This window comes from Rattus norvegicus, chromosome 19 (assembly GCF_036323735.1).
Source record: "Rattus norvegicus strain BN/NHsdMcwi chromosome 19, GRCr8, whole genome shotgun sequence".
Classification (NCBI taxonomy): domain Eukaryota; kingdom Metazoa; phylum Chordata; class Mammalia; order Rodentia; family Muridae; genus Rattus; species Rattus norvegicus.
In genome coordinates this window covers 28,290,186-28,362,274 of record NC_086037.1, presented here as the reverse complement: position 1 = coordinate 28,362,274, position 72,089 = coordinate 28,290,186, and the positions used below count along the sequence as shown (strand labels likewise).

The 72,089-nt window shown below is 43.2% G+C and overlaps 4 protein-coding genes across 4 annotated transcripts in view; 3 read left to right on the top strand and 1 right to left on the bottom strand.

The window, feature by feature from the left end:
* Window positions 1-2,026, bottom strand: part of LOC134483587 (disks large homolog 5-like) — a 4,765-nt gene extending 2,739 nt beyond the window's left edge. The window contains exons 1-2 of the mRNA XM_063278825.1: window positions 1,780-2,026; window positions 601-760 (exon numbers count right to left, since the gene is read on the bottom strand). Coding sequence (XP_063134895.1) covers window positions 601-760; window positions 1,780-1,906 — 287 coding nt within the window. The 5' untranslated portion in view covers window positions 1,907-2,026. The remainder of the gene's footprint in view (window positions 1-600; window positions 761-1,779) is intronic.
* Window positions 2,027-22,665: 20,639 nt separating this feature from the next.
* On the top strand, window positions 22,666-25,615 carry LOC134483491 (disks large homolog 5-like). The gene is made up of 3 exons (XM_063278740.1): window positions 22,666-23,661; window positions 24,294-24,456; window positions 25,172-25,615. The coding sequence occupies exons 1-3, from the start codon at window positions 23,486-23,488 to the stop codon at window positions 25,199-25,201; spliced, it is 369 nt and encodes a 122-aa protein (XP_063134810.1). The 5' UTR covers window positions 22,666-23,485; the 3' UTR covers window positions 25,202-25,615.
* A 10,701-nt stretch (window positions 25,616-36,316) lies between these two features.
* LOC134483490 (DNA-directed RNA polymerase II subunit GRINL1A-like) lies at window positions 36,317-40,661 on the top strand. The gene has a single exon (XM_063278739.1). The coding sequence runs from the start codon at window positions 36,317-36,319 to the stop codon at window positions 37,412-37,414; it is 1,098 nt and encodes a 365-aa protein (XP_063134809.1). The 3' UTR covers window positions 37,415-40,661.
* A 15,705-nt stretch (window positions 40,662-56,366) lies between these two features.
* Window positions 56,367-58,169, top strand: LOC134483489 (DNA-directed RNA polymerase II subunit GRINL1A-like). Its single transcript, XM_063278738.1, is given in 1 exon segment — window positions 56,367-58,169. A coding segment is annotated over 1 exon segment (1,095 nt). The 3' UTR covers window positions 57,462-58,169.
* The last annotated feature ends 13,920 nt before the right edge of the window (window positions 58,170-72,089 follow it).

Sequence of the window (72,089 nt, the reverse complement as noted above, 5' to 3'; positions counted from 1 at the left end):
CTCACAGACTGAGACATATCCACAAAAAAGAGCAATGTAAACAGAGTAAGAGAAAGAGAAAGAGAAATATGGAAACAGAGAGCACTGTGAGAACCAGGAGAAATGCATGCACCATTGCTGTCTCAGAGGGCAAGACACACAGACAATAACAAACAGGCCTGAGCCTGAGACCTTCTACTCAAGCATTGAGATGAACAGTTTGGGACCAGGACCCTCAGGCTGCTGCCTGGATCTTCCAGCACTCAGTGCCCTGCCTAGCAGTACAGAGACTGACCATAAACTCACTGCAATTACAATCTTGCAAAGACACCAGCTGTCAAGGGCTTTGCAAATGCACACTGGGCACTCACTCTCCCTGACTTTATTCCTGAATTCTTCATTCAGACCACAAGTTCTGCTTTTCAATAAATGGAAGCAGATGAGTCCATTTTCCATCTCGCTCCTCAGGGTCAGATTCTGAATCTCCTCTATATGGGAGGTGAGGTTTAGCACAGGGTGGTTAGGGGGCACAGCTTTCTAGAACCCAAAACCTTAATAGGATAATATGAAGGTGACCTTGCAGACCCAGGAATGTAACAAAGCACTTGGAGGGATCCATACCTGTTGTTCTTGGATCTCTCTGTCAGAAACCTCAGGCGATATCTCAGGTCATTTCTCTCCTCGGTAATGAGCTGCAGCTCTTTAATCAGCCTCTCCTTTTCCTTCTTGGCCTGCTTCTCGCTTAGGGCAGTTTCAGGGGAAGATGTTTCTCTCCCAGCGTCTGTAGGTAGAAGAACACAAGTGAACCTGCATGGGGAGAATGCATAGAGTGTACATAGACCACAGTTAGGCCTAAACAGGAGAACAAGCCTGGAACCCAGTGTCACTGCTAGGCGATTGGTCTATGCTTAAGATCCTCCTCAGTGGATCTCAGTTCTCCCACTACTCTATAGAGACCAAGAGATGTAAGCAGCCAGGTGTTCCCTATGCCGGATATCACGTGCTTACATGGACGACGGAGATGGCTTCTCCAGGATTATTATCAGCTGAACAGGGTACAGCTTGGTTTCCTCACCCCTGTGGTTTCAGAACTCAGATGATAAATTCACCATCTACAACATTTGAATGATTGGAGACACTCAGATGTCCTACCCTGGTACTCTAGGCCAACAACTTTAGATTTAAAATGCATTTCCAAGGAGGACATGGTCAACAGACTTATCTGTTCCCCTATTTGAAACACCAAAACCCCAGAAGTGCCAATAGGTTACAGGCTGCATCTTGGTCTACACGTTCCAAATAGCTTTTGTATTGTAGAAAAATGTTTGTAACACACAACCTCTAATATATAAAGCTAACGATGACCCTTCCAGTTAGAAGAAATCAGAGAAGGTCTAAGAACATAAGGTTATTGCCTGGAGCACAATTCTCCCCCTGTTCCTACTGTCAGATATCCACTGTATTTAAAGAAGCAATGATAGTGAAGTACATTGCTGCCCTGTCTAAACTCAGAAAAGGTGGACCCTCCATGACTCCTGATGAGGTTATTATATCAATGTAACAGAACAAATGAACTGAAAAGTAAAGACCAGAAGTTCCCAGGATAATAGCATTGGCCTTACTATAGCCTCCCAGTGGGGATGGTGAATCTAAAGTTCTGAAATCCTTGACTTTAAGGAATTGTGATATTCATGGAAATTCAATTCCTTTTCAGATGCTCCAGTTGTTGTGGCTAGAAAGGTCAGCTTAAGCCTCCAGCCCCCCTGACAGGAAGCTCAAAATATACTGCCCAGTACTTACTGAACATTCCCCAGAAGTGCTGTCTTTGTCCATCATTACTTTGAGAGGAAAGGCTAGACTCCTTCACTCTAGTCTCTCCAGAATCGACGTTCCCCCTCCCAAAACGCTTGCGAAGACGGGAAAACATGTCTTAGCTTGTAACTGCCAGACTCAGACTGAGAGAAACTAGGGCACTGGTTGTCACTACAACACTGGTGACATCACAGAGGATGCCAGAACTCTCTAGGAGACAATAGAATGTCCAAGAAGGGACAGCAGATGTCATGGGGAGCAGACTTTGCCTCCCTGCTAATAATCTCACTGTACTGAGCATAAGCAGAGGTGCCCTTTCCAGGAGCCTTTCCTGGGGCAGAGCCACTGAGCATCTCCTGCTTTCAAAGACAATTTTTCCTCAAGGCTTGATTAGAAAAAAACCTTAGTAATTCCTATGCATCTAAATGAATGTTTCCTTTCAAATCTTGCCCAAAAAATGTCTCATCCTAACTCAAATTGTCCTCATTCACCAATGTAAGCCATTAAAACTTCCTGAGATTTCATACCAGCTTGAATATGCACTCAAAAGTTCTCCTGTCTCATTCTGTACAGGTGCTTTATATCACATCAAGAAATAGTCTGCATGGTAGGTTACAACATGGGTGTGTGTTAGGGGAACACTCATGAGGTCATGTGCTTAGCAATCGACAATTGCCAGAAAATTCCTTAGGAGAAAGAGTTGAAGTCTTTATGGTGCTAGGAAAAGTGTGGAGACCAGTTGGCAGAGGAAAATGCAATATTGGAGCCACCAGTGAAGGGAACCTCATGCTGCTTGTGGGATTCTCCTCTCTGCACCAATGTCGCTAAAGGAGCACTGCTCACAAGCCTGAGTAAGATATACCATGAGCTTCTGTCAGAAAAATAAAATAGTCGACTGAAGCTCCCGGAAGGGGCGGCACAGGTCTTCCTGGTTGCTGCCGCTGCAGAGAGCCCCTGGGCAGCACCCCACGAGCGAACTTGAGCCTCGGGACCACAGGTAAGACCAAATTTTCTGCTGCAAGAAAGCTGCCTGGTGAGCTTGGGACACACGGAAGCAGAATTTCTCTAGAACCGGGCACGTTCTGTGTTTACCGGAAGTCCCACACCCGCGGATCCCGGCCCGCAGCAGCTCTCTGCTCCCAGACCCGGTGAGAAAGAGACCCAACCGCCTGGTCAGGTGGGCACTCCTGAGGCTGCAGAGCGGAAGCGACCACCAACACTGCTCACCCCTGCCCACATCCCTGGCCCAAGAGGAAACTGTATAAGGCCTCTGGGCTCCCGTGGGGGAGGGCCCAGGAGCGGCAGGACCCCTGCCACAGACACCGCCGGAACCTGAAAGAAACAGACCGGATAAACAGTTCTCTGCACCCAAATCCCGTGGGAGGGAGAGCTAAACCTTCAGAGAGGCAGACAAGCCTGGGAAACCAGAAGAGACTGCTCCCTGCACACACATCTCGGACGCCAGAGGAAAAAGCCAAAGACCATCTGGAACCCTGGTGCACTGAAGCTCCCGGAAGGGGCGGCACAGGTCTTCCTGGTTGCTGCCGCTGCAGAGAGCCCCTGGACAGCACCCCACGAGCAAACCTGAGCCTCGGGACCACAGGTAAGACCAAATTTTCTGCTGCAAGAAAGCTGCCTGGTGAACTCAAGACACAGGCCCACAGGAACAGCTGAAGACCTGTAGAGAGGAAAAACTACACGCCCGAAAGCAGAACACTCTGTCCCCATAACTGACTGAAAGAGAGGAAAACAGGTCTACAGCACTCCTGACACACAGGCTTATAGGACAGTCTAGCCACTGTCAGAAATAGCAGAACAAAGTAACACTAGAGATAATCTGATGGCGAGAGGCAAGCGCAGGAACCCAAGCAACAGAAACCAAGACTACATGGCATCATCGGAGCCCAATTCTCCCACCAAAACAAACATGGAATATCCAAACACACCAGAAAAGCAAGATCTAGTTTCAAAATCATATTTGATCATGATGCTGGAGGACTTCAGGAAAGACCTGAACACACTTAGGGAAGCACAGGAAAACATTAATAAACAAGTAAAAGCCTACAGAGAGGAATCGCAAAAATCCCTGAAAGAATTCCAAGAAAACACAATCAAACTGTTGAAGGAATTAAAAATGGAAATAGAAGCAATCAAGAAAGAACACATGGAAACAACCCTGGATATAGAAAACCAAAAGAAGAGACAAGGAGCTGTAGATACAAGCTTCACCAACAGAATACAAGAGATGGAAGAGAGAATCTCAGGAGCAGAAGATTCCATAGAAATCATTGACTCAACTGTCAAAGATAATGTAAAGCGGAAAAAGCTACTGGTCCAAAACATACAGGAAATCCAGGACTCAATGAGAAGATCAAACCTAAGGATAATAGGTATAGAAGAGAGTGAAGACTCCCAGCTCAAAGGACCAGTAAATATCTTCAACAAAATCATAGAAGAAAACTTCCCTAACCTAAAAAAAGAGATACCCATAGACATACAGGAAGCCTACAGAACTCCAAATAGATTGGACCAGAAAAGAAACACCTCCCGTCACATAATTGTCAAAACACCAAACGCACAAAATAAAGAAAGAATATTAAAAGCAGTAAGGGAAAAAGGTCAAGTAACATATAAAGGGAGACCTATCAGAATCACACCAGACTTCTCGCCAGAAACTATGAAGGCCAGAAGATCCTGGACTGATGTTATACAGACCCTAAGAGAACACAAATGCCAGCCCAGATTACTGTATCCAGCAAAACTCTCAATTAACATTGATGGAGAAACCAAGATATTCCATGACAAAACCAAATTTACACAATATCTTTCTACAAATCCAGCACTACAAAGGATAATAAATGGTAAAGCCCAACATAAGGAGGCAAGCTATACCCTAGAAGAAGCAAGAAACTAATCGTCTTGGCAACAAAACAAAGAGAATGAAAGCACACAAACATAACCTCACATCAAATATGAATATAACGGGAAGCAATAATCACTATTCCTTAATATCTCTCAATATCAATGGCCTCAACTCCCCAATAAAAAGACATAGATTAACAAACTGGATACGCAACGAGGACCCTGCATTCTGCTGCCTACAGGAAACACACCTCAGAGACAAAGACAGACACTATCTCAGAGTGAAAGGCTGGAAAACAACTTTCCAAGCAAATGGTCAGAAGAAGCAAGCTGGAGTAGCCATTCTAATATCAAATAAAATCAATTTCCAACTAAAAGTCATCAAAAAAGATAAGGAAGGACACTTCATATTCATCAAAGGAAAAATCAACAAAGATGAACTCTCAATCCTAAATATCTATGCCCCAAATACAAGGGCACCTACATACGTAAAAGAAACCTTACTAAAGCTCAAAACACACATTGCACCTCACACAATAATAGTGGGAGATTTCAACACCCCACTCTCATCAATGGACAGATCATGGAAACAGAAATTAAACAGTGATGTAGACAGACTAAGAGAAGTCATGAGCCAAATGGACTTAACGGATATTTATAGAACATTCTATCCTAAAGCAAAAGGATATACCTTCTTCTCAGCTCCTCATGGTACTTTCTCCAAAATTGACCATATAATTGGTCAAAAAACGGGCCTCAACAGGTACAGAAAGATTGAAATAATCCCATGCGTGCTATCGGACCACCACGGCCTAAAACTGGTCTTCAATAACAATAAGGGAAGAATGCCCACATATACGTGGAAATTGAACAATGCTCTACTCAATGATAACCTGGTCAAGGAAGAAATAAAGAAAGAAATTAAAAACTTTTTAGAATTTAATGAAAATGAAGATACAACATACTCAAACTTATGGGACACAATGAAAGCTGTGCTAAGAGGAAAACTCATAGCGCTGAGTGCCTGCAGAAAGAAACAGGAAAGAGCATATGTCAGCAGCTTGACAGCACACCTAAAAGCTCTAGAACAAAAAGAAGCAAATACACCCAGGAGGAGTAGAAGGCAGGAAATAATCAAACTCAGAGCTGAACTCAACCAAGTAGAAACAAAAAGGAGCATAGAAAGAATCAACAGAACCAAAAGTTGGTTCTTTGAGAAAATCAACAAGATAGATAAACCCTTAGCCAGACTAACGAGAGGACACAGAGAGTGTGTCCAAATTAACAAAATCAGAAATGAAAAGGGAGACATAACTACAGATTCGGAGGAAATTCAAAAAATCATCAGATCTTACTATAAAAACCTATATTCAACAAAATTCAAAATCTTCAGGAAATGGACAATTTCCTAGACAGATACCAGGTATCGAAGTTAAATCAGGAACAGATAAACCAGTTAAACAACCCCATAACTCCTAAGGAAATAGAAGCAGTCATTAAAGGTCTCCCAACCAAAAAGAGCCCAGGTCCAGACGGGTTTAGTGCAGAATTCTATCAAACCTTCATAGAAGACCTCATACCAATATTATCCAAACTATTCCACAAAATTGAAACAGATGGAGCCCTACCGAATTCCTTCTACGAAGCCACAATTACTCTTATACCTAAACCACACAAAGACACAACAAAGAAAGAGAACTTCAGACCAATTTCCCTTATGAATATCGACGCAAAAATACTCAATAAAATTCTGGCAAACCGAATTCAAGAGCACATCAAAACAATCATCCACCATGATCAAGTAGGCTTCATCCCAGGCATGCAGGGATGGTTTAATATACGGAAAACCATCAACGTGATCCATTATATAAACAAACTGAAAGAACAGAACCACATGATCATTTCATTAGATGCTGAGAAAGCATTTGACAAAATTCAACACCCCTTCATGATAAAAGTCCTGGAAAGAATAGGAATTCAAGGCCCATACCTAAACATAGTAAAAGCCATATACAGCAAACCAGTTGCTAACATTAAACTAAATGGAGAGAAACTTGAAGCAATCCCACTAAAATCAGGGACTAGACAAGGCTGCCCACTCTCTCCCTACTTATTCAATATAGTTCTTGAAGTTCTAGCCAGAGCAATCAGACAACAAAAGGAGATCAAAGGGATACAGATCGGAAAAGAAGAGGTCAAAATATCACTATTTGCAGATGACATGATAGTATATTTAAGTGATCCCAAAAGTTCCACCAGAGAACTACTAAAGCTGATAAACAACTTCAGCAAAGTGGCTGGGTATAAAATTAACTCAAATAAATCAGTTGCCTTCCTCTATACAAAAGAGAAACAAGCCGAGAAAGAAATTAGGGAAACGACACCCTTCATAATAGACCCAAATAATATAAAGTACCTCGGTGTGACTTTAACCAAGCAAGTAAAAGATCTGTACAATAAGAACTTCAAGACACTGAGGAAAGAAATTGAAGAAGACCTCAGAAGATGGAAAGATCTCCCATGCTCATGGATTGGCAGGATTAATATGGTAAAAATGGCCATTTTACCAAAAGCAATCTACAGATTCAATGCAATCCCCATCAAAATACCAATCCAATTCTTCAAAGAGTTAGACAGAACAATTTGCAAATTCATCTGGAATAACAAAAAACCCAGGATAGCTAAAGCTATCCTCAACAATAAAAGGACTTCAGGGGGAATCACTATCCCTGAACTCAAGCAGTATTACAGAGCAATAGTGATAAAAACTGCATGGTATTGGTACAGAGACAGACAGATAGACCAATGGAATAGAATTGAAGACCCAGAAATGAACCCACACACCTATGGTCACTTGATTTTTGACAAAGGAGCCAAAACCATCCAATGGAAAAAAGATAGCATTTTCAGCAAATGGTGCTGGTTCAACTGGAGGGCAACATGTAGAAGAATGCAGATCGAACCATCCTTATCACCATGTACAAAGCTTAAGTCCAAGTGGATCAAGGACCTCCACATCAAACCAGACACACTCAAACTAATAGAAGAAAAACTAGGGAAGCATCTGGAACACATGGGCACTGGAAAAAATTTCCTGAACAAAACACCAATGGCTTATGCTCTAAGATCAAGAATCGACAAATGGGATCTCATAAAACTGCAAAGCTTCTGTAAGGCAAAGGACACTGTGGTTAGGACAAAACGGCAACCAACAGATTGGGAAAAGATCTTTACCAATCCTACAACAGATAGAGGCCTTATTTCCAAAATATACAAAGAACTCAAGAAGTTAGACCGCAGGGAAACAAATAACCCTATTAAAAAATGGAGTTCAGAGCTAAACAAAGAATTCACAGCTGAGGAATGCCGAATGGCTGAGAAACACCTAAAGAAATGTTCAACATCTTTAGTCATAAGGGAAATGCAAATCAAAACAACCCTGAGATTTCACCTCACACCAGTGAGAATGGCTAAGATCAAAAACTCAGGCGACAGCAGATGCTGGCGAGGATGTGGAGAAAGAGGAACACTCCTCCATTGTTGGTGGGATTGCAGACTGGTAAAACCATTCTGGAAATCAGTCTGGAGGTTCCTCAGAAAATTGGACATTGAACTGCCTGAGGATCCAGCTATACCTCTCTTGGGCATATACCCAAAAGATGCCTCAACATATAAAAGAGACACGTGCTCCACTATGTTCATCGCAGCCTTATTTATAATAGCCAGAAAATGGAAAGAACCCAGATGCCCTTCAACAGAGGAATGGATACAGAAAATGTGGTACATCTACACAATGGAATATTACTCAGCTATCAAAAACAACGAGTTTATGAAATTCGTAGGCAAATGGTTGGAACTGGAAAATATCATCCTGAGTGAGCTAACCCAATCACAGAAAGACATACATGGTATGCACTCATTGATAAGTGGCTATTAGCCCAAATGCTTGAATTACCCTAGATCCCTAGAACAAACGAAACTCAAGACGGATGATCAAAATGTGAATGCTTCACTCCTTCTTTAAATGAGGAAAAAGAATACCCTTGGCAGGGAAGGGAGAGGCAAAGATTAAAACAGAGACTGAAGGAACACCCATTCAGAGCCTGCCCCACATGTTGCCCATACATATACAGCCACCCAATTAGACAAGATGGATGAAGCAAAGAAGTGCAGACCGACAGGAGCCGGATGTAGATCGCTCCTGAGAGACACAGCCAGAATACAGCAAATATAGAGGCGAATGCCAGCAGCAAACCACTGAACTGAGAATAGGTCCCCTATTGAAGGAATCAGAGAAAGAACTGGAAGAGCTTGAAGGGGCTCAAGACCCCAAAAGTACAACAATGCCAAGCAACCAGAGCTTCCAGGGACTAAGCCACTACCTAAAGACTATACATGGACTGACCCTGGACTCTGACCCCATAGGTAGCAATGAATATCCTAGTAAGAGCACCAGTGGAAGGGGAAGCCCTGGGTCCTGCTAAGACTGAACCCCCAGTGAACTAGTCTATGGGGGGAGGGCGGCAATGGGGGGAGGGTTGGGAGGGGAACACCCATAAGGAAGGGGAGGGGGGAGGGGGATGTTTGCCCGGAAACCGGGAAAGGGAATAACACTCGAAATGTATATAAGAAATACTCAAGTTAATAAAAAAAAAAAAAGAAAAATAAAATAGTCAAGAGATATAGGGGGTGCACATAAACGTCTAAAATGAAGGTATAAACATCATTAAGTGGATAGAGCAAGGTCCCAGCACCTGTACACTGGGAAATGGCCACCCTACCAAACACAAAAGCATCTATCATATTAAAAAATGAATACTGTATAGAATTCATACATTAACACTGATTGATCACATCCATAGTTCAAATTTTCGGGGCAAATTCATGGCCCTAACTATCTTTCTCTCAACTTCTATAGCAAAAAATAAGAAAGAAAGAGAAAAGAAAAAGTCAAAACTAAAAGCTCAAGCTTCTCATATGAGGACTGCAGGAAGTGTTATATGGTAGTCAGTTCTGATTAGACATTTTAGATAGAACAGTACACAGTGACCCTTGATGTGATGGGCCCTATATAAAGCTTTTTGCAATATTGGAATTTTAACAAGCCTCATCCAGAACATACAGAACAGGAAAGGATGTGATCACCATGTCCTTGCTCTCTATCAGGGTATTTTTCTGTGTCCTTGATTGTCAGGCATAGAACAGCAACAATCTGAAATAGCTGGTAGACATGGAAAAAGGTGGCTAAAACTATAGTTGTGGGTTACACACCTCAACTGTCACAGGCTAATGCTGTCCTCACAGTCCTTGGAGGCTACTCTTGTAAGCCTATTTATTGGAAAGTGGAAGGAGGTTCATCTGAGCTCAAAGTGAACCTGGCCAGCCATGTAGAGGGCAACATGGGATACTTGAGACCCTGTCTAAAACCAGAACAGAAACCCACCCTTCATTCAAAGCATCATCTGTGAATTCTTGATTTTTTACCATTCTCTCCCTACCAGTCTTTCAGTCTGGAATGATAGAAAAGAACTGGAAATGATCTTCCTATTCTCAGGACATTAATCTCTCTTTCCTTAGGTGCACATTAAGATCTCATGCAAATGGGTATGACCATCTGAACAACTTAGTATCATCTACTCAGTATATCTAGCCTAATACTGTGCTATGACAATCTCAAGCTTCCCTGAGTTTCGCTGACCCAGCAAGAAGTATGAAGTACTGAGGTCAAACCCCAGTGATCCTTTCAAGGGTTTAGAAGAAAGCCATCAGAGAAACTCCACTTCTTTGTCCTTAGATTAAATCACATTGACACAATGTGAACCTGGTGGACTATTTAACCAGACATCTTTCTCCTAACCCCAGCTTTCTGAGTTCAGGCCATGTGAACCTGCATGGGGAGAATGCATAGAGTATACATAGACCACAGTGAGGCCTAAACAGGAGAACAAGCCTGGAACCCAGTGTAACTGCAAGGAGTTTGGTCTTTGCTTAAGAGACCTCCTCAGGGGGTTGGGGATTTAGCACTTGCCTAGGAAGGGCAAGGCCCTGGGCAAGGCCCTGGGTTCGGTCCCCACCTCCAGAAAAAAAGAACCAAAAAGAGAGAGAGAGAGAGAGAGAGAGAGAGAGAGAGAGAGAGAGAGAGACCTCCTCAGTGGGTCTCAGTTCTCCCACTACTCTATAGAGACCAAGAGATGTAAGCAGCCAGGTGTTCCCTATGCCTGCCAACACAGGCAATAAATGCAGTAAATTTTAATTTCTGTTCAATTGTTCAGTAACTTACTTACACTTGCATATTGCTTTGGAAGTGGTGGGGTTTCATGATCAGCATTGCATTTAATAATACATAACCAATCATCCCTCCTAGAATGACTCTGTATATAGAGAAAGAAAATTTATTAGAATGGCTTATAGGCTGTGGTACAGCTAATTCAACAAGGAATGGAAGGTCTAAAACGCAGTAGTTACCCCTGTTGAAGCCAATTCCCCTAGCATAGCTGTAGCCATTTTGTTCCATGCCTGCCAGATAGTTCATATTCTTGCTGTAATATGTCGCCTAACATTGTTGTCTGAAAATAATTTAACTCACAGCAGGGTCAGGCATGATCACATAACTTGTGTATGTTTTTCTTATTGGTTATTTTGTTTATTTATATTTCAAATGTTAACCCCCTTTCCAGTTTCCCCTCCAAAAACCCTGCATTCCACCCCTTTCCCCAGCCCCCTCGAGGGTGCTCCCCCACCCACCTGTTCCCAAACCACTGGGAGCAAGTTGTTTATGTTGTGAGGTTTCTTAATCTTAAATTCCATAAGCATAAGCTTCATGTAGGACCAATAAAATTAAAGGTCAATATGAGGCCTGCAGAGATGGCTCCATGGTTAAGAGCACTGACTGCTCTTCCAGAGGTCCTGAGTTCAAATCCCAGCAACCACATGGTGGCTCACAGCCATCTGTAATGAGACCTGATGCCCTCTTCTGGTGTGTCTGAAGACAGCTGCAGTATACTTATATGTAAATAAATAAATCTTTAAACAGATAAAAAGTCAGTATGAACCTTTGTTGTCTAAAATGGCTTGAGTCAGGGCTGACAACCAGACAGCCCTTCCAGCACCTGCCTATGAGCGCACATTTTAGTCTTTATAAACTGACATAGAAAAATGTCCAGGGTCGTAGCCTGACAAATTCTCAGCTACGTCTCTGATGATCAGTCTTAGGGTGGGCATTCAAAAAACCATCCCTCTCTAAGTGAGGTCAGAGTTTGTGTGGTTTATGGGGCAACTCCTGAACCCCAACGGTTTTGTCCATAAGGCTGGATATTTCAGCTGCTCTTCAGTACATGCAGGAATCCTGAAGAAGTAGGCAAATTAATAAAGCAAACTTCCTTCTTCCATGTCCTTGATGTAAGCTGCCAGCAGAAGGTGTGGTCCAAACAACAACCAACAGATTGGGTAAAGATCTTTACCAATCCTACAACAGATAGAGGGCTTATATCCAAAATATACACAGAACTCAAGAAGTTAGACCGCAGGGAGAATAATAACCCGATTAAAAAATGGGGTTCAGAGCTAAACAAAGAATTCACAGCTGAGGAATGCCGAATGGCTGAAAAACACCTAAAGAAACGTTCAACATCTTTAGTCATAAGGGAAATGCAAATCAAAACAACCCTTAGATTTCACCTCACACCAGTGAGAATGGCTAAGATCAAAAACTCAGGTGACAGCAAATGCTGGCGAGGATGTAGAGAAAGAGGAACACTCCTCCATTGTTGGTGGGATTGCAGACTGGTACAACCATTCTGGAAATCAGTCTAGAGATTCCTCAGAAAATTGGACATTGAACTGCCTGAGGACCCAGCTATACGTCTCTTGGGCATATACCCAAAAGATGCCCCAAAATATAACAAAGACACATGCTCCACTATGTTCATAGCAGCCTTATTTATAATAGCCAGAAGCTGGAAAGAACCCAGATGCCCTTCAAAAGAGGAATGGACACAGAAAATGTGGTACATCTACACAATGGAATATTAGTTATCAAAACCAATGACTTTATGAAATTCATAGGCAAATGGATGGAACTGGAAAATATCATCCTGAGTGAGGTAACCCAATCACAGAAAAACACACATGGTATGCACTCATTGATAAGTGGATATTAGCCCAAATGCTCGAATTGCCCTAGATGCACAGAACACATGAAACTCAAGAAGGATGACCAAAATGCAGATGCTTCACTCCTTCTTTAAAAGGGGAACAAGAATAACCTTGGCAGGGAATAGGGAGGCAAAGTTTAGAACAGAGGCAGAAGGAACACCCATTCACAGCCTGCCCCACATGTGGCCCATACCTATACAGATATTAGATAAGATGGATGAAGCAAAGAAGTGCAAGCCGACAGGAACTGGATGTAGATCTCTCCTGAGAGACACAGCCAGAATACGGCAAATACGTAGCCGAATGACATCATTAAACCACTGAACTGAGAACGGGGCCCCCGTTGAAGTAATCAGAGAAAGGACTGGAAGAGCTTGAAGGGGGTTAAGACCCCATATGAACAACAATTCCAACCAACCAGAGCTTCCAGGGACTAAGCCACTACCCAAAGACTGACCCTGGGCTCCAACTGCATACGTAGCAATGAATAGCCTAGTAAGAGCACCAGTGAAAGTGGAAGCCCTTGGTCCTGCCAAGACTGAACCCCTAGTGAATGTGATTGTTGCGGGGGAGGGCGGTAATGGTGGGAGGATGGGGAGGGGAACACCCATACAGAAGGAGAGGGGGAGGGGTTGGGGTCTGTTGGCCCGGAAATCGGGAAGGGGAATAACAATCGAAATGTAAATAAGAAATACTCAAATTAATAAAGATGAAAAAAATAAAAAAAAAAGAAGGTGTGGCGCAGATTAGAAGTGGGCCTTTCCATCTCAAAAGATCTGAATTAAAGATTTATCTCCTCATCTCAAATATTTGGATTAGAAGTAGGTCTTCTTGCTTCAAATAATTTAATTAAGAAAAAAAATCCAATGGTGCTCATGCCTTTAGCCTCAGGATCCAGGAGGCAGAGGCAGGTGGATCTCTGAGTTCAAGGCCAGCCTGGTCTACAAAATGAATTCCAGGACAGCCAGAGCTACACAGAGAAACCCTGTCTCAAAAAAAACAAAGAAGAGGAGGAGGACCAAGAGGAGGGGGTTGCAGAGAGGAAAACAGAAAGAAGGAAGGAGAGAGAGAGAGAGAGAGAGAGAGAGAGAGAGAGAGAGAGAGAGAGAGAGAGAGAGAGATCCCCCTCACAGGGCATCAAGCCATTTGGCATTAGTTAATTCCAGGTACACTCAAGTTGACAACCAAGAACACCAATCACATTACCCGTGGTTGTGATCTCACCCTGGTAGGCTCCTGAGTAGGAGGCTGAAGCAGGAGAATTGCCATAAGTCTGATGCCAGCATGAACTACACACGTGTTCCAAGCCAAGCCAATCTCAGCTACAGTTTGAGATTCTGTCTGAAAAATATGAAAGAGAAAGAAAACATAAATTCCTAGAGCATTGTTTCTCAACCTTCCTATGGCCTCAACCCTTTAGAACAGTTCCTCATGCTGTGGTGACCCCAACTACAAAATTATTTTGTCGCTACTTCACAACTGTAAATTTGCTACTGTAATGAATCTTTATTGTAGTGTAAACTATCTGATAAAAGACCCCGTGTGGGTCACGACCCACAGGCTGAGGGCCTTTGCCCTAGAGGTGGTCTTGGCCTAGTTTATATAGTTCATATTATAATGGGCTCTCTCAGCATTTGAAGGTCAAGTATATTCACTTGTAACATCAAAACTTAAAAATTCAGCTGAGCTGCTGGCTGGTACGGTCTGACATCCCCCAGAATACCTTTGCAATTTTGTTCCATGCCTGCCAGCCATTTCATATTGTTGCTGTAACACGCCTGCCGTCACTGACGAGGACAAGGGACTAGGCTCTAGGACATGCTGACCACACACCTTGTTTTGTTCTGAATGTTCTGTATGCGGTTTGCTAATCTAGAGAAATTCTACACCTGAAGGAGTGGTTCCCTGAAGTGGACACAGGTGAAAGGCTAAGGCAGATGTGTGAAGGAACGTTTCACTGAAGCAGACGCAGGTAAAAGGATATTCTGCTAAAGCACGCATGTGAAAGGACACGTGATGAAGGGTTCTTCACTAAGGACACACATGCATTGGTCTGCCTTGCATTCTGTAGTTGAGCTGCATTTGTTGGGACTTCATAGAACCACAGCAAAAACCCTTCTGGTGGGCTGCTGTAGTTTCTCTCTGCTTCCTGGGGCTCGGGCTGATGGGCAGAGTGATGTCAGCTGAGACAGACACATGTGCTGACGCAGGACACACGCTGAGGCCAGACCCATGGAGGATACGGGATATTGAGAGGGAGTTTGGATGGAGTTATGCTTGCGTAGCTTGTTGGTCTGTGGTCTCTGCTGATCTCTGCTCGCCTGAGAGCTGCTCTTACTGACTGTGTAGCATCTTGACTGTTTTTGTTCCACTTGGACAGCCCTCAGGACCAGGCTCTCCTCTCTCTTAACCATGGCTGCTGTCCTCTTCCTCTCTCCTCTCCATCACACATGTTCTTCCTTTATTCTTTGGCAATTTCTTCTTCCTTCTTCCCTCCTCATGATCCTCTTTAGCAAAGCCCTCAAAGCTCCCCTCCCCCATCTCTGGGCTGTTGGCTGTTGGTGTTGGCTTCTTTATAATCACAGTTAACTGGGAGCAGGGTCAGTTATTTGGGGTTAACCAGTCTTGAGTTCAACAAATTAGCATTAAAATACAAGCAGCATTAGGCCAATACACTACAGGGGTTTTTGTTTGTTTGGTTGGTTGGTTTGGTTTAATTTTCATTTACCTTTTTACTTGTTATTTTATTTTTGGCAATTTTTTATTAATCGGTTATTTTATTTATTTACATTTCAACTGTTGTCCTGCTTTCCACACTCCCCTCATCAAACCTTACATTCCATTTCTGCTCAGCTTTGCCTATGTGACAGTGCTCCTGCACCCACACATATCCATCCCCACCTCACACCTCTAGGATCTGCATTTGGTGGGGCAATAGGCCTCACCTTGAACCATAGAGCATCCTTGCATACAGTTTGGCTGGCAGTTTGGCCCCTGGGAGCTTGGGGATTAACTGGTCAGATATTAAAGCCAATGATTGCTACTTTCTCTTCTTTTTCTGGTTATAGGTGAAATTATGTTTGTGTGCTTATCTTTTTTTTAATTATTGAGAGAAGATTAATTTCTTGGTCTTTCTTGGGTATAGTTTAGTTCATTGTCTTGGAGTTTTCCTCCTATTAGCCTCTGTTGTGCTTTCTTAGAGAAAAGAGTTGTTTAAATTTGGTTTTGTCATGAAATATCCTGGTTCCTCCTTTTATGGTGATTGAGGATTATGCTGGATATAGGAGCCTGTGTCTGCATTACATCTGCCCAAGATTTTCTGACTTTTAGAATCTCTGTTGAGAAGTCTGGTGTAATTCAGATACGTCTGAATTTATTTGTTACTAGATATTTATACCTTTTAATGTTCTTTCTTGATCTGTGCATTTAGCGTTTTAATTATTACGTGAATGGAGGAATTTTTCTGGTACAATTAGTTTGATGTTCTGTAGGCTTGTTGCACCTTTATGGCCTTTTCTTTCTTTACCTTATGGAAGTTTGCTGCTATGATTTGTTGAAGGTGTTTACTGGATCTATGAACTAGACATCTTAATTCTCTTCTCTATCTATTATCCTTAGGTTTCAACATTTAATTGTGTCCTGAAATTCATGGATGTTTTGGATTCAATAAACCATACATGTTTATCTGAGATGGGTGTTTTGTGCTTTGTCGGATGACCTCCTTGACCCCAGGCTGCATGAAGAATCTCAGCTGACAATGGGGACATAAATTATAAGTATGTGTAGCAAGACCCAGGCCTCTTCCAGGTTCTTAGATATTAACTGAGAACCTCAAATACAGTAGTAATGTGATAGTGTGGTGTGAATCTAGTTACTAATCTCTATTTTGATATAGATGACTCTTTTTGTGTCATGGTCAGCTTATAATGACTAGAAGACCTAAGCTTGAGAATAACCAAAGACTACATTGCTTCTCTAGCAGCTGAGCTTTTAAAAGTCCTGGTGTTTCAGCAACTGTTGGTGGACATTCTGGATTATTCCTTCTGTACTTTAACTCTCTGTGTCACTTCCACCATCAGTAAGTTAGTTCAATTCCATAAATTGGAAATCCATCACCTGGAAGAAACACTCTTTTTTCTTAAGATTTATTATTTATTTATTTATTTATTTATTTATTTATTTATTTATTTATTATATACAAGTACACCGTGACTGTCTTCAGACACACCAGAAGAGGGCATCATATCTCATTACAGATGGTTGTGAGCCACCATGTGGTGGCTGGGATTTGAACTCAGGACCTCTGGAAGAGCTGTCAGTGCTCTTAACCACTAAGCCATCTCTTTAGCCCAAGAAATACTTTCTGAATATGATCTGAGATTGGCCATGGAAAAAGGGTAGCTTGAACTGTCCCACCTAGGTTCTGGGCCTGCACAGGCCTGCTCTCCAAAAGAAACCTGTGTTCACAGCTGTTGGCTGGCTAAGAAAGATTTCACGAGACGTGATACACAGCCCTCGGACTTCTGCTCCAGTCATCTGCACAATTTTTCCCGGACGATATCCTCATACCTCCAGCAGGCGGGTGATGAAGCTGTCCACTCTCAGCTCCCCTTCAGCCATCTTGTGGGCACCAGACTCTCCTCCCTGCAGCAGGAACAAGGGCTTCTCCATGGTGGCTGCAGCAGCAGTGGTGGTTTGGCATTCTCACCTAGGAGGCCCTATGCCTTTCTACCCCAGTTCCAACTCACCCCAGGCCCGGGATTCCCCCCATCCACTTCCCACGGAGCAGGGAGAGCAGCACCCACTAGAAATAAAAGGGAAGCCCTTGGTCCTGCCAAGAGTGAACCCCCAGTGAAGGGGCTTGTTGGGGGGAGGGTGGTAATGGGGGGAGGATGGGGAGGGGACACCCATACAGAAGGGGAGGGGGAGGGGTTAGGGGGATGTTTGCCTGGAAACCCAGAAAGGTAATAACAATTGAAATGTAAATAAGATATACCCAATTTAATAAAGATGGAGAAAAAAATAGAAAGAAAAGGCACACATTTAAAACAGAAGAATATGGACCCTAATTTTAAACCACAGCTCTGTCAATTAACTATACATTAAGGAAGCTCAGAAAAGCAGGCCAAACAATTAATATTTTCTCGGTTTAAGTAAATAATAATGTCCGTTTCTTGCTATTGTGGAGGGAATTAAATAGATAATATGTAATCATGGAAGTTTTGAAGTACCATCCATTTTTCTGTTCATTAAATCAATCTTACTCATTTCATTGATCAAATATGTATGTTTTCCGTTTCACAGTTATATGTATAATAAAACCAGTATAAAAACCTTCAGAATATTCAGTTATTATAGATATTTGTCATTTCTTACAGAGGTCAACTATGATTGACCACACCCAATTCTATAAAAAACAAAACTCAGGAAACCTGGCCCTTGGCAGCAATGAATCAAGAAATATCTAGGATGGTGGGGCATGAATTCTGCCAAGCAATGACCTCAGATAGGTGGGGTTGTGAGGAAGATGTATGGTTGAATAGCACACTAGATTCACGTTGTATCATCTTGATTTAATCTAAGGACAAAGAAGTGCAGTATCTCTGATGGCTTTCTTCTAACCCTTGAAAGGTTCACTGGGGATTGACCATAGAACTTCATTCTTCTTGCTGGGGCAGCAACACTCAGGGAAGCTTGAGATTGCCATAGGCACAGTATTAGGCTAGAAATGCTGAGTAGGTAATATTAAGTTATTCAGATGGTGATACCCATTTCATTTGTTCTTAACGTGGACCTAAGGAAAGACAGATCGAGGTCCTTAGAATACAAAGATCATTTCCAGTTCTTTTCTACCTTTCCTGAATGAAAGACTGGTTGGCAGAGAATGGTAAAAATTCAAGAATTGGTAGATGATGCTTTGAATGAAGGGTGGGGTTCTGTGCTGGTTTTAGACAGGGTCTCAATTACCCCATCTTGTTCTCTACGTTGCTCGTTAGGTTCACTTTGAGCTCAAATAAAGCTGCTTCCACTTTCCAACAGGTAGTCTTACAAAGGGGCCTCCAAGGACTGTGAGGACAGCATTAGCCAATGAGAGCTGAGGTGTGTAACCCACAACTATAGCTTTATCTGAAAGACCCTCAGACAGAGGAGACTCTCTCTCGCTCCAGTCCTGAGGACAATCACCACCCCATGAACACACAGGACTCAGTCTTGATGTAAAAACAAGAGGTTTACTTTGGGATACCAATGCACTGGGGCCCGACATGGTCCACACGCAGGAGGGATGTGAGGAGCCTCGAACAACAGAAATGTACAGCTTAAATAGTCAGTTAAGATTACACAGTTTCCTTAGCTCAGCTATTTCGTGCCAAGGATAACTAGGCAGATGTTTCTCATCCTGGAATTCCTGGGATAAGGTCTTAACCACATCAATGCAGCTATTTCAGTATGAAGGACGTCTGACTTGATATATGTTTTCTTATCCTGGGGTTCCCAGGACAAGGACCAAGGATATCTGTCTTGGCAGGTGTTTCTCATCTGGAGTTCCCAGGACAAGGCTATAGCTATGTCAGCCTATAGCACAGCTGCATTCAGTACCAAGGACATCTCACTTCTATAGTGGTCAGTCAGCTTCCCAGAGATGTTTCCTGTCTTGTAATTGCCCTGCAGTAAATATTTTCTATACCCTCTGTTCTTATGGTCAGGCAGCTTCCTAGAGAATGGGTGGGAATGTGCTTTCTGTACTTTCTGTTCTATTGTCTAATGTGTAGGGGCTAAGCGAGGGCCAGCTTAAAAGATTCTCATTTGTAAGAAATGGCTGTACTGATATCAAACGGGGATCTTTCATATCCACTTTCTTCCAAGTCTACCAGCCATCTCAGATTGTTGCTGTAATATGCCTGACAATCAAGGACATAGAAAAAGAACTTGATACACAGCAAGGACATTGTGATCATATCCTGTGTTGTTATGTATGTTCTGGATGAGGTTGGTTAAAATGACAATATTGCACAAAGCTTTATATAGGACCCATCAAATTAAGGGTCACTATGCACTGTCATAGCTAAAATGGCCTGGTCAGAAGTGACCACTGGATCACTCTTCTGTAACTTCACATGAAAGGCTTGTGCTGTTTGTGTTTTTTTTTATTTTTCTGTTTTTTCTTATTTATTTATTTATTGTTTTATATGTTGTCAGGAAGATAGTTCAAGTCATGGATCTGCCCCCCAAATCTGAGCTTTGCTACCAATACTGTAAACAGTATTAGTGTATGCATTCAATAAAATAACTTGGTTTTTTTTTTAAATAGGATACATGCGTTTGTGTTTTGTGGGGTGATCCATGAAACAGGAGTGAAGATGCTTGTTTCTTACTCTGTCCACTGAGTTATGTCTCTAGGCTTGTCCTACTCCTTTGGCTGCACCCCCCCACACACACACACATCTGCTGACTATTTTATTTTTCAGATGAAATCATACGTTATAGCTTAGAGAGGCCTGTAAACAATCCTGCTTTGGTAACTTAGGTGCAGAGAGGAGAGCCCCACACTCAGCCTGAGGGTGCATTCACTGGTGGATCCAATATTTCAGTTTCCTCTGCTAACAGATCACCACATTGTTGCCAGGACCATAATGAACGCAATTCTTTCTCCTAAGGAATCCGGTGGCAACTGTTAAATGTTAAGCACAAAGCTTCAGGTTGTACCTATAACACACACCCACAATGCAACCTACCCTACAGGCTATTTCTGGGTGTGATTTCATGCACCTGCACATGATGAGACAGGAGACCTCTTTGGCTACTTATAGTAACTGGTGTGATTTCTCAGTAATCTTTAATGGGTAATATTGCTGACTGAGGAGAATTTGAGGTAGGATGAAACATTTCTGTGCAGGGATTGGGGAGGAAGCACTCATTTAGATACATAGCAATGACTTAGGTTTTTCCAATCAAGCCTAGACCCAAATTTAGCTTTGGAATCATGTGGTGCTCAGTGGCTATGCCACAGGGAAGTCTCCTGAAAAGGGCACATCAGCTTTTGCTCAGTACAGGGAGAACATTAGCAGGGAGGCACAGTCTGTTATCCATGACATCAGCCGTCCCTTCGTGGACATTCTATTGTCTCCTAGAGAGACCTTGGAATCCCTGTGATGTCACCAGTATCGTTGTGACAACCAATTCCCTACTTTTTCTCTTATTGTCCAAAGGATATATCCACAGGCATGTATGCCCGTCTTTGTAGGCGCTTTGGGAGAGTTGATGTTGATAGAGAAGAGTCTAGAGTGAAGCAAACGAAACCTAAAGGTAATGATGGACACAGGACATGGGGAATGTGGAGTAAGTTCTGGGCAGTGTATGTTGAGCTTCCTCTCAGGGGTGAGTGTGGGGGCCTTCAGCTGGCCTTTATAGCAATGGGCCACAACCACTGGAACATCTCCACAGATATTGAATTCCATGATTATCACAATTCCTGAAAGTCAAGGTTTTCACATCATTAGTTTCTCCATAACCACATGGAGGATATGGCAATGCCTATGCTATTATTGGGTGAACTTCTAGTCTTTACTTTTACAGTGCATTCGGTATGTTAAATTGATATAATAACACCATCAGGAGGCATGGAGGGTATAACTTTTCTGAATTAAACAGGGCATCAATGTACTTCACTTTCATTGCTTCTTTAAATTCAGTGACTATCTGACAGTAGTAAGAGGGAGAGAACTGTGCTCCTGGCATGACCGTATATTCTTAGAACTCCTTTGACTACCTCTGGCTGACGGGGCCAATCTTACCTTCATATATTAGAGGTTCTGTGTGGCAGATATTTTTCTACAGTAGCCAAACTATATGGAGCAGGTAGAGAAAGAGCCTGTAACCTATTGGCACTTCTGGGGCATTTGTCATTTCAGTAGGGGGAATTAATAAATCTGTTGACCATGTCCTCCCCCTACATGACTTTTTAATGCAAAGTTATTGGACTAGAGTAACAGTGTAGGATATCTGAGTATCCCTGATCAATCAATTCATTGTGGATGCTGAATTGATGATCTGACTTCTGAAACCAGAGGGGTGAGGGTCCTGAAACCAGGTTGTAGCCTGCGTACCTGATAATAATCCTGGAGAAGGCATCTCTCTGGTACTTGTAAGCCTGTGTGGGCGGGCATAGGGAACACCTGGCTGCTTACATCTCTTGGTCTCTATATAGTAGTGGGGGAACTGTGATCCACTTAGGATGCCTCTTACACATAGACCAAACTCCTTGCAGTGACACTGGCTTCCAAGCATGTTCTCCTGTTTGGACCTCACTGTGGTCTGTGTATGCTCTATGCATTCACCCCATGCGGGTTCACTTGTGTTCTTCTACCTACAGCGGCCTGCAGACAGACATCATCCCCTGAAAATGTCCTAAACAAGGTGCAGGCCAACGAGGAAGAGGAGAGGCTGAATAGAGAACTGGAGCTAACTACCAAGGAGAGAAATGAGCTGACAGATCGCCTCCTTTATGTGACAGGTGGATCCATGAGCAAGAGGTATGCATTGCTCCAAACAAACGACCTTGTTCTAAACCTCATCTCCCATAGAGAGGAGATTCAGAACCTGACCCTTACTGAGGAGTGAGATTGAAAATGGACTCTCTGATTCTGCCTGTTGAAAATCTGAACTTGCAATCTGAGTGAAGATTTCAGGGATAAAGTCACTGGAGCATGAGTTCCCAGTGTACAATTGGAAAGCCCTTGACAGGTGGTAGTTTTGCAAGGTTCTAGGTGCTGTGAGTTTGTGGAGAGTGTTTGTACTTGCTAGGAAGGTGACTGAACGCTATCATCTCCTGGCAGCAGCCTTAGGTGACAGGTCCCAGGTTGTTCATATCAATGCTTAACTAGAAGGCCTGAGGCTCTGGCCTGCTCCTTCTTGTCTCTGTGCCTTACACTCTGAGACAGTAATGGTGCATGCATTTCTACTGTTTCTCATTGTGCTCTTTCCATATTTGTCTCTCTTTCACATTCTCTGAGTCTGTTTACTTTTCTTTTCTTGTGGGTGTGTCCCAGTTTGTGTGTCTGTGTGTGCACAGGTCTGCATGCATATGCACAACTTTTAGATGTTTCTATGTCCCTGCACACTTGGAATTTAGGGGTCTGTTTTTTGACCTCAGGATTTACCTGTATAATAGTTTCATGGAGGTGTAAGTGCTTTATTTTGGAAGCCCCACTTTCAACAGTACAGTTCTTTGCCTGTGTGGTCACATTTGTCTATACATTTGTATGCCTTGGGCAGATTATAAGTTTGTGGCAATATCTGGTCTCATCTCCAGAATTATGTGTACTGTCTGCCTCTAGAATATTAGTTATTCGGCTTGTAGCATTCCACTTGTCACAACAGGAAAAATGAAATCAGAGGTTTCTGGATGTGTGTGTGTGTGTGTGTGTGTGTGTGTGGTTGGGTAAGCTCTGGGGACTAGGCTCTGGACAGCATAACAGGTTTGAATGCAGATCCAGCCCTCCTGATTGAAAAAAGTGAGCCAGGGAACCCTTTATCTGGGTGCTTAGCTTCTGTTGTCCTGGGCACACAATTCCAAGTTTCTGAAGCTGAAGAAGATCCAAATATGTAGAATTCAGAAAGTGTCCTTACAGGGCTGGGGTAGTACAGGGCACAGCCTGAGTTCATATAATCCTAAACCTCGATGTTCATTGTGTTCTATCTTCCTGGGGCCAGCCCCTACTTCAGGCCAAATCCATTTTATGAAAACTTGAAGATAAAGGAGAAAGAGGTCATGTCATTACTGCACAACTTAGACACAAAGAACATTGAACATCGTGAGAAATTTCAGGAGATCAAGGAGGAGATTAACTTCTATCGGTAAGTACTGGTCAGAAGGGCCCTTCACTTGTGGAATGGCCATTGCTGCCTCTCTTTGTTCTGGACTGGAGAGCCTGCAGCTCTGGGTCCATGTCTTCTGCTGTTTAAATATCACTGTGCTGTGGATCTTTTGGACTCAGTTTCAGTTCTTTAAGAGACTGTGACTTCTCACCACAGTGTCTATGCATCTTTAGAAGGCTCTGGATAGAACTACACTGATTCAGGCATCAGAGTGTTATTAGGCCAACCTGCGGCTCTGGGGTCATACCAGGTTTAACAAAGCTCAATGTGTGGACTACATGGTTAGCATGACCTCCCTTGGTTCTACTGTCCTCTTGTGGTTATTTGCCGCCTACTAATTGATGTTGCCCCGATGCATTGGGCTCTCATGGGTAGTTGTAGATCCCTTGTTCTTTTGGAGAGACATGGACTCTTATTGGTGCTTTGGTCACAGAAACAATTTATTTTTCCCTGGATTGGCCGTTTGCTGTTTGTGCAGCAGCCATACATGTATGGAGATGTATTCTATGAAGTCTTTATGGGTATCTGGGTCCTGGTGGAGTTTGTGGGATTTGGCAGTTGGAATGGGAGGAAGAAGCTTCAGGATCTTACTATGCAGAGTGTGTTTCCAGCAACCTGCACAGCCGGCTCCTGATGGACCAGGCATGTATGAAGAAGAAGTTGGTCACATTGAAGCAGGAGAGCAAGGAGTTACAGCGATATTTGTTTGAGTTGAACCCGAATAATGAAGACGAACAGGAGAATACCAGCAACCTCCAGACCCAGCAAAATGTGGTAGGAACAAGCAGCTGAGTCAGATTAACAATGTCTGATACCATTTGCCTATTGGATACAACTTTGTTTCCCCTATCACCTTTCTAATCTCCCCACACCCAGTCAGTCACCCACCTCATGTGATAGAGTTATTCATTGCTCTGTCTATGCACAAGTATTCTGGGATGTTAACCACTCTTCAGAAACTGAATTATGGGCAATTATACTTCTCTGCCCTTTTTGAAACTGCAGTCCAGAAATGGTGACAGAGGAATAACATATCACATGACTGCATCTCCCTATCACAGATTGGATGCTATGAAGAGTTTTGAACGAGTTCTTGGTCGTGTGACAAAGGTCATGCAGGGGTCATGTGATGGTTGGAAGCACCTTGTAGGGATAAGAACCAAGTGCAAATGGCAAATGAGTCCTGGTCATTGGCTTTGCTCTGGGTATCATGTGGCCTTCTCCTTTCTTCCTGCACCCCAATTAGGTCTCTCCCCATTTCCCCATTCTTGGTTTGCACTGGTAGAGTCTGAGGAGCAGCTTGTTCTCCCACAGTACTGTGAGGGTTGCTGGTGATGTTCCCCAGCCTGCATAGATATCAGCAATGATTTCAGTGAAAAGATCAGTGCTGTCTGTCCAATGCAGCTGAGGGGACAGAAGGCAGCAACTTGACAGCTGGTATGGGTGTCCCCACCAAATCCGTGTCTTAATAGCTGCCTTCTCCTCCCAGGTCTCAGGAACTGCAGGAGACATGGCATAGGACGGATCCCAGGAAGACAGCCCCCTGAGGAATGAGTTTCTCTCTCAGGAGTTCCCTGTGACGATAATCCTCACAGTCAAATACTTTTTTTGGGTGAATATTCTTCTTCTCAGATAATTTCCTCAATGTTTAGAGACCCTACATTAATGTATCCGTATGCCAGCCTGTCTGGTTGAGGTCTTTCTCCTTTCTCATACCGACAACACCATTTGAGAGACATCTGAGGGGACTGCTTGATGTCTTGTCCTAGAGGAAAAACAGCACTACAACTGTGTTTCTAAATGTTCATTAAGAAAATGCTGTTAAGAAATGTTTTTGGTTATGATTTTCATTGAAGTTTTCTTTTTGTTATTTCATAGTTATATATTCTTGTTACTGTTTTTCATTTTTATACCATTTTAGTTGTTCATTTTATGCCTGTTTTTTGTAAATTGTATTCCTTATGAATAAAAATTGATTTGTAACTCTTGACTCTTTAGACCTTCTTATTTAAGGGTCCTTTCCACTCCTGTAGACTTAGAACTGACAGCTGGGTATGGATCTTTGCATGGTCCAGGCAGCATGGGTAAATAGGGAATTCAAAGCCACCAAGGGGTACACATGGTGATAGTGTCTTTTGTGTGGATAATGTGACTTTTTTTATGGACACACACTTTATGATGTAATCACTGACATACTGTATCCATGCTGTCATGTGTTCTGCTCATCCTAGTCTATATCAGTCTACAACACACATTCCTTATTGACTGTGTGCACCAGATATTGAGTAACACACACTCATGCCTGTAGAGCTGCAGAAAAAATGACAACTCTCACAAAGGAATATAGAATAATCCTAATGGAGAACCATGTGCCTCAGTTTTTCTTACAATACAGCATTAGTATTAAACCACAAAGATAATGACCATCAACGGCATTTTGGGAAATAGGTTTTTATAGGTGCTGTTTCACTTGATCATTCATATGCTGTGTTTTTTATTGTTGCTGATTATATTTATTTTTATCATGTAACTCAATGGATCTTTTTTTTTTCAAATGTATGTCTGGGCCACTCCTGAGTGCATTTCCCTCATGATCCAAAAGAGGGAATAGCATTCCCCATTGTAGATGATTGTTAGGGACCATGTGGTTCTTCTGAGAGAGCAGCAGATGCTCTAACCTGTGAGTCATCACCACAGCTCCTGTAGGTAGCTTTTGTCCTTCCAGGGCATGTGCTATACTAGATGGACACGATCACCTTCAATTAAGGAGAGAGATCTCAGGAGATGTGTATGTACAGGTGGCTGAGCAGTGCCTGCTCAATGTGGTAGGCTGCTAGGCATCCACACCGGGCTCTGGTGCCTCCACTGCTCATTGTGCATTCAGGATCACCCTCCAGCATCACTCAGTTTCAATTCCAAACAGATCTTTCACTTACTATCGATGATCATATAGATTATGCACATCTGATAAAATACAGAAGAGACTAGCCTCCTTCTACAGGCCAACTTGGCATAATGAATTCTTTTGATAGAAAGCAAGATAATTATCTTAATCTATGCAGTTTAGGGAGGACCTCAAGAGCATCCATAGTGAATGCAGACTGCAGCTGTGACCAGATGTTTCTTTTGCAGAGCAGGTCTGTGCAAGCCCAGAACTTAGGTGGGACAGTTCATGTTTCACCTTTTACATGGAAATCTGTGTATTGAGAAAGTATATTTTCCACGTGACTCATTTCCAATTTCTGGAATTAATCTGACTTACTGAGAGTGGAGGTGACTCAGAGAGATAAAGTGAAGAAGAATAATCCAGTATGTCTGCAAACAGATGCTGTCTCATTAGGGCTTTTCAATGCTCAGCAGCTAGAGAAGCAAGGGAGAGGCATTGGTGACTCTAAAGCTTAGGTCCTCTAGTCATTATAAGCTGAGCATGACACAAAAAGAGTCATAGGTATCACACTAGAATCTAGTAACTAGATTTAACCAACCTATCACATTAATGCTGTGTTTGGTGGTATTTTTTGCCCTCTTAGGACCTGGAAGAGGCTTGGGGTTTTCTAATCCTACTCATAATTTATTATCCTTCCCAACACTATGGGCTTTGTTCTGTAAATGCTAACAGCGCCATCCAATACCTAGGATACTTTCTACTGACATGTGTGACGTGAGACAAAACAGTCCCTGTCATCCCTCACCTGAATAAACTTCCTTAGAGGACAGTGTAGTTGGAGGGTCCTTCTTTCCTCTCCAAGATCGAGAAACATTTCCAATCTTCAGACAAGTGTGTCAGCCATTGTCCAGTGACTGTCTTGAGATGTCCACAATGTCAGCTGAGTGAGGGCAGGGCAGGGCAGGGCAGGGCAGGGGATTGGGGCAGGACAGGGCAGGGCAGGGCAGGGCAGGGCAGGGCAGGGCAGGGCAGTTGATTGGGGCAGAGTCCATGAGATGTCAGTAGGCAACAGGCCAGCTGGGGCTAGTGTGGGTACAGGGCTTCTAGTGTGGGTGTGAGAGGAGGAAATTAGGAATGGTCAGATTCTGATGCAGCATATAGGCGGGAAGGAGCTTAGACCATCTCAGTGCCATATAGGGACATTTAGACCCTGATGGGCAGTGTGGGGATGGTAGGGTCCCATATACTGCTCTCCGCAGGTGTCAGAAGAGCATACAGTGGCTCTGTCAGACTTATGACAATCAGGCAGGCACTGGGTGCAAGTGAGAATCATGGGACAAGCCCTGTGTGCAGCCTGGTTTGGGGACATTCCCAGGTGCCCCATGGACTGCAAATTAAAGGCAAAGGACACAGGGAAGCCAGCAATTCCCATGCACATGACATAATTACCTGTAGAACTTTCTAGAATTTCCATAGACTATCTGTCACTAGTCCTCATTATAGAAGGCACCAACATTCTGCCCTCTACTTCAACTTGGTGAGACAGCTATTCTAACTCCAGCAGAAAGGCCTCAGGGAAGACAGTAAGACCTCGCAGGTGACCCCTTTTACTATTGAAACAGGATCTTCCTATGGAGCCCAGAGTGGCTGTAGGATACTAATGCTCCTGCCTCACAGTGAATAGAATTCCAATCCACCCTCAAGAGCAGTTGATTCATAGCCAGATCTGATTAAGGACAGCTAAGGCCCCAGGGTGCTAGGATTACCAGGGTCCTAGTAAGTTTCTCCAGCCTAAATTACAACCTGAGTCGGTGCTGCTATTTGGGACACTGCCTGATGCCCAGTGACATCACACCTTGGAACTCTTTGTCAAACATAAGCTGTTATGGGAATGAAGTACCCACACAATAAAAACTCGTCTGGATACTCCTAGGTCAAGAATCCCCTGTTGGAAATGCCTTGGACCGCAAAATTTTAAATTCTAGATCCTTCTGGCTTTTAGAAGATTTATAAATACAAAAAAAGAAAGATGGGCATAGTAATTTAAGCCTGTGATCCCAGTCATGGGAAACTGAGTCAGAGTGATGGAAGACTGTAAGTTCCAGGCCAACCTGTGTTTCAAAAAAAAAAAAAAAGGCATGGTGAAGATTCCACTCAAGTGGAAACCAAAAGGGTTTCACATGGGCCCTGCCATCCACTGGTCAGCACTCTCATCACCACAGCCACAGGCAGACACTGGGGAACATTTCTCTCTTTGGGATGCAATCCACCCCATGATTCTATGTGAGGAATCCCCCAAAGGTTGCATCATGTGAGGGACCTAGAAAGTTCCAGGATTGGGAAAATTTAGGAGTTTATAATTAGGGATGATCTACAGCTGTGGCAAAGCCTTTTCTCAGCACATGGCAGCCCAAGGTTTGTCCCCAACAGTAAAAATAAAATCCCCCAAAAATAATTCAAACAAAATGTCATGAAGCCTGCGCCCTGACAAGTCTCCTCAAAAGTGTGCAGGAACCTGGGTCCACATTTAGGACCCAGCACGGCCTCTGTGACCCGTGAGAAGGGATCTAATATGGGAATTAGTACAGTATGACTTATCCTTGTGGATACCTTTGGTGACAATAACCACCTTACTCCTGAAAACCCATCTACCTGGGGGGCTCAGCACTCATGTCACCCAAAAAGCCCAGATCCTAGGGCCAGCATGGGCAGGTGGTGAAGAAAGTTTGTCTCTCGTGAACATCAGTTGCTGCTCCTGATCTGACTCTATCCTCAGGAGACAATATCACTCCAGAAAGTGTGGGTGTCAATGGCTCTTCCCAGGCCAAGGCTGGGATACTGCTTAAGTTCCACAATGCACAGCAGTGCTCACTCTAGAACTCTAAATGTTCTACAGCTGAAAGAGGTGGGTGCTCTGCTGGCCACGACCCTCCCCAGCAGTGTTTAGTGCACTCAGAGTGGTGCTTCAGATGTGAGGAACTTCTTGAGGCTACTCCCATGGAGAATGGCAGATTCATCAGAATGGGGCACAGGGTGAGTTCAGAGCACAGCTGGGAGGAATTTAGGGATGCCAAGCCATGACTAAGACCAGATCCTGGGCTGACAGGCAGTTGAGCTGGAGAACTGGCATCCAAAGTGTGACTGCCTGAATTCCTCTTAGACCAAAAGCCCTGGATCTGAGCTACTTTGGTGCGTGCTCTTAAGTGGGGTCCCAGACACAGCTCAGAATTGGGGCTGTGCATGGACTTTGGTGCTGGCATCAGGAGGCTTAGCCATAAAGTGCCGAGCTTTCCCATCTGTGCCCACTCAAACTCCTCTGTTTCATTTTAGGTGTGTTTGGTATAGTTTTGAGACAGGGTATCTTGTAGCAGCCCAACTCGCTTTGAGCAACAATGTAACATAAAAATAACCTTGAATTCAAGATCCTCCAACCCCTCTGTCCCAAGTCCTGGAATTAAGACCTCCAGCTGTGACCATTTTCTGTAGCATAGGATCCATCTGTATTAGAGTGAGCTTTGGAAATACTGGAGCTCCGACTGTTCCTTAGAATTCAGGTTTCCTTAATTCTTAGTAGGAGTTTTGTGATGATGCTGATGAGAGAGTCAGGAGTTACACTGGGAGAGGTAACAGTCCTGGCAGCCCTGAGTGCACAGTGAAAGTCAAGACAGAAGCCTGCTGATTAGCACCTGAGTGAAAGTGGGAGGATTCAGAGTTCAAGAACAGACTCAGTTACATACCTAAGACCATATTGCAACATTTTTGTTTCATTTTTTGGCTTGTTTTCTTTGAGACAAGGTGTTAATTTATAGCCCTGGCTGTCCTGGAACTCACAATGCCTCTACCTTCCAACGGATGGAATTAAAGGCATGTGCCAACATGCACTGCCACTAATTAATTTTTAATTAAACATGCTGGCACAATCCAGTAATCCCAGTGCTTAAGAGGCCGAGGCAGGCAGATATCTGGCTTCCTGACAAGTCTGATCTACAGAGAGCATGTCAGAATAGCCAGGGCCAAACAGAGAAACCCTGTCTCAAAAAATAAACAACAAAATGAATTTGTTTTAAAGAAGAGAGGAACTATTTAACAGAATTAGAGGCAGAGAACCAAAAGGTAAAGGGCAGTGCAGAGCCTAGCTTCTGAGATGAAACTGGACACCATGGGGTTAGGGTGGGGATTCTCATCTTGGACTGGGAGACAGAGGGTGACTTCAGGCATGGAAGGCTCAGTCAGTCATTAGTCAGGATTCTCAATCAAGAGGGTGTTGTAAGATCCAAAATGTGTGAGCAGTGTTCTGCATGAGACTAGAAGAACCCGCCTACCCATACAAAACAGCCAATGAAGATTAATCACAAGCATACGTCTGGAGGTCCACAAGAGGTTAACGTCCACCTTAGTGTGGATTATTCAGAGCACAGGTGGAGAGGAATAGAAGAGCTGATGGTGGCTGAGGCAGGAGAGGAGTTCGGGTGTGAATTTGAGCCAGTAAAATGGAGCTTGGAGGTCGGGCAGAGCAATGAGAGGTCTAACAGCATAGCTGTTGAGATCCTTCAGATTAATTTGTCTTAAGAGCCTCATGCCATAGCCAAGGGCAGGAATAGATCTGACTATTGGGTGGCTGGGCTCACATAGCCCAACAGGTTTGGCCTTGCATCTGTGGGATTCCAAGTCTCTCCCTTTAGACACAGCCATGGAGAAGGTGTAGCAGTGAAGGTGCAGATGGCTTTGCAATGCTTGGCTTATGGTGTTGAGTACTTCATGCTCCACAGAGCTAGGGAATGTCCTAGAAGCCAGGGAGGCTGAGCCATGAGGAAGACAGGTCTCCAGGAGAGAGAAATGATAACCAAAGTCACTAAGAACTTCCTGAATCACAGTGTCTGTTAAGCATATATTTTATTTACTTACTTTTATGGGCCTGAGTGTTTCACCTAATAAATGCTTGTGCACAATGTGGTATGTGTGGTGCCCGTGAAGTCCAGACTGATTCCCTAGAACTGCAATTACAGCCTAATAGGAGCCACCATGTGGGCACTGGGAACTGAACCCTGGTCTTCTGCTCTTAGCCACTAAACCAACATTCTCTTCAGCACACCCCCTCATTGTATTGTCATTAAGATTTACCCATTTAGCCTTCAGTATTTGAATTAATGAAGATGTGACAAGAGTTATAGTTACCATGATGGTTCAGGCATAGACAGGCAGGCATCTCATTGTATACAAAATATAATTTCATTCTTTCTTTCTTTCTTTCTTTCTTTCTTTCTTTCTTTCTTTCTTTCTTTCCTTCTTTCTCTTTCTTTGTTTTACTCTTGGAAACAGGGGTTTTTTTGTGTAGCTGACCTGGAACTAGCTCTGTAGAGGGAGCTGGCCTAGAATTCACAGAGATCTGTCTGCCTCTGCCTCCCAAGTGTTAGGATCAAAGGCCTGTGCCACCACCACCACACATCCTTCTGTTTTAAAGGAAAAATGTAGCCCTACATGGCAGCACGAGTTTAGTCCCAGTATAGACATTTTTCTAGAGTTCCTGAAGGGCTTGCTGCCTTCCCCTTTAGCCCTGGCTAACATGAGAGCTCCACACCTATGGGGTTTGCTTCATAAGAGTCTGGAGGATGAGGGTCACAGGCTGATATATCTGTGTACAGCAAAGGATGCGTGGTGAAGGTCAAGTGGGTACAGATCAGCAGGTAAAGGCTCTGCCACCCAGCCTCATGGCCTCAGTTTGATCATGGATGAAAGCAGAGAACTGAGTCCACATTGTGTCCTCTGCTCTCCATGTGCATATCATGGCACAGGAACACCACAAACTACATAAAATGTAAAATGCTGAAATGCTGAGAGAAGAGGCCTATGGTAGGCGTCTCCTACACCTGAGACTTCCAACCCCGAAAAGCAGGGGGTAGAGAGTGAGGATGCAGAGTGCACACAGGTCAGGACAAGTCCATGTTACTAAAGCCTCCATGTGTGGTGAGCAGGCTCTGGGGCACCATGAGGGACATCAGGAGCTTCTGCACATTGTAGAATAACAGGGTTCCATGTTACCTCACATGCCCATGATTTGCCCCCTACTGCAGGGAGAAGCCAACACCAGAAGCCTCCAGCTCCCAGCCCTGCTTTTGCCATGTAGGTTTATCCAGAAGAGCTTGGAAGTCCCTGGACCTGGAGTCTCAGGTGGTTGTGAGCCACCTGACCCGGGTGCTGGAGACTGAACTCAAGTCTTCTGCAAGAGCAGCAAAGACCCGTGCGCTGCCTTGCCCAGCCAGGGCTGTGAAATGGTGTTTATTTTCATCTGAACAAACCCAACAACAGTTTAGGTCCCTAGAAGCCACATGAACCTGGATGCAGTAGAGTCTGTCATCCAGCCCTTCCCACAGGGAGATAGGAGCCTAAAGTGGACAGTCTCTAGGATTAGGGGAAGGGCTAGCCTAGCATACACAGCCATGGACGAGAGGTAGAAGGTGAGGACCTGTGCTCAGGTTGTCCCTGACCTTTACACAGGCACATCAGTACCTGTACTCACAGAAACACCATACAGACATAGGTGAGAAAAGAAATAAAACAAACAATATTGAAAATACAATATACTGGGGCTGGAGGGATGGCTCAGTGGTTAAGACCACTGACTGCTCTTCCAGAGGATCTGAGTTCAATCCCCAGCAACCACACTGTGTCTTATAACCATTTCTAATCTCATCTACTACCCTCTACTGTTGTGTCTGAAAACAGGGACAGTGTACTCACTCATATGGACAAAATAAATAGTTTTTGTTTTAATCCTTTTCTAAAAAAAGAAACCCATCTGTGACACATGATCATTGTGTGATTCCAAATGTCGCTACGTCAGTACAGTCCTATTGCTACATGGTCCACCAGTTGTGTCAGCCTTGGTAGTAGAGTGGCACAGTTGAAAAGATGCTGGTCACAGTGACCAGGCAGCCTAGAAAGCTAACCATGAGCAGAGAAGGCTGTGCTGTGTCCTAGTCCTCTACCCCACTGCCACCTCATCCCTACGAATAGAGCAAAAAAGAACAGATGAGGAATCTTCCAGGTTTCTTTCCTCTTTGACTTCTTTATTAACCTAGCCCCTGTGCTACATGTAACCTTGTCACATCCTCTGTCCCATCCCTAAGCCCACATACCTGTCAGATAAGACAGGGATCTTGCTTTGGGGAGAAGCTCTGGTCCCTCTCTGTCCTAAGAGGCTCTGAGCCATCGCTGAAAGAGAGTCCTCTGAGGATTGAGGGAAGTCCATAGCCCGTACTCTGACTTCCAGGAAGGTTTGAGGAAGGTGGTCCTCTTCTTGTGGTTCCTCTAGTAGGAGCAGCCCACACTTGGGCCCAGCTCCCACTATCAGGAAAGACAGGTGGCTCTGGTCTTTGCACAGCTCCAGCGGAATGAACAGTGCATCTCTCCTCTCTCTCTTGCAGGAAGTCTCAGCCTCTGGTGCAGGTGATGTTCCCAACGCAAAGGAAAGGGAAGTGCAGAGTGAGGACTCCCAGGATCCTTTAAAACATTGTCTGCATTGTCTTCATTAATTTTTCTGTTTAATTTTTATTCCATGTGTATTGATCTCATTGTAGGGGTGTGCATTCCAAAGCATGAGTGTTGAAGGTAGAGCAGAAAGCATGGGAGTCACTTTATCCTACCGCATGGGGTCCCAGGCTCTGAACCGGGTTGTTGAGCTTGTCTACAAAGAGCTTTCATACTGAATTTCCTTCTGGCTCTGATTTCAGGGAGAGCGTCTCATAGAGCCCAGATTGGCCAGTAAACTACTGATCATCCTGCCTCAAGTATTGCCATCTAGTTCATGAAAGGGTTGAGTTATTGAAACGAGGGACTGGGGATGGGCAGAGGTGCATGACTGAGGCTATCTCTGCTCAGTGGCATGCCTTTGGGGACTGATAGTTTTCATCACTGAGATGTCATTTCACTGCAGTGCTCCTCTGGAGAGAAGGAATCTCTTTTGCCAGGGCATCAGGCTCTCCAGACAGGCCTGGAAGGTGGAGGTCTAGAGGCCAGGCCTGCATTCCTCTTCAGAAGCTGCATTTACCACTCTGGACAGTGCTATAGCACAGGGTCACATATCCAGTTCTACCCTGAGACCTGCTGATTAAGAATGTCTATCCTGGGACAATGTCTATCATCGGTTCAAGGTGTGGCCCAACCAACTTATTATAAAGGATGATAGTGGTTGGTTGAAAAAGGCAGTAACTTTCTATGAACCATATATTAAGTTTTTATGTATATTAAAATTAACATTGGAAAGAACGATGGTAGGAGAGGAAGCTAGAGGACAACTGCTGCAAATGCTTGCTTTTGAAAATGCTAATGAAGAGTATAGGAGAGCATAATTACCTATAAAGGAGACTGGGGATATTAATGCTTATATGAAGGCATGTAAGTATATCTTCTCTGAAAATGGAAAGATGCATTTTTGGCACGTATTGATCCAGATAGAGTTATTAAATTATACATTGAAATACTCTTGAATATCCTTTAGGCACTTTAGCTCAAGATGAGTTGCCTTTAGAATGGATATATATTAAATTTAACTTTAACAAAACATTAACAACATATGAGGAACAAATTTCTTTAATTATTCAGCAAGGCATACAAAGACCTGTTAAACTGTGGGGATATGATTGTGCTGATTTTGTTTTCTCATTAAGCAAAAATAAAGTGGAATATTTAATGCAGACGTCTGAAGTTTTTCAATTAGCCATGATTTCTTACACTAGAAATACTGAATTTCATTTTCCCCATAGTAAATTCTGGGATTGCTTAAGAAAACAAAAAAAAATGTGATAAATACACTAATTTCTGTTGACCCATTACCATCTGCCTTTACTGTGTTTACAGATGGCTCCAAGACCAAAGATCTAAGACAGATGGCTTATTGGACCAAAGATAAATTTTGGGGACAAGAATCTTCTTTTGGGTCAGTACAACAAAATGAAGTATTAGCAGTAATTAATGTATTGCCGGATTTTACTCATGATGTAAAAATATTAAAGCCGAGTCAGCTTATGTTGTAGGAGTAGTACAGAATATTGTAACTGCTGTTGTTTCTACATCTAAGCCTATATTAAATGTTATTCTCACATATTAAAGGACTATTGTTATTCTGAAACTCTAGAATATTTATTACACATATTAGATCACATTCAAGATTGCCAGCATCTTTAACACATTGCAATCATATGGTAGATCAATTAGTGGCATTTGCTACCCCAGAAGAAAGCAGTCATAATCATGCCAATACAGGATATTTGCATATTAAATATAAGGTTCCCTATTCTGAAGCCAAACAAATTATTGCTAATTGTCGTATTTGTAAGCCCTCACTTATAAAATGTATTCCATCTGAAATTAATCCCAGAAGAATGCAACCTAATACATCGTGGCAGATGGATGGAACCCATATTTCTGAGTTTGGTCGCCTTTCATATATCCATGTAAGCATAGATAATTTTTCAAAATTTGTGTGGGGTACACCATTGCCAGGAGTACGCACTGCTCATGTTATACAGCATCTATTGGAAACTTCTGCTGTTATGGGACCGCCTTCTAAAATTAAAACTGATTATGGACCAACATATATTTCTTATCAATTTAAACAATTTTGTCGGCTCTTCCGGGAAAATGGCGACTCCTGCACGTGCTCCAGAGTTGCTGCTGCCCTGGAGCCTGCGACCTCCATGGGCCCTGCTGGGGAACCCTGCCTGCGGGGCCAGCCTCAGCCCATGCACAATGTGCTCCCTGCCCCGCGGCTTCGAGCCCCCAGTTCCTGAGGACGTGGGGCGGCAGAGTTTGGCGGAGCTGCAGGAGAGGTTGAGGCGCCAGGAGAGACTTTTGAGCAAAGAAAAATTCATTTGCAAATTGCCCGACAAAGGTAAAAATATCTCAGACGACGCCACTGCCAAACTGAAAGCTGCCATTTCAGAAAGTGAAGAGGTCAGAGGGAGAACTGAACTACTTCATCCTGTTAGTGTTGACTGTAAGCTAAGGCATAAAGCAACCACAAGAGTTGATACCGACATAGACAAGGCCCAGAATTCTGACCTGATGCTTGATACTTCATCATTAGTTCCTGAATGTCCGTCAGTAGACATTGAATCATCTAAAACAACCTCAGAAACTCAGGGACCTACACAGCTCACTCACAAAGGCAATGAAGAGACTTTGGAGACTGGCTGCACAGTGAGTACCAGCCTGTCTGTCCTCATCACAGCCCAGGCTCCCCCATCTGAAGTTAATAAACATCTCCCCCAGCATTCAAGTCAAGCAGAAGAGGTTTCCAGCAGCGTCGACAGTCTGTTTATCACTAAATTGCAAAAGATCACAACTGCAGACCAGACCGAACCCTCAGAAGAAAACACCAGCACTGAGAACTTTCCAGAACTGCAGAGTGAGACTCCTAAGAAGCCTCATTACATGACAGTGCTAGAAATGCGAGCTAGAAACCCAGTGCCCCCTCCTCATAAGTTTAAGACCAATGTGTTACCCACACAACAGAGTGACTCACCAAGTCATTGTCAGAGGGCTCAGTCTCCTGCTTCCTCAGAAGAGCAGCGAAGCAGGGCTAGGCAGCATCTTGATGATGTCACAGCAGCTCGCCTTCTTCTGCTCCACCCCCTGCCTGCACAGCTGCTCTCCATAGAAGAGTCCCTGGCTCTGCAGAAAGAGCAGAAGCAGAATTATGAGGAGATGCGGGCAAAGCTCGCAGCACAGAAACTAGCCGAGAGACTGAATATTACAATGCAGAGCTACAATCCAGAAGGGGAGTCTTCAGGGAGATACCGAGAAGTGAGGGATGAAGATGATGCCCAGTCCTCGGACAAATGCTGAAAATGAGCGCTGGGAGATCCCGGGAGTCGACTGTTGAGCTTACATTGTCTCATCGAACTTCCTAACAAGTACCAAGACAGTGTCAGACCTTGTTGAGGGACAGCAGTTGAAGTTACACAAAGGTAGCTACAAAATAAGAACCCAGTTTGTCTTTCAGAAGATGATCTTCACATGCTTGAACAGTTCAATATTTGAACATTGTGTTTGGCCGTATTGTGTTACAGTTTTGCAGTATATTGTGCATTGGTCTGATATTTTAGTGTGAGTAGAACACACGTTTTCTTTAAGATATCTGCTTTTTCCTTCTTCGTATTCTTATCAGATAGCACTGCTTACACCCCTTCTGGTGAAATACTTTGTTATTCCAGGCACCTAAAGTGAATTAGGAAGGCCTGGTCCCCTCACTCAAGAAATGAGGGGAGCAGTCTAAAGAATGGTACGCATGCTTGCATGGACAGGTTCCTGAGACGCTGGATGTGAAATGCCGCACACAACACTCGGGAACCACCACCACTGTGTCTGCTGCTCTGTCCTCTCTTGGGGCGACTGCTGTCACCTGTGATGAGGTTAAGGAGCACTTGGAAGAAGTGCTGGGTGGGGAGGGTCTTCTGAGCTGGTGTGGGGAGCTGCTCCTGGCTGCCCTAGGCTTGAACTCATTGCCATCTGGGATGATAGGTCCCTGTACAGGACACTCGTGCTTGGTAAGGAAACCGGTGTTTTTCTAAGTGTTACAGTTGAATTGTCAGTATATTGCATTTTCCCTCGTTAAACCCACAGAGGTGTTTACAGGCTGCAGAAACCTCAGTCCTGTATGTGCACATTTGTGCTGTTTAAAATGATTATATGATCATTTTCAGCAAAGATAACAATGTTATCAAAAAGCCTTTGTCTATTATGTGGAACTTGTAAAGGAGAAATAAAATACCAATCAGAGCAAAAAAAAAAAAACCATTTTGTCAATGATATCATATTGTACATATTACTGGTATAGAATACCATCCACAAGGACAAGCTTTTGTTGAAAGAGTTCACCATACCCTGAAATGACAAATTATAAAATTAAAAAGGAGGAAAAGAGATGACCTTACACAGCCTGAATGGGGTTGGCATACCAGTCCCAGAGTAATATTGGCATAAGCATTATTTTTTATTAATCTTCTTAATTTACCACAAGGTGAAGTTATATAAAGAGCAGATAGACTCTTTATTGGACTTCTCCCTGATGGCATGGAACAGAAAATATGGATAAAAATTGCCCGAGATGCTGAATGACAGGAAGGTACATTACTGTATGTAGGGGAGAGGGTTTTGTCTCCTTACAGGATGGGGGACAATTCTGGTTACCCGGGAGACGGATCCAAGCACAGAATGATAAGAACCGCTCCCTACCCTCAGAAGAAGCCAGTTAAACCAGCTACATTCTCTCCTGATGGATGTTCTCCGGAGATGAAGGAGGTGTCCTCCATTACTGAGGCCCTGGCTTCTCTTAGTGTCGCCAAACGACAACGGAGAAGGATCGATGCAGTGACAACCCCATTACCTAGGTGAAGCGATTAAGCCCTGAAAGGAAAACTATGTTGTCTCCTACAGGAAGTCCTTTACTGCTGAGCACGTATTGTTAGCAGTGTGTGCTTTACTCACGGTTTCTTCTGTTGCGGCCAATGCGAGTTATCAGGCTTATATTCCTTGTCCACCTTTATTTGAACCTGCTACTTGGCGGGCAAACAGATGTAGTTTTACACACCACCCCAAGCATTTTATCATCTCTTTGGAATAATTTGACCTTTTGAATAGACGTGATGGAGCTTTGTATAATTTTCCTTGTGCTGGATTAAAGATGCCTTTGTGTTTAGGAAAGAGACCAGGCCTACAAATGGGTTATTAAAATTGGCGATTACCAGGAATAATTGTTACAGGCTCCAGGATTGACAGCTTGGTCTATAACCAAAATTGGAATAACATTACATTTGTTAGCGAGCCAGTATATCCTACTTGTGCTTGGTTTACTTATGTAGGCTTAAAATATCTCCCATGCAATTGGAAATATTGCCCTGGTATGTTTGGAAAAATTATTCAAGATAAATGAATAAATTGGGGTCCTTATGGCCAATTATTAATACATGTTCAGAATGGAATGTTACCACTTGTGATTTGTCAAATGTTACCAGGATGAACTGAGAGGAGAATGAACGCCTTAATGGATGCTTGCTGATGGAATGTAGAGATGGAGGCATTGCTGATGTTCGACTGGCCTCTGTGGAAGATCCTACTGCGTTTCAAGCTCATTTGTGGAAGACTGTCACTGCATTAAAAGAAGCTGTGCTTGCTAATGGAAGCTTTTCTGGGACTGCTCAATCTGCCTCTCAGTATAATTTTACAACATTTAAGAAAGAAAAGGTTACTACTTGTATTCCTATGCCATATTTCTTTTTAATAGGTAGATTTAATTTTGCTAATGGATTTGCTTGTACTGTCATTAGTATTCATGTATTGATTCATCTATTCAGTTTAATATAAATCAATATTCTATTATGATATTCAGCAAAAAATATATGTATGGATGCCTGTTAATTTGAGACATCAATGGGCTCAAGATCCTCTTAATTATATGATTATTGAATTTTTTAATAATCTGCTGAGGAACAGTAAAAGAATTATTGGAGTTTATAGCTACTATTTTAAGCCTTATTTCTGTTGCTACTTTGGCAGCCATTTCCAGCATAGCATTAAAAACATCTATGGAGACAAAGCATTTTGTTGAAGACTGGCATAAAGATTCACATGAGTTATGGATAGAGCAAACTAAAACTGATACTAGACTTCAACATCAAGTAGATGTTTCAAAACAAACAGTAGAATGGTTGGGTCGAAAGAAGTTATTCATTGAAAAATATGAGGATTTAAGATATGATTGAAATCCTACTACTTTTGTGTTAATAAATATATGGATAATGATACAGAACATGATTGGAAGTTAATTCAAGCCTATTTAGAAGGTAATGAAAGTGCTACAAAAGTAATTAATGCCTTGAAATACGATGCTCGAATGTCTTTTGGTAAACAGCTAGAAGATACTACCCCTATGTAAATAGCTAAATTATTGGATGATCAATTGACAGGATTAGATCCCAAGGCTTGGCTTCAAAGGATTTTCCATAGCATGGGAGGAGCTAGTTTTGCCATAATCTTATGTACATTATGTATTATGTTGCTTTATTTTTACATGATTAAACCCCTACAAGTACATTTTGCTATGTTGTGGAAAGTGTTTCTTTTAAAACAAAAGAAAAAAGAAGGAATTGTTAAGACATAGATATGCAGCTCCCAGGCAGGGTCAAGAAAGGCCTGGTGACAGATACAAGTAGGAGCTAGAATGCCACCCTGGAGAAGAAAATGTTTTCTCACTTGGCCTAAGCTATGTTCTGCTATGTTCTGTCTCTGTGCAAGCGGTTCTAATGCTGTCTTGGTAATGGTGAGTATATTTTGATTATAATAAGAGAGGTGATTTGTTATATGAATATTTTGAGAAGAAGCCTTTGTTCATTCGTATTTCTTTGTTTAGTCTTCCCTCAGTTGTTCCTGGTATCCTGGGAATAATGATCTTATGGTATCTTGACAAAATGAAAATTGTAGTAATGAACATTCCCAGCTATATAGGGATTAATAAAGCTTGCAACTGTGTGCAGTTCCTTCTGCCTTTGCTCTGCACCCCCTGTGTCCTGGGGGTATGCATCCATACCCAGGGCCCCCAATTCACTAGACATTGACAACTGGTCACCCCACAAAATACAGAAGCATCTACCTTAGTCAAAAATGGATATTTTATTGAATGCACACACTAACACTGATTGATCACATTCATGTGACTACTGAAGCTTTTTCTGCCCTCTGTAGCAGTGATGATGTCAAAATCTAACTGAAAACCATGCACACCCGGTTTAGGCTGTATCAAAGTAGCCCATGATTTCAGTGTTCCCTCCAAGGTGCCATGAGACAGTAGTAGCATGAGTCTGCATGCACCTCGACAGTTTTCACTAGGGACTACACACACACACACACACACACACACACACACACACACACACACACATTTCACAGACATGGTGCACATTCTTTGCACACAAGGAAGAAAGTGAGCAGTAATGAAAATACACCAATAATGGAATTGATGGAGGGAGCTGTGGGGAAGCTGGGGCTTAGAGGTACTTAAAGGCCCTATGCAGGCTCTCCTTTTGTTGAAAGAAATTTCAAGTGCAATGTGGTTCTTTTTTTTTTTCTCTAAAGCACAGAGGGCTAGGGTGGATCACAGGGCTTTGAGCATGTTCGGCAAGTGCAGTCACACTGAATTAAATCCTAGGGCTGGAACCCTATTAATCTTCTACAGAATTACAGAGCAGCCTGGATGAAGACTCTCAGCTGAAAAGGTGCACATCTCAAGACAGGCACTGGACAATGGCTGACAGACTTGACTGAAGAATGGAAATGTTTTGCTATCTCACAGGAAAAGAAAGCCCCTCCAACCACACTGTACTCTAAGGACAGTTTATTCAGGTTAGACATGACATGAACTATTGTCTCATGTCACAGATGTCAGCACAAAGTATCCAAGGTATTGTATGCCAATGGTAGCATCAACAGAACAAAGCACACAGTGTCATCAAGACATAAATTATGAGTTTGTGTAGCAAGACCCAGGCCTCTTCCAGGTTCTTAGATAGTAACTGAGAACCTCAAACACAGTAGTAATGTGATAGTGTGGTGTGAATCTAGTTACAACTAGTTTCTATTGTGACACAGATGACTCTTTTTTGTGTCATGGTCAGCTTATAATGAATGACTAGACCTAAGCATGAGAATAACCAAATACTACATTGTTTCTCTAGCTGCTGACCTTTAAAAGCCCTGGGGTGACAGCAAGCTTTTGTGGACATTCTGGATTGGTCCTTCTGTACTTTAACTCTGTGAGTCACCTGCACTCTCACTAAGTTAGTTCAATTCCATAAATTGGAAATCAGTCACCTGGAAAAAATACATTCTCAATACGATCCCAGATTGGCCATGGAAAAAGGGTAGCTTGAAATGTCCCACCTAGGTTCTGGGCTTCACAGGCCTGCTCTCCAACAGAAACCTGTGTTCATAGTTGCAGGCTGCATTCACTATGGATGCTCTTGAGGTTCCCCCCTAAACTGCTTAGATTAAAATAATTTTCATGCTAACAATCAAAAAACTCATTATGTGAATCTGGCCTACAGGAAGCTAGTTTCTATTCTGTATTTTGTCAAATGTGCAGAATACATATGGTCATCACTGATAATAGGTGAAAGATCTGCTCTAATATGGACACTAAGTGATGCTGGAGGATGATTCTGACCCACACTGAGCAGTGGGGACACCAGAGCCCTGTAGGGATGCCTGACAACCTAACACGTTGAGCACGCACAGCTCAGTAAGTTACCTGTGAGTACACATCTCCTGAGATCTCTCTATTTAATTGGAGGAGATCCTGTCCACATAATACAGCACCTCATGCGGAATAACAAAAGCCACCTGCAGGAGCTGTGGTGATGACTCACAGGATAGAGCATCTGCTGATCTCTCAGAAGAACCACATGGACCCTAACAATTGGGTAAAGCATGTCAGTGATTACATCATAAAGTGTGTGTCAGAGACATAGCCACATTGTCCACACAAAAGACACTGTCACACTGGGTACCCCTTGGTGACTTTGAATTCTCTTATTAGCTCAGGCTCCATGGAACATGCAGAGATCCATCTCTAGCTGTCAGTTCGAAGTCCACAGGAGGGGACAGAACCCTTGAGTAAGAATGATGGTCTTAAGAGTCAAGAGATAGAATTCAAATTTATTCATAACAAATACATTATAACAACAAAACAGGATTAAAATGAATAAAAATATTTAAAAATATTTGAAAGTAAAAATAGTAACAAGAACATATAAATATGAAACAACAAAAAGAAAACTTCAATTAAAATCATAACAAAAATATTTCTAAAAGCATATTCTTAACGAACATTTAGAAGCACAGACGTATTGCTGTTTCTCCTCTAGCACACATAATGAAAGGCGGTCCCCCAAGTTGTCTCTCAAGTGCTGTTTTCTGAAGAAGAAAGTGAGTAAGACCTCAATCAGTCAGGATGGCTTAGTGGTATATAAATTTAGGGTCTCTAAGAAATGACAAATTAACTCAGAGGATGAATACTCATCCAAAAAATGTTGTTACCATTCAGGATGTTGGTCATCAGGGACTCCTGAGAAAGCAACTTATTCTTCAGGAAGCTCTCTTCCTGGTGTGTGTCCAATTCCAACTCTCTTGTACTTTCTGAGACCTGGGAGAGGAAGGCAGTTTTTCAGACACTGATTTGGTGGGGAAATGCAAGCCAGCTGTCAGAATGCTGCCTTCTACCACCTCAGGTCTATTGGACAGTCGACATGGACCTTTTAACTGATATCATTGTTGCTAACTCTGTGGGAAGGGCAAAATCCCCACAGAGCCTCACAGTAATGTGGGCTGCCAATATGGGACCCAGACTTATACCAGTGCAAACCAAGAACAGGGCAATGGAAGGAACCTCATTGGGTTGCAGGAAGAAAGGAGATGTCCATATGTCACCAAGGTTAAAGCCAATGACAAGTACTAATTTGACATTTGCACTTTGTTCTTATCCCAAAGGTGATTCCTACACAAGAGGTCACATGACCACAGAGTGTCATTTGTCAAAGAACCAAGAGATTGTTCAACACTCTACATAGGATCCAATGTGTCACATGGATATGCAATAATATGACATGTTATTCATATGTCACCATTTCTAGACTGCAGCTTCAAAAAGAGCAGCAAAATATGCTTGCACAATAATTCAGTTTCTGAAAAGTGGTTAACTTCCTAGAATACTTGTGCATAGGCAGAGCAATGAACAATTCCACTACATGAGGAGGTTGGCTGGTTGTGAGTGTAAATTAGAAAGGTGGTAGGAGAGAGCAAAGATGTATCAAATTGGCAAACTTTATCAGATATTTTTAAGCTAACACAGCTGCTCATCCCTACCAGATGATGCTGGGTCTGGACGTTGCTGGTCTTTATCTTTCTTGTTGAAGTCAACCAAATATTTCTGGTTCAGTGCACAATCAAGATGTACCTCCTTGCTCTCCTGCTTCAGTGGGACCAACTTCTTCCTGCATGTGTTCTCCATCAGGAGCTGGCTGAGCAGGTTTCTGGAAATACAGTCTGCATAGTAAGATCATGCTGGCCCTTTCTCCCATTCCTACTCCCAAGTCCCACTAACTCTACCAGGTCCCCGATACCCATGAAGACTTAATAAAATGCATCTTGATACATATAAGGCTGCTGCACAAACCATAAAGAGTTAATTCGGGGAAGAATAAATTGTTTGCTTGGCCTGACACCAATTAGTGTCCACACCTCTGAGAAAGAACATGGATCTACAACTATCCATGAAAGCCCAATGCATGGGGCCAACATCAATTAATACTAGGCCAACACCCTCAAAAAGGTCAGTAGAACCAAGAGAAGGTCATGCTAACCATGTGGTCCACGCACTGAGTTTTGTAAAACCTGGTGTGACACCATAGGTCCAGGTCAGCCTAATAACCTTCTGCTGACTTCAATCAGTACTGTTCTCTCTAGAGCCTTCTGCAGATGCCTAGACAATCCTGGGATGAGGAACAGTCTTTTATGGAACTGAAAACTGAGTCCTAATGACCCTGGAACACTGATGGGTAAATGGCACAAGAGATTGAACCAGAGCTGAAGACCGTCCAATCCAGAACAAAGAAAGTCAGAAATGGCCATTCCACAAGTGATAGCCTTTCTGACCAGGACTTACCTAGAGAAGGTAATCTCCTTCTTCAGCTTATGGTTGTTCTCATGGATCTCAGTGTTCTCCATCTCTAAGTTGTGCAGAATTGACATGACCGCCTCCTCCATTCTCTCCAGGTCTTCATAATATGGATTTGGCCTGAAGTGTGGCCTGGCCCCAAATGATAGAATACAATGAATATCGGCATTTAGGAATATATGAACTCAGGGTGGGTCATATATTACCCCAGGCTGCTGCCTGGATCTTCCAGCACTCAGTCCCCTGCCTTGCAATTACAGAGACTCACCATAAACTCACTGCAATTACAATCTTGCAAAGCCACCAGCTGTCAAGGGCTTTGCAAATGCACACTGGGAACTCACTCTCCCTGACTTTATCCCTGAATTCTTCATTCAGACCACAAGTTCTGCTTTTAAATAAATGGAAGCAGATGAGTCCATTTTCAATCTCACTCCTCAGGAAGGGTCAGGTTCTGAATCTCCACTATATGGGAGGTGAGGTTCAGCACAGGGTGGTTAGGGAGGCACAGCTTTCTAGAACCCAAAACCTTAATAGGATAAGAAGGTGACCTTGCAGACCCAGGAATGAAACAAGAGCATTTGGAGCGATTCATACCTGTTCTTCATGGATCTCTCTGTCAGAAACCTCAGGCGATCTCTCAGGTCATTTCTCTCCTTGGTATTGAGCTGCAGCTCTTCAATCAGCCTCTCCTTTTCCTTCATGGCCTGATTCGTGCTTAGTTCAGTGCCAGGGGATGATGTTTCTCTCCCAGTGTCTGTAGGTAGAAGAACACAAGTGAACCTGCATGGGGAGAATGCATAGAGTGTTCATAGACCTCAGTGAGGCCTAAACAGGAGAACAAGCCAGGAACCCAGTGTCACTGCTAGGCGATTGGTCTATGCTTAAGAGACCTCCTCAGGGGATCTCAGTTCTCCCACTACTCTATAGAGACCAAGAGACGTAAGCAGCCAGGTGTTCCCTATGCCGGACATCACGTGCTTACATGTACCACGGAGATGGCTTCTCCAGGATTATTATCAGCTGAACAGGGTACAGCTTGGTTTCAGGACCCTCACCCCTGTGGGTTCAGAACTCAGATGATAAATTCACCATCCACAAAACTTGAGTGATTGGAGACACTCAGATGTCCTACCCTGATACTCTAAGCCAACAACTTTGGATTTAAAACGCATTTCTGGGGAGGATATGTTCAACAGACTTATCAGTGTCCCTATGTGAAATACCAAATGCCCCAGAAGTGCGAATAGGTTACAGGCTGAATCTTGGTCTACACGTTCCACATAGCTTTGGTATTTTAGAAACATGTTTGTAACACACATCTCTAATATATAAAGCTAACAATGACACTGCCAGTTAGAAGAAATCAGAGAAGGTCTAAGAACATAAGGTTATTGCCTGGAGCACAATCTCTCCCTGTTACTACTGTCAGATACCCACTGTATTATAGAAGCAATGATAGTGAAATGCATTGCTGCCCTGTCTAAACTCAGAAAAGGTGGACCATCCATGACTACTGATGTTGCTATTATATCAATGTAACAGAACAAATGAACTGAAAAGTAAAGACCAGAAGTTCACAGTATAATAGCATTGGCCTTACCATATTCTCCCAGTGGGGATGGGGAAACTAAAGTTCTGAAATCCTTGACTTTAAGGAATTGTGATATTCATGGAAATTCAATTCCTTTTCAGATGCTCCAGTTGTTGTGGCCCATTGCTAGAAAGGTCAGCTTAAGCCTGCAGCCACCCTGGCAGGAAGCTCAAAATACACTGCCCAGAACTTACTCCACATTCCCCAGAAGTGCTGTCTTTGTCCATCATTACTTTGAGATGGAAGGCCAGACTCCTTCACTCTAGTCTCTCCAGAATCGACGTTCCCCCTCCCAAAACGCTTGCGAAGACTGGAAAACATGTCTTAGCTTGTAACCGCCAGACTCTGAGAGAAACTAGGGCACTGGTTGTCACTACAACACTGGTGACATCACAGAGGATGCCAGAACTCTCTAGGAGACAATAGAATGTCCAAGAAGGGACAGCAGATGTCATGGGGAGCAGACTTTGCCTCCCTGCTAATGTTCTCCCTGTACTGAGCATAAGCTGAGGTGCCCTTTCCAGGAGACTTTCCTGGGGAGAGCCACTGAGCATCTCCTGCTTCCAAAGCCAAATTTTCCTCAAGGCTTGATTATAAAAACCTTAGTAATTCCTATGCATCTAAATGAATGTTTCCTTTCAAATCTTTCCCAAAAATGTCTCATCATAACTCAAATTGTCCACATTCATCAATGTAAGCCATTAAAACTTCCTGTGATTTCACACCAGTTTGAATATGCAGTCAAAAGTTCTCCTGTCTCATTCTGTACAGGTGCTTTATATCACATCAAGAAATAGTCTGCATGGTAGGTTACAACATGCGTGTGTATTAGGGGAACACACATCAAGCCATGTGCTTAGCAATACAATTGCCAGAAAATTCCTTAGGAGAAAGAGTTGAAGTCTTTAAGGTGCTAGTAAAAGTGTGGAGACCAGTTGGCAGAGGAAAGTGAAACATTAGAGCCACCAGTGAAGGCTCCTCTTGGACCCTACCTTGGTGTTTCCCTCCCCCCTCGCTGAGCCTTTCAGCCTGCTATAGCAAGAAATTGTTTACACCTTTGACAGCTGCTCTTAACCCCTGATTTGGGGCTGGGATTTTCCATGGCACCCTTCCTCCCCACTGAGCTTTCCTGCTTCTTGTTTTTAAGAAGCTGTTTATGCCCCTGATTGGGCTGGAACTTTCACCTCACAGACTTGTCCTAATTTCCTGGTTGGGGATTTTCACCTGCCTTGTTGTTTTTCCACAGCTTTTGCCTCTGGTATATAAGGAGATCTCAGTAAAGCCTTGGTGGCACTCGCTAAAAAGGGATGACCCGTGTACATGTTTTCTTTCAACCCCACAAACCTACACCCGATATTCACACACTGACAGCGCAGGCACTGACAATAGGTATCACAATAGAAACTAGTAACTAGATTTAACCAAACTATCACATTAATGCCATATTTCGTGGTATTTTTTTTTTTTTTTTTGCTCTCCTAGAACCTGGAAGAGGCTTGGGGTTTTCTAATCCTACTCATAATTTATTATCCTTCCCAACACTATGGGCTTTGTTCTGTTAATGCTAACAGCGCCATCCAATACCTAGGATATTTTCTACTGACATGTGTGACATGAGACAAAACAGTCCCTGTCATCCCTCACCTGAATAAACTTCCTTAGAGGACAGTGTAGTTGGAGGGTCCTTCTTTCCTCTCCCAGATAGAGAAACATTTCCAGTCTCCAGACAAGTGTGTCAGCCATTGTCCAGTGACTGTCTTGAGATGTCCACAATGTCAGCTGAGTGAGGGCAGGGCAGGGGATTGGGGCAGGGCAGGGCAGGGTAGGGCAGGGGATTGTGGCAGGGCAGGGCAGGGCATTGGGGCAGGGCAGGGGTTTGGGGCAGGGCACAGCAGGGCAGGGCAGGGCAGGGCAGGGCAGTTGATTGGGGCAGAGTCCATGAGATGTCAGTAGGCAACAGGCCAGCTGGGGCTAGTGTGGGTACAGGGCTTCTAGTGTGGGTGTGAGAGGAGGAAATTAGGAATGGTCAGATTCTGATGCAGCATATAGGCGGGAAGGAGCTTAGACCATCTCAGTGCCATATAGGGACATTGTAGACACTGATGGGCAGTGTGGGGATGGTAGGGCCCCATATAGTGCTCTCTGCAGGTGTCAGGTGAGCATACAGTGGCTCTGTCAGACTTATGACAATCAGGCAGGCACTGGGTGCAAGTGAGAATCATGGGACAAGCCCTGTGTGCAGCCTGGTTTGGGGACATTCCCTGGTGCCCCATGGACTGCAAATTAAAGGCAAAGGACACAGGGAAGCCAGCAATTCCCATGCACAGGACATAAATACCTGTAGAACTTTCTAGAATTTCCATAGACTATCTGTTACTAGTCCTCATTATAGAAGGCACCAACATTCTGCCCTCTACTTCAACTTGGTGAGACAGCTATTCTAACTCCAGCAGGAAGGCCTCAGGGAAGACAGTAAGAACTCGCAGGTGACCCCTTTTATATTGAAACAGGGTCTTCCTATGGAGCCCAGAGTGGCTGTAGGATACTAATGCTCCTGCCTCACAGTGACTAGAATTCCAATCCACCCTCAAGAGCAGTTGATTCATCACTAGATCAGACTAAGGACATGTGAGGCCCCAGGGTGCTAGGATTACCAGGGTCCTAGTAAGTTTCTCCAGCCTAAATTACAACCTGAGTCAGTGCTGCTATTTGGGACACCGCCTGATGCCCAGTGACATCACACCTTGGAACTCTTTGTCAAAAATAAGCTGTTATGGGAATGAAGTAGCCACACAATAAACACTGGTCTGGACACTCCTAGGCCAAGAATCCCCTGTTGGAAATGCCTTGGACCGCAAAATTTTAAATTCTATATCCTTCTGGCTTTTAGAAGATTTATAAATACAAAAAAAGAAAGATGGGCATAGCAATTTAAGCCTGTGATCCCAGTCATGGGAAACTGAGTCAGAGTGATGGAAGACTGTAAGTTCCAGGCCAACCTGTGTTTCAAGAAAAAAAAAAAAAGGCATGGTGAAGATTCCACTCAAGTGGAAACCAAAAGGGTTTCACATGGGCCCTGCCATCCACTGGTCACTACATCCACTCTCATCACCACAGCCACAGGCAGACACTGGGGAACATTTCCCACTGTCTCTCTTTGGGATGCAATCCACCCCATGATTCTATGTGAGGAATCCCCCAAAGGTTGCATCATGTGAGGGACCTAGAAAGTTCCAGGATTGGGAGAATTTAGGAGTTTATAATTAGGGATGATCTACAGCTGTGGCAAAGCCTTTTCCCAGCACATGGCAGCTCTAGGTTTGCCCCCAACAGTAAAAATAAAATCCCCCAAAATAATTCAAACAAAATGTCCTGAAGCCTGCGCCCTGACCAGTCTCTTCAAAAGTGCCAGGAACCTGGGTCCACATTTAGGACCCAGCACGACCTCTGTGACCCATGAGAAGGGATCTAATATGGGAATTAGTACAGTATGACTTATCCTTGTGGATACCTTTGGTGACAATAACCACCTGACCCCTGAAAACCCATCTACCTGGGGGGCTCAACACTCATGTCACCCAAAAAGCCCAGATCCTAGGGCCAGCATGGGCAGGTGGTGAAGAAAGTTTGTCTCTCATGAACATCAGTTGCCGCTCCTCACCTGACTCTATCCTCAGGAGACAATGTCACCCCCGAAAGTGTGGGTGTCAACGGCTCTTCCCAGGGCAAGGCTGGAATACTGCTTAAGATCCACAATGCACAGCAGTGCTCACTCTAGAGCTAAATGTTCTACAGCTGAAAGGGGTGGGTGCTCTGCTGGCCACGCCCCTCCCCTGCAGTATTTAGTGCACTCAGAGTGGTGCTTCAGATGTGAGGGACTTCTTGGGGCTACTCCCATGGAGAATGGCAGATTCATCAGAATGGGGCACAGGGTGAGTTCAGAGCACAGCTGGGAGGAATTTAGGGATGCCAAGCCATGACTAAGACCAGATCCTGGGCTGACAGGCAGTTGAGCTGGAGAACTGGCATCCAAAGTGTGACTGCCTAAATTCCTCTTAGACCAAAAGCCCTGGATCTGAGCTACTTTGTTGCGTGCTCCTAAGTGGGGTCCCAGACACAGCTCAGAATTGGGGCTGTGCATGGACTTTGGTGCTGGCAGCAGGTGGCTTAGCCATAAAGTGCCGAGCTTTCCCATCTGTGCCCACTCAAACTCCTCTGTTTCATTTTAGGTATGTTTGGTATAGTTTTGAGACAGGGTATCTTGTAGCAGCCCAACTCGCTTTGAGCAACACTGTAACATAAAAATAACCTTGAATTCAAGATCCTCCAACCCCTCTGTCCCAAGTCCTGGAATTAAGACCTCCAGCTATGACCATTTTCTGTAGCATAGGATCCATCTGTATTAGAGTGAGCTTTGGAAATACTGGAGCTCCGACTGTTCCTTAGAATTCAGGTTTCCTTAATTCTTAGCAGGAGTTTTGTGATGATGCTGATGAGAGAGTCAGGAGTTACACTGGGAGAGGTAACAGTCCTGGCAGCCCTGAGTGCTCAGTGAAAGTCAAGACAGAAGCCTGCTGATTAGCACCTGAGTGAAAGTGGGAGGATTCAGAGTTCAAGAACAGACTCAGTTACATACTGAAGACCATATTGCAACATTTTTGTTTCATTTTTGGCTTGTTTTCTTTGAGACAAGGTGTTAATTTATAGCCCTGGCTGTCCTGGAACTCACAATGCCTCTGCCTCCCAACGGATGGAATTAAAGGCATGTGCCAACATGCACTGCCACTAATTAATTTTTAATTAAACATGCTGGCACAATCCAGTAATCCCAGTGCTTAAGAGGCAGAGGCAGGCCGATATCTGGTTTCCTGACAAGTCTGATCTACAGAGAGCATGTCAGAATAGCCAGGGCCAAACAGAGAAACCCTGTCTCAAAAAATAAACAACAAAATGAATTTGTTTTAAAGAAGAGAGGAACGATTTAACAGAGAATTAGTGGCCGAGATCCAAATGATATTGGGTAGTGCAGAGTCTAGCTTCTGAGATGAAACTGGACACCATGGGGTTAGGGTGGGGATTCTCATCTTGGACTGGGAGACAGAGGGTGACTTCAGGCATGGAAGGTCAGTCAGTCATTAGTCAGGATTCTCAATCAAGAGGGTGTTGTAAGATCCAAAATGTGTGAGCAGTGTTCTGCATGAGACTAGAAGAACCCGCCTACCCATACAAAACAGCCAATGAAGAGTAATCACAAGCATACGTCTGGAGGTCCACAAGAGGTTAACGTCCACCTTAGTGTGGATTATTCAGAGCACAGGTGGAGAGGAGTAGAAGAGCTGATGGTGGCTGAGGCAGGAGAGGAGTTCGGGTGTGAATTTCAGCCAGGAAAGGAGCTTGTAGGTCGGGCAGAGCAATGAGAGGTCTAACAGCATAGCTGTTGAGATCCTTCAGATTAATTTGTCTTAAGAGCCTCATGCCATAGCCAAGGACAGGAGTAGATCTGACTATTGGGTGGGTGGGCTCACATAGCCCAACAGGTTTGGCCTTGCATCTGTGGGATTCCAAGTCTCTCCCTTTAGACACAGCCATGGTGAAGGTGTAGCAGTGAAGGTGCAGATGGCTTTGCAATGCTTGGCTTATGGTGTTGAGTACTTCATGCTCCACAGAGCTAGGGAATGTCCTAGAAGCCAGGGAGGCCGAGCCATGAGGAAGACATTTCTCCGTGAGAGAGAAATGATAACCAAAGTCACTAAGAACTTCCTGAATCACAGTGTCTGTTAACCATATATTTTATTTACTTATTTTTATGGGCCTGAGTGTTTCACCTAATAAATGCTTGTGCACCATGTGGTATGTCTGGTGCCCATGAAGTCCAGAACGATTCCACTGAACTGCAATTACAGGCTAATACGAGCCACCATGTGGGCACTGGGAACTGAACCCTGGTCTTCTGCTCTTAGCCACTAAACCATCCATCTCTTCAGCACCACCCCCAATTGTATTGTCATTAATATTTAACCATTTAGCCCTCAGTATTTGAATTAATGCAGATGTGACAAGAGTTATAGTTAACATGATGGTTCAGGTATAGACATGCAGGCATCTCATTGTATACAAAATATAAATCCTTTCTTTCTTTCTTTCTTTCTTTCTTTCTTTCTTTCTTTCTTTCTTTCTCTTTCTTTGTTTTACTCATGGAAACAGGGTTTCTTTTGTGTAGCTGACCTGGAACTAGCTCTATAGAAGGAGCTGGCCTAGAATTCACAGAGATCTGTCTGCCTCTGCCTCCCAAGTGTTAGGATCAAAGGCCTGTGCCACCACCACCACACATCCTTCTGTTTTAAAGGAAAAATGTAGCCCTACATGGCAGCACGAGTTTAGTCCCAGTATAGACATTTTTCTAGAGTTCCTGAAGGGCTTGCTGCCTTCCCCTTTAGGCCTGGCTAACATGAGATCTCCACACCTATGGGGTTTGCTTCATAAGAGTCTGGAGGATGAGGGTCACAGGCTGATGTAACTGTGTACAGCAAAGGATGCTTGGTGAAGGTCAAGTGGGTATCACAGCTCAGCAGGTAAAGGCTCTGCCACCCAGCCTCATGGCCTCAGTTTGATCATCTGGTGAAAGTAGAGAACTGAGTCCACATTGTGTCCTCTGCTCTCCATGTGCATATCATGGCACAGGAACACCACAAACTACATAAAATGTAAAATGCTGAAATGCTGAGAGAAGAGGCCTATGGTAGGCGCCTCCTACACCTGAGACTTCCAACGCCGAAAAGCAGGGGGTAGAGAGTGAGGATGCAGAGTGCACACAGGTCAGGACAAGGCCATGTTACTGAAGCCTCCATGTGTGGTGAGCAGGCTCTGGGGCACCATGAGGGACATCAGGATCTTCTGCACTTTGTAGAATTACAGGGTTCCATGTTACCTCATATGCCCACGTTTTGCCCCCTGCTGCAGGGAGAAGCCAATACCAGAAGCCTCCAGCTCCCAGCCCTGCTGGAAGGTTTGAGGAAGGTGGTCCTCTTCTTGTGGTGCCTCTAGTAGGAGTAGCCCACACTTGGGCCCAGCTCCCACTATCAGGAAAAGACAGGTGGCTCTGGTCTTTGCACAGCTCCAGTGGAATGAACAGTGCATCTCTCCTCTCTCTCTTGCAGGAAGTCTCAGCCTCTGGTGCAGGTGATGTTCCCAAGGCAAAGGAAAGGGAAGTGCAGAGTGAGGACTCCCAGGATCCTTTAAAACATTGTCTGCATTGTCTTCATTAATTTTTCTGTTTAATTTTTATTCCATGTGTATTGATCTCATTGTAGGGGTGTGCATTCCAAAGCATGAGTGTTGAAGGTAGAGGAAAAAGCCATGGGAGTCACTTTATCCTACCGTGTGGGGTCCCAGGCTCTGAACCGGGTTGTTGAGCTTGGCTACAAAGAGCTTTCATACTGAATTTCCTGCTGGCTCTGATTTCAGGGAGAGCATCTCATAGAGCCCAGATTGGCCAGTAAACTACTGATCATCCTGCCTCAAGTATTGCCATCTAGTTCATGAAAGGGTTGAGTTACTGACACGAGGAACTGGGGATGGGCAGAGGTGCATGACTGAGGCTATCTCTGCTCAGTGGCATGCCTTTGGGGACTGGTAGTTTTCATCACTGAGATGTCATTTGACTGCAGTGCTCCTCTGGAGAGAAGGAGTCTCTTTTGCCAGGGCATCAGGCTCTCCAGACAGGCCTGGAAGATGGAGGTCTAGAGGCCAGGCCTGCATTCCTCTTCAGAAGCTGCATTTACCACTCTGGACAGTGCTATAGCACAGGGTCACATATCCAGTCCTACCCTGAGACCTGCTGATAAAGAATGTCTATCCTGGGACAATGTCTATCATCGGTTCAAGGTGTGGCCCAACCAACTTATTATAAAGGAAGATAGTAGTTGGTTGAAAAAGGCAGTAACTTTCTATGAACCATATATTAAGTTTTTATGTATACTAAAATTAACAATGGAAAGAACAGTGGTAGGAGAGGAAGCTAGAGGACAACTGCTGAAAATGCTTGCTTTTGAAAATGCTAATGAAGAGTACAGGAGAGCATTATTACCTAGAAAGGAAACTGGGGATATTAATGCTTATATGAAGGCATGGAAGAGGATATCTTTTCTGAAAATGGAAAGATGCATATTTGGCACGTATTGATCCAGATAGAGTTATTAACTTATACATTGAAATACTCTTGAATATCCTATAGGCACTTTAGCTCAAGATGAGTTGCCTTTAGAATGGATACATATTAAATTATCTTTAACAAAACATTAACAACATATGAGGAACAAATTTCTTTAATTATTCAGCAAGGCATACAAAGACCTGTTACACTGTGGGGATATGATTGTGCTGCTTTTGTTTTCTCATTAAGCAAAAATAAAGTGGAATATTTAATGCAGACATCTGAAGTTTTTCAATTACCCATGATTTCTTACACTAGAAATACTGAATTTCATTTTCCCCATAGTAAATTCTGGGATTGCTTAAGAAAACAAAAAAAAATGTGATAAATACACTAATTTCTGTTGATCCATTACCATCTGCCCTTACTGTGTTTACAGATGGCTCTAAGACCAAACATCTAAGACAGATGGCTTATTGGACCAAAGATAAATTTTGGGGACAAGAATCTTCTTTTGGGTCAGTTCAACAAAATGAAGTATTAGAAGTAATTAATGTATTGCAGGATTTTACTCATGATGTAAAAATATTAAAGCCGAGTCAGCTTATGTTGTAGTAGTACAGAATATTGCGACTGCTGTTGTTTCTACATCTAAGCCGATATTAAATGTTATTCTCACATATTAAAGGACTATTGTTATTCTGAAACTCTAGAATATTTATTACAAATATTAGATTACATTCAAGATTGCCAGCATCTTTAACACATGGCAATCATATGGTAGATCAATTAGTGGCATTTGCTACCCCAGAAGAAAACAGTCATAATCATGCCAATACAGGATATTTGCATATTAAATATAAGGTTCCCTATTCTGAAGCCAAACAAATTATTGCTAATTGTCGTATTTGTAAGCCCTCACTTATAAAATGTATTCCATCTGAAATTAATCCCAGAAGAATGCAACCTAATACATCGTGGCAGATGGATGGAACCCATATTTCTGAGTTTGGTCGCCTTTCATATATACTTGTAAGCATAGATAATTTTTCAAAATTTGTATGGGCTACACCATTGCCAGGAGTACGCACTGCTCATGTTATACAGCATCTATTGGAAACTTCTGCTGTTATGGGACCGCCTTCTAAAATTAAAACTGATTATGGACCAACATATATTTCTTATCAATTTAAACAATTTTGTCGGCTCTTCCAGGAAAATGGCGACTCCTGCACGTGCTCCAGAGTTGCTGCCTCCACGGAGCCTGTGACCACCATGGGCCCTGCTGGGGAACCCTGCCTGCGGGGCCAGCCTCAGCCCATGCACAATGTGCTCCCTGCCCCGAGGCTTTGAGCCCCCAGTTCCTGAGGACGTGGGGCGGCAGAGTTTGGCGGAGCTGCGGGAGAGGTTGAGGCGCCAGGAGAGACTTTTGCGCAAAGAAAAATTCATTTGCAAATTGCCCGACAAAGGTAAAAAGATCTCAGACACCACTGCCAAACTGAAAGCTGCCATTTCAGAAAGTGAAGAGGTCAGAGGGAGAACTGAACTACTTCATCCTGTTAGTGTTGACTGTAAGCTAAGGCGTAAAGCAACCACAAGAGTTGATACCGACATAGACAAGGCCCAGAATTCTGACCTGATGCTTGATACTTCATCATTAGTTCCTGAATGTTCGTCAGTAGACATTGAATCATCTAAAACAACCTCAGAAACTCAGGGACCTACACAGCTCACTCACAAAGGCAATGAAGAGACTTTGGAGACTGGCTGCACAGTGAGTACCAGCCCGTCTGTCCGCATCACAGCCCAGGCTCCCCCATCTTAAGTTAATGAACAACTCCCCCAGCATTCAAGTCAAGTGGAAGAGGTTTCCAGCAGCATCGACAGTCTGTTTATCACTAAATTGCAAAAGATCACAACTGCAGACCAGACTGAACCCTCAGAAGAAAACACCAGCACTGAGAACTTTCCAGAACTGCAGAGTGAGACTCCTAAGAAGCCTCATTACATGACAGTGCTAGAAATGCGAGCTAGAAACCCAGTGCCCCCTCCTCATAAGTTTAAGACAAATGTGTTACCCACACAACAGAGTGACTCACCAAGTCATTGTCAGAGGGTTCAGTCTCCTGCTTCCTCAGAAGAGCAGCTATGCAGGGCTAGGCAGCATCTTGATGATGTCACAGCAGCTCACCTTCTTCTGCTCCACCCCCTGCCTGCGCAGCTGCTCTCCATAGAAGAGTCACTGGCTTTGCAGAAAGAGCAGAAGCAGAATTATGAGAAGATGCGGGCAAAGCTCGCAGCACAGAAACTAGCTGAGAGACTGAATATTACAATGCAGAGCTACAATCCAGAAGGGGAGTCTTCAGGGAGATACCGAGAAGTGAGGGATGAAGATGATGCCCAGTCCTCGGATGAATGCTGAAAATGAGCGCTGGGAGATCCCGGGAGTTGACTGTTGAGCTTACATTGTCTCATCCAACTTCCAAACAAGTACCAAGACAGTGTCAGACCTTGTTGAGGGACAGCAGTTGAAGTTACACAAAGGTAGCTACAAAATAAGAACCCAGTTTGTCTTTCAGAAGATGATCTTCACATGCTTGAACAGTTCAATATTTGAACATTGTGTTTGGCCGTATTGTGTTACAGCTTTGCAGTATATTATGCATTGGTCTGACATTTTAGTGTGAGTAGAACACACGTTTTCTTTAAGATATCTGCTTTTTCCTTCTTCGTATTCTTATCAGATAGCACTGCTTGCACCCCTTCTGGTGAAATATTTTGTTATTCCAGGCACCAAAAGTGAATTAGGAAGGCCTGGTCCCCTCACTCAAGAAATGAGGGGAGCAGTCTAAAGAATGGTACGCATGCTTGCATGGACACGTTCCTGAGACGCTGGATGTGAAATGCCGCATACAACACTTGGGAACCACCACCACTGTGTCTGCTGCTCTGTCCTCTCTTGGGGTGACTGCTGTCACCTGTGATGAGGTTAAGGAGCACTTGGAAGAAGTGCTGGGTGGGGAGGGTCTTCTGACCCGGTATGGGGAGCTGCTCCTGGCTGCCCTAGGCTTGAACTCATTGCCATCTGGGATGATAGGTCCCTGTACAGGACACTCGTGATTGGTAAGGAAACCGGTGTTTTTCTAAGAGTTACAGTTGAATTGTCAGTATATTGCTTTTTTTCCTTGTTAAACCAACAGAGGTGTTTACAGGCTGCAGAAACCTCAGTCCTGTATGTGCACATTTGTGCTTTTTAAAATGATTATATGATCATTTCCAGCAAAGATAACAATGTTATCAAAAAGCCTTTGTCTATTATGTGGAACTTGTAAAGGAGAAATAAAATACCAATCAGAGCAAAAAAAAAAAAAAACCATTTTGTCAATGATATCATATTGTACATATTACTGGTATAGAATGCCATCCACAAGGACAAGCTTTTGTTGAAAGAGTTCACCATACCCTGAAATGACAAATTATAAAATTAAAAAGGAGGAAAAGAGATGACCTTACACAGCCTGAATGGAGTTGGCATACCAGTCCCAGAGTAATATTGGCATAAGCATTATTTTTTATTACTCTTCTTAATTTACCACAAGGTGAAGTTATATGCAGAGCAGATAGACACTTTATTGGACTTCTCCCTGAAGGCATGGAACAGACAATATGGATAAAAATTGCCCGAGATGCTGAATGACAGGAAGGGACTTTACTGTATGTAGGGGAGAGGATTTTGTCTCCTTACAGGATGGGGGACAATTCTGGTTACCGAGGAGACGGATCCAAGCACAGAATGATAAGAACCGCTCCCTACCCTCAGAAGAATCCAGTTAAACCAGCTACATTCTCTCCTGATGGATGTTCTCCGGAGATGAAGGAGGTGTCCTCCATTACTGAGGCCCTGGCTTCTCTTAGTGTCGCCAAACGACAACGGAGAAGGATCGATGCAGTGACAACCCCATTACCTAGGTGAGGCGATTAAGCACTGAAAGGAAAACTATGTTGTCTCCTACAGGAAAGTCCTTTACTGCTGAGCACGTATTGTTAGCAGTGTGTGCTTTACTCACGGTTTCTTCTGTTGTGGCCAATGCGAGTTATCAGGCTTATATTCCTTGTCCACCTTTATTTGAACCTGCTACTTGGCGGGGAAACAGATGTGGTTTTATACACCACCCCAAGCATTTTGTCATCTCTTTGGAATAATTTGACCTTTTGAATAGACGTGATGGAGCTTTGTATAATTTTCCTTATGCTGGATTAAAGATGCCTTTGTGTTTAGGAAAGAGACCAGGCCTACAAATGGGTTATTAAAATTGGCGATTACCAGGAAAAATTGTTACAGTCTCCAGGATTGACAGCTTGGTCTATAACCAAAATTGGAATAACATTACATTTGTTAGCGAGCCAGTATATCCTATTTGTGCTTGGTTTACTTATGTAGGCTTAAAATATCTCCCATGCAATTGGAAATACTGCCCTGGCATGTTTCGAAAAATTATTCAAGATAAATGAATAAATTGGGGTCCTTATGGCCAATTATTAATACATGTTCAGAATGGAATGTTACCACTTGTGATTTGTCAAATGTTACCAGGATGAACTGAGAGGAGAATGAACGCCTTAATGGATGCTTGCTGATGGAGTGTGGAGATGGAGGCATTGCTGATAACCGACTGGCCTCTGTGGAAGATCCTACTGTGTTTCAAGCTCATTTGTGGAAGACTGTCACTGCATTAAAAGAAGGTGTGCTTGCTAATGGAAGCTTTTCTGGGACTGCTCAATCTGCCTCTCAGTATAATTTTACAACATTTAAGAAAGAAAAGGTTACTACTTGTATTCCTATGCCATATTTCTTTTTAATAGGTAGATTTAATTTTGCTAATGGATTTGCTTGTACTAATTGTCATTAGTATTCATGTATTAATTCATCTATTTAGTTTAATATAAATCAATATTCTATTATGATATTCAGCAAAAAATATATGTATGGATGCCTGTTAATTTGAGACATCATTGGTCTCAAGATCCTCTTAATTATATGATTATTGATTTTTTTAATAATCTGCTGAGGAACAGTAAAAGAATTATTGGAGTTTGTACCTACTATTTTAAGTCTTATTTCTGTTGCTACTTTGGCAGCCATTTCCAGCATAGCATTAAAAACATCTATTGAGACAAAGCATTTTGTTGAAGACTGGCATAAAGATTCACATGAGTTATGGATAGAGCAAACTAAAACTGATACTAGACTTCAACATCAAGTAGATGTTTCAAAACAAACAGTAGAATGGTTGGGTCGAAAGAAGTTATTCATTGAAAAATATGAGGATTTAAGATATGATTGAAATCCTACTACTTTTGTGTTAATAAATATATGGATAATGATACAGAACATGATTGGAAGTTAATTCAAGCCCATTTGGAAGGTAATGAAAGTGCTACAAAAGTAATTAATGCCTTGAAATACGATGCTCGAATGTCTTTTGGTAAACAGCTAGAAGATACTACCCCTATGTAAATAGCTAAATTATTGGATGATCAATTGACAGGATTAGATCCCAAGGCTTGGCTTCAAAGGATTTTCCATAGCTTGGGAGGAGCTAGTTTTGCCATAATCTTATGTACATTATGTATTATGTTGCTTTATTTTTACATGATTAAACCCCTACAAAGACTTTTGCTATGTTATGGAAAGTGTATCTTTTAAAACAAAAGAAAAAAGGAGGAATTGTTAAGACATAGAGATGCAGCTCCCAGGCAGGGTCAAGAAAGGCCTGGTGACAGATACAAGTAGGGGCTGGAATTCCACCCTGGAGAAGAAAATGTTTTCCTCACTTGGCCTTAAGCTATCTTCTTCTGTGTCCTGTTTCTGTGGAAGTGGTTCTAACGCTCTCTCGGTAATGGTGAGTATATTTTGATTATAATAAGATAGGTGATTTGTTATATGAATATTTTGAGAAGAAGCCTATGTTGATTCGTATTTCTTTGTTTAGTCTTCCCTCAGTTGTTCCTGGTATCCTGGGAATAATGATCTTATGGTATCTTGACAAAATGAAAATTGTAGTTATTCATATTCCCAGCTACATAGGGATTAATAAAGCTTGCAACTGTGTGCAGTTGCTTCTGCCTTTGCTCTGCACCCCCTGTGTCCTGGGGGTATGCAACCATACCCAGGGCCCCCAATTCACTAGACATTGACAGTGGGTCACCCCACAAAACACAGAAGCATCTACCTTAGTCAAAAATGGATATTTTATTGAATGCACACACTAACACTGATTGATCACATCCATGTAACTACTGAAGCTTTTTCTGCTCTCTGTAGCGGTGATGACGTCAAAATCTTACTGAAAACCATGCACACCCGGTTTAGGTTGTATTAAAGTAGCCCACGATTTCAGTGCTCCCTGCAAGGTGCCATGAGACAGCAGTAGCATGAGTCTGCATGCACCTCGACAGTTTTCACTAGGGACTACACACACACACACTTTACTGACATGGTGCACATTCTTTGCACACAAGGAAGAAAGTGAGCAGTAATGAAAACACACCAATCATGGAATTGATGGAGGGAGCTGTGGGGAAGCTGGGGCTTAGAGGTACTTAAAGGCCCTATGCAGGCTCTCCTTTTGTTGGAGGAGAAACTTCAACTGCAATGTGGTTCTTTATTTTCTTTCTCTAAAGCACAGAGGGCTAGGGTGAAACATAGGGCTTTGAGCATGTTTGGCAAGTACAGTCACAATGAATTAAATCCTAGGGCTGGAACCTATTAATCTTCTACAGAATTACAGAGCAGCCTGGATGAAGACTCATAGCTGAAAAGGTGGACATCTCAAGACAGGCACTGACAATGGCTGACAGACTTGACTGAAGACTGGAAATGTTTTGCTATCTCACAGGAAAAGAAGGCCCCTCCTACAACACTGTACTCTAAGGACAGTTTATTCAGGTTAGGATGACATGAACTATTGTCTCAGGTCACAGATGTCAGTACAAAGTATCCAAGGTATTGTATGCCAATGGTAGCATCAACAGAACAAAGCACACAGTGTCATGAAGACATAAATTATGAGTTTGTGTAGAAAGACCCAGGCCTCATCCAGGTTCTTAGTAACTGAGAACCTCAAACACAGTAGTGATGTGATAGTGTGGGGGTGAATCTAGTTACAACTTGTTTCTATTGTGACACAGATGACTCTTTTTGTGTCATGGGCAGCTTATAATGAATGACTAGACCTAAGCATGAGAATAACCAAATACTACATTGCTTCCCTAGCTGCTGAGCTTTAAAAAGCCCTGGGGAGACAGCAAGCTTTTGTGGACATTCTGGATTATTCCTTCTGTACTTTAACTCTCTGAGTCACCTGCACTCTCAGTAAGTTAATTCAATTCCATAAATTGGAAATCTGTCACCTGGAAAAAATACATTCTCAATACGATCCCAGATTGGCCATGGAAAAAGGGTAGCTTGAACTGCCCAACCTAGGTTCTGGGCCTGCACAGGCCTGCTCTCAAAAAGAAACCTGTGTTCACAGCTATAGGCAGCATTCACTATGTATGCTCTTGAGGTTCCTCCCTAAACTGCTTGGATTAAAATAATTTTCATGCTAACAATCAAAACACTCATTATGCCAATCTGGCCAACAGGAAGCTAATTTCTATTCTGTATTTTGTCAGATGTGCATAATACATATGGTCATCATTGATAACAGGTGAAAGATCTGCTCTAATATGGACACTAAGTGGTGCTGGAGGATGATCCTGCCCACAATGAGCAGTGGGAACACCAGAGCCCTGTAGGGATGCCTGGCAAGCTAACACATTGAGCACGCACAGCTCAGTAAGTTCCCTGTGAACACACATCTCCTGAGATCTGTCTATTTGATTGGAGGTGATCCTGTCCACCTAATACAGTACATGATGTGGAATAACAAAAGCCACCTGCAGGAGCTGTGGCGATGACTCACAGGATAGAGCATCTGCTGCTCTCTCAGAAGAACCATATGGACCCTAACAATTGAGTAAAGCATGTCAGTGATTACATCATAGAGTGTGTGTCTGAGAAACAGCCACATTATCCACACAAAAGACACTGTCACACTGGGTACCCCTTGGTGACTTTGAATTCACTTATTAGCCCAGTATCCATGGAACATGCAGAGATCCATCTCCAGCTGTCAGTTCTAAGTCCACAGTAGGGGACAGAACCCTTTAATAAGAATGATGGTCTTAAGAGTCAAGAGATAGAATTCAATATTTATTCATAAGGAATTCATTTTTACAACAAAACAAGATTAAAACAAATAAATTAAAATATTTAAAAGTATGTGAAAAGATAAAAACAGTAACAAGAACATATAAATATGAAACAACAAAAAGAAAATTTCAATTAAAATCATAACAAAAATATTTCTAAACAGCACATTCTTAAGGAACATTTAGAAGCACAGATGTATTGCTGTTTCTCCTCTTGCACACATAATGAAAGGCTGTCCCCCAAGTTGTCTCTCAGGTGCTGTTTTCTGAGAAGAAAGTAAGACCTCAATCAGTTTGGCTGGCTTAGTGTTATATAAATTTAGGGTCTCTAAGCAATGACAAATTAACTCTGAGGAAGAATACTCATCCAAAAAATTTGTTACCATTCAGGATGTTTGTCATCAGGGACTCCTGAGAAAGCAACTTATTCTTCAGGAAGCTCTCTTACTGGTGTGTGTCCAATTCCAGCTCTCTTGCACTTTCTGAGACCTGGGAGAGGAAGGCAGTTTTTCAGACACTGATTTGGTGGTGAAATGCAAGGCAGATGTCGGAAGGCTGCCTTCTACCACCTCAGTTCTATTGGACAGTGAACATGGACCTTTTAACTGATATCATGGTTGCTAACTCTTTGGGAAGGGCAAAATCTCCAGAGAGCCTCAAAGTAATGTGAGCTGCCAATATGGGACCCAGACTTATACCAGTGCAAACCAAGGACAGGGCAATGGAAGGAACCTCATTGGGTTGCAGGAAGAAAGGAGATGTCCATATGTCACCAAGGTTAAAACCAATGACAAGTTCTAATTTGACATTTGCACTTTGTTCTTATCCCGCAAAGGTGCTTCCTACACAAGAAGTCACATGACCACAGAGTGTCATTTGTCAAAGAACCAAGAACTTGTTCAAAACTCTACAGAGCATCCAATCTATCACGTGGATATGCAATAATGAGGTATGTTATTAATCTGTCACCATTTCTATACTGCAGCTTCAAAAAGAGCAGACAAATATACTTGCAAAATAATTCAGTTTCTGAAAAGTGGTTGGCTTCCCAGAATACTTGTGCATAGGCAGAGCAATGAACAATTCCACTACATGAGGAGGTTGGCTGGTTGTGAGTGTAAATTAGAAAGGTGGTAGGAGAGAGCAAAGATGTATCAAATTGGCAAACTTTATCAGATATTTTTAAGCTAACACAGCTGCTCATCCCTACCAGATGATGCTGGGTCTGGACGTTGCTGGTCTTTATCTTTCTTGTTGAAGTCAACCAAATATTTCTGGTTCAGTGCACAATCAAGATGTACCTCCTTGCTCTCCTGCTTCAGTGGGACCAACTTCTTCCTACATGTGTTCTCCATCAGGAGCTGGCTGAGCAGGTTTCTGGAAATACAGTCTGCATAGTAAGATCATGCTGCCCCTTTCTCCCATTCCTACTCGTAAGTCCCACTAAGTCTACCAGGTCCCAGATACCCATGAAGACTTAATAGAATTCATTTCGATACATATAAGGCTGCTGCACAAACCACAAAGAATAAATTCCGGGAAGAATAAATTGTTTGTTTGGCCCGAGCACCAATTAGTGTCCACATCTCTCAAAAAGAACATGGATCTACAACTATCCATGAAAGCCTAATGCATGGGGGCAACATCAATTAGTAGTGGGCCAACACCCTCAAAGGAGGTCAGTAGAACCAAGAGAAGGTCATGCTAACCATGTGGTCTACACACTGAGTTTTGTAAAACCTGGTATGACACCATAGGTCCAGGTCAGCCTAATAACCTTCTGCTAACTTCAATCAGTGCTGTTCTATCTAGAGCCTTCTGAAGATGCCTAGACAATCCTGGGATGAGTAACAGTCTTTTATGGAACTGAAAACTGAGTCCTAATGACCCTGGCACACTGATGTGTAAACAGCACAAGAGATAGAACCAGAGCTGAAGACCGTCCAATCCAGAACAAAGAAAGTCAGAAATGGCCATTCCACAGGTGATAGGCTTTCTGACCAGGACTTACCTAGAGAAGGTAATCTCCTTCTTCAGCTTATGGCTGTTCTCATGGATCTCAGTGTTCTCCATCTCTAAGTTGTGCAGAATTGACATGACCGCCTCCTCCATTCTCTCCAGGTCTTCATAATATGGATTTGGCCTGAAGTGTGGCCTGGCCCCAAATGATAGAATACAATGAACATCGGCATTTAGGAATATATGAACTCAGGGTGGGTCCTGTACTACCCCAGTCCTGGAAGGACACCTTCTGAATTCTACATATTGGATCTTCTTCAGCTTCAGAAACGTGTTTTTCTGCGTCCAGGACACCAGAATCTCAGCATCCAGATGGAGGCTTCCCTGGCTCCCTTTGTTCAATCAAGAGGAAATCTGCAGTCAAGCCAGTTAAGCTATCAAGTGCCTAGGCCACACCTCTCCATGCTCCCCCACCCCAACACAGCCAGAAACCTGTATTTCTTTTCTCCTGTTTTGATAACAGACCATATATCAACACAAAATTATAATCTGCACAAGGAATACAAATAAACAGACAAACGTGTCCACATAGGCAAAGAACTGTGCTGTTGACAGTGGGGCTCCCTCAACAAAGCATTCACATCACCATGAATGTGTTACAGGTAAATACTCAGGCCAAGACATAGACCCCTAGATTCCAAGTGTGGAGGGAAATATAAACATATAAAAGTTGTCCATATGCATTTGGATGTATGCACATACAGACTCACAGACGGAAAAATACCCACAAAAAAAGAGAAATGTAAAAACAGAGTCAGAGAAAGAGAAAGAGAAATATGGAAACAGAGAGTACTGTGAAAACCAGGAGAAATGCATCCACCATTGCTGTCTCAGAGGGCAAGACACACAGACAATAACAAACAGGCCTGAGCCTGAGACCTTCTAGTCAAGCATTGAGATGAACAGTTTGGTACCAGGCCCCTCAGGCTGCTGCGTGGATCTTCCAGCACTCAGTCCCCTGCCTAGCAAGTACAGAGACTCACCATAAACTCACTGCAATTACAATCTTGCAAAGCCACCATCTGTCAAGGGCTTTGCAAATGCACACTAGACACTCACTCTCCCTGACTTTATCCCCGAATTCTTCATTCAGACCACAAGATCTGCTTTTCAATAAATGGAAGCAGATGAGTCCATTTTCCATCTCGCTCCTCAGGAAGGGTCAAGGTTCTGAATCTCCTCTATATGGGAGGTGAGGTTTAGCACAGGGTGGTTAGGGAGGCACAGCTTTCTAGAACCCAAAACCTTAATAGGATAAGATGAAGGTGACCTTGCAGACCCAGGAATGAAACAAGAGCATTTGGAGCGATTCATACCTGTTCTTCATGGATCTCTCTGTCAGAAACCTCAGGCGATCTCTCAGGTCATTTCTCTCCTCGGTAATGAGCTGCAGCTCTTCAATCAGCCTCTCCTTTTCCGTCTTGGCCTGATTCTCGCTTAGTTCAGTGCCAGGGGATGATGTTTCTCTCCCAGCGTCTGTAGGTAGAAGAACACAAGTGAACCTGCATGGGGAGAATGCATAGAGTGTACATAGACCACAGTGAGGCCTAAACAGGAGAACAAGCCTGGAACCCAGTGTCACTGCTAGGCGATTGGTCTATGCTTAAGAGGCCTCCTCAGTGGATCTCAGTTTTCCCACTACTCTATAGAGACCAAGAGATGTAAGCAGCCAGGTGTTCCCTATGCCGGACATCACGTACTCACATGTACCACGGAGATGGCTACTCCAGGATTATCATCATCTGAACAGGGTACAGCTTGGTTTCCTCACCCCTGTGGTTTCAGAACTCAGAGGATAAATTCACCACCCACAAGACTTGAGTGATTGGAGACACTCAGATGTCCTACCCTGATAGTCTAGGCCAACAACTTTGGATAAAAACACATTTCCATGGAGGACATGGTCAACAGACTTATCAGTTCCCCTATTTGAAATACCAAATGCCCGAGAAGTTCCAGTAGGTTACAGGCTGAATCTTGGTCCACATGTTCCAAACAGTTTTGGTATTTTAGAAACATGTTTGTAACACACAACCTCTAATATATAAAGCTAACGATGACCCTTCCAGTTAGAAGAAATCAGAGGAGGTCTAAGAACATAAGGTTATTGCCTGGAGCACAATTCTCCCCCTGTTCCTACTGTCAGATATCCACTGTATTTAAAGAAGCAATGATAGTGAAATACATTGCTGCCCTGTCTAAACTCAGAAAAGGTGGACCCTCCATGACTCCTGATGGTGTTATTATACAATGTAACATAACAAATGCAGTGTAAAAGTAAAGACCAGAAGTTCACAGTATAATAGCATTGGCCTTACCATAGCCTCCCAGTGGAGATGGGGAAACTAAAGTTCTGAAATCCTTGACTTTAGGGAATTGTGATATTCATGGAAATTCAATTCCTTTTCAGATGCTCCAGTTGCTGTGGCCCATTGCTAGAAAGGTCAGCTTAAGCCTGCAGCCACCCTGGCAGGAAACTCAAAATACACTGCCCAGAACTTACTCCACATTCCCCAGAAGTGCTGTCTTTGTCCATCATTACTTTGAGACGAAAGGCCAGAGTCCTTCACTCTAGTCTCTCCAGAATCGACGTTCCCCCTCCCAAAAAGCTTGCGAAGACGGGAAAACATGTCTTAGCTTGTAACCGCCAGACTCAGACTGAGAGAAACTAGGGCACTGGTTGTCACTACAACACTGGTGACATCACAGAGGATGCCAGAACTCTCTAGGAGACAATAGAATGTCCAAGAAGGGACAGCTGATGTCATGGGGAGCAGACTTTGCCTCCCTGCTAATGTTCTCCCTGTACTGAGCATAAGCAGAGGTGCCCTTTCCAGGAGACTTTCCTGGGGCAGAGCCACTGAGCATCTCCTGCTTCCAAAGCCAAATTTTCCTCAAGGCTTGATTATAAAAACCTTAGTAATTCCTATGCATCTAAATGAATGTTTCCTTTCAAATCTTTCCCAAAAAATGTCTCACTAACTCAAATTGTCCACATTCACCAATGTTAGCCATTAAAACGTCCTGAGATTTCAACCAGCTTGAATATGCAGTCAAAAGTTCTCCTGTCTCATTATGTACAGGTGCTATATATCACATCAGAAATAGTCTGCATGGTAGGTTACAACATGCGTGTGTGTTAGGGGAACACTCATGAGGTCATGTGCTTAACAATCTTCAATTGCCAGAATATTCCTTAGGAGAAAGAGTTGAAATCTTTATGGTGCTAGGAAAAGTGTGGAGACCAGTTGGCAGAGGAAAGTGCAATATTGGAGCCACCAGTGAAGGGAACCTCATGCTAATCAGAACTGACTGCCATATAACACTTCCTACAATCTTCATATGAGAAGCTTGAGATTTTTGACTGACTTTTTCTTTTTCTTTCTTATGTTTTGCTATATAAGTTGAGAGAAAGAGATAGGGCTCATGCTGCTTGTGGGGTTCTTGTCTCTGCACCAATGTCGCCAAAGGAGCACTGCTCACAGGCCTGAGTAAGATATACCATGAGCTTCTATCAGAAAAATAAAATAGTCAAGAGATATAGGGGGTGCACATAAACGTCTAAAATGAGGCTATAAACATGATTAAGTGGATAGAGCAAGGTCCCAGCACCTGTACACTGGGAAATGGCCACCCCACCAAACACAAAAGCATCTATCATAGTAAAAAATGAATACTTTATAGAATGCACACACTAACACTGATTGATCTCCTCCTTAGTTCAAATTTTGGGGGCAAATTCATGGCCCTAACTATCTTTCTCTCAACTTATATAGCAAAAAATAATTAAGAAAGAGAAAAGAAAAAGTCAAAACAAAAAGCTCAAGCTTCTCATATGAGGATTGCAGGAAGTGTTATATGGGAGTCAGTTTTGATTAGACCATTTTAGATAGAACAGTGCATAGTGACCCTTAATGTGCTGGGCCCTATATAAAGATTTTTGCAATATTGGAATTTTAACAAACCTCATCCAGAACATACAGAAGAGGCAAGGATGTGATCACCATGTCCTTGCTCTCTATCAGGATATTTTTCTGCGTCCTTGATTGTCAAGCATATAACAGCAACAATCTGAAATAGCTGGTAGACACTGAGAATCGTGGGTGAAACTATAGTTGTGGGTTACACACCTCAACTGTCAAAGGCCAATGCTGTACTCACAGTCCTTGGAGGCCACTCTTGTAAGCCTATGTATTGAAAAGTGGAAGGAGGTTTATCTGAGCTTAAAGTGCATCTGGCCAGCTAGGTAGAGGGCAACTTGTGATACTTGAGACCCGTCTAAAACCAGCACAGAAACCCACACTTCTTTCCAAGCATCATCTACAAATTCTCGATTATTTACCATTCTCTCCCTACCAGTTTTTCAGTTTTGAATGGTAGAAAAAAACTGGAACTGATCTTTCTATTCTAAGGACATTGATCTCTATTTCCTTAGGTCCACATTAAGAGTGCATACAAATGGATATCACCATCTGAACATCTTAGTATTATCTACTCTGTATATGTAGCATAATACTGTGCCTATGACAGTCTCAAGATTCCTTGAGTGTTGTTGCCCCATCAAGAAGTGTGAAGAACTGAGGCCAATCCTCAGGGATCCTTTCGAGGGATTAGAAGAAAGCCATCAGAGGTACTCCACTTCTTTGTCCTTAGATTAAATCAAGTTGACACAATGTGAACCTGGTGGGCTATTTAACCATGCATCTTTCTCCCAATCCCTCTTTTCTGAGTTCAGTCCATGGCAGAATTCGTTCCCCACCATCCTAGATATTTCTTGGTATATTTCCACTAGAGCCAGGTTTCTTTTTTTTTTTTAATTGGAATTAGTTGTAGTCAATCAACTGCTGCCGCATGTAAGAAATGATTAGTATCTATTGTAACTTACCACACTGTATTTGTGTATACAAATACGTTATTGGCAATCCAGCATTATTGAGGAATTGGAAACCAGCGCTTTGGCCTTGCCTTTCTGTGCCTAGTCCTGGCTCACAGGCAGCAGGGGGCAGACCTTGAGTTCCTCTTCAGGGACAGAGTGATGTTGAAAGGGCTCTGAGCAGGCAGAGCAACACAGTTGAGGCAGCTCCTTTCAGTTATCAAACACATCATCTCCTTCCCATCTTAAGGGCTACTGCTGAGGTCTTGCCCCCATAGCTACCTTAACAGCAGCGAATTTGTTACACAGCAGCCACTCTTTCCTATTGTGCTGTAATATGCCTCCACATCATGGATGCCAAGAAACAAACTAACAAAAGAAAAACAAAAAAAACCTGACACTGAACTGTGTGGTGCTGGTCACATACCCTGTTTTGTTCTCTATGTTATGAGGTTTGTTATTATTAACAAATTCCCCAACTATAAGCTTCACATAGGACCCATGAGATTCAAGGAAAATAGGAACAATTATGAGGAAAATGGCCTGAGTCAGGGACATAGACAGCAGCATCCAGCACTTGTGCGTGAGCCCACGTGGATCTTGCAATGAGCTGGCCCTCAATGTCCAGGACACAGTTGTGAGCTGTTGTTCTGGTTGAACTGTATTGGTGTGTGCATTCAATGAACTACACCTATTTAAATGAATTCAGTGTTGGTGTGGTTTGAATCCAGACCCCTTGACACCAAATCTTCCCTTTGGCAGCATTTAGGAGAAGAAGCTAAGGTCAGGAGAGGTGACATCTTGCCATAAGTTATGTGACAAGAGGGATGGTGAAATGATCCCTTGTGACAAGAATCAAGGTTTCCTCTGTGGTACTTAGGTCTATACTGGTCCTGTGCAACAGCTTCAATAACCCATTTCTGATTTCCCTTGGGATTCCCGTGATGATGCACTCAGTCAGGATTGGAAACAACCAAAATGGTAGTCAAAGTGCTTGATTTAAAAAATGTAGGGAACACTGCAAACTCATGTTTCAGGATATTTGATTACATTGTAAGCCCCAAGATTTGTTATTTACTTAAAAAAATGTACGTCTGGTGGTGTAGGTCAGCACTAACACAGACATTTACCTCTAGAGCTTGGTGGTTTTTATTGATAGAGAAATTGCATAGAATCGCCATAGGGACCTGTGTCTTAGGTCTGTTTCCCTAGTATATCCTCTATATCTATCATGATGGTGATCATGTTTCTGGCTAAATGTATGTGTGTTTACTGGGGAAATGAGTTTAGTGACGTGCAAATATTATTTAAACCTATGTATTAAATGTTGTCATTTTGTTAATTTTTGTGGTTTTTATTGGATTCTTTTGATTGACTGTCATAGTTTTATTAAATCATTTCCTGTTTTCTCTAATAGTTTATGCTTCCCGTCAAGCTAAAGTATTCCTTTTAGGATCCTCTACAGAGCTGTCTTACTGGTTATACATATTGTGTTAAATTTATTTTTAGTGTGCATTAGTCAGCACAGTAGCTGGGCAGCTGCCTGCCCTCCATGGTATCAGATCTACTTTCCAAACACTAACGCTCAACTCTTACTGACTGTGTAGCATCTTGGCTGCTCTTTGTTCCCCTTGGACAGCCCTCAGGACCAGGCTCTCCTCTCCCTTAACCATGGCTGCTGTCCTCTTCCTCTCTCCTCTCCATCACACACGTTCTTCCTTTATTCTCTGGCAGCTTCTTCCTCCTTCTTCCCTCCTCAAGATCCTCTCTAGCAAAGCCCTCAAGGCTCACCTCCCCCATCTCTCTGCTCTGCGGCTGTTGGCTGTTGGCTTCTTTATAATCACAGTTAACGGGGAGCAGGGTCAGCGTTTGGGGGTTAACCAGTCTTGAGTTCTACAAATT

Coding starts and splice junctions, on each gene's coding strand:
- LOC134483491 (XM_063278740.1), top strand. CDS start 23,486: ATGTTCATTGTGTTCTATCTTCCTGGGGCCAGCCCCTACTTCAGGCCA. Junction 23,662..24,293: donor GAGGAGATTAACTTCTATCG/GTAAGTACTGGT, acceptor GTGTGTTTCCAG/CAACCTGCACAGCCGGCTCC. Junction 24,457..25,171: donor TCCAGACCCAGCAAAATGTG/GTAGGAACAAGC, acceptor TTCTCCTCCCAG/GTCTCAGGAACTGCAGGAGA.
- LOC134483490 (XM_063278739.1), top strand. CDS start 36,317: ATGTGCTCCCTGCCCCGCGGCTTCGAGCCCCCAGTTCCTGAGGACGTG.